Source organism: Musca vetustissima, unplaced genomic scaffold, assembly GCF_032173495.1.
Source record: "Musca vetustissima isolate MV318-11 ecotype Yass unplaced genomic scaffold, APGP_CSIRO_Mvet_v1 utg21403, whole genome shotgun sequence".
NCBI lineage: Eukaryota > Metazoa > Arthropoda > Insecta > Diptera > Muscidae > Musca > Musca vetustissima.
Window position 1 is genome coordinate 1 of NW_026888432.1, and position 72,089 is coordinate 72,089.

Consider the following 72,089-nt stretch of genomic DNA (forward strand, 5'->3'; position numbering starts at 1 on the left):
TATAAAAGTTGCCAGTAGGATTTGTAGAGAGAACTTTTATGAAGATAATTTAAAGAGAATTGGGAATAATCCCAAAAAATGTTGGAAATTTATTAATGAATCTATTGGTAAATCCGTTAATAATGATATTGTTTTGAAGGATGAGCATGGAAATTATATAACTAACCATAAAGAAAAAGCGAATCTATTTAATAATTATTTTCTTAACATTGCATCTGAACTAAGATCACAAATTGAGCAACTACCATGTGATTCAGTAAATGCTTTACAGACATTGCCTAGGGTAAATGTTCGATTTAGAATAGATAACATAAATCGGTCAGATATTTTATCCATTATATCTCAAATGGACAGCTCTAAAAGTCCTGGATATGACAATATTTCACCAAAATTGGTCAAAAATTGTTCACAAGAGTTATCACCGGTTTTGGTTCATATATTTAATGCGATGTATTCGACTTCAATTTATCCTGACGCATTAAAAATACATAAAATTGTACCAATCCCAAAAGAAAAAAGTGTCACATCAGTGGAAAAATTTAGACCGGTCGCAGTTTTATCGGTAATCGACAAAATCATAGAAAAAATTATATTTAATAAGCTGCAAACATTTTTAGAAAGCAACCACTTAATGTATAAATTTCAGTTTGGTTTTCGAACAGGTTGTGGAACATCAGATGCTGTTGTAAATTTGACACACACAATTTGTAGTGGACTTGATAGGGGTTTCAATGGTGTATCTGCAATATTTTTTGACCTTACGAAGGCATTTGATCTAGTTGATCACGATATACTGTTACATAAAATGAGATATTATGGTATTCAAGGAAAGGAAATTGAATTGTTTAAAAGCTATTTAAAAAACAGAAAACAATATGTTGAAATTCATGGTGAAAAAAGTTATTTGGGTTCAATAAATGTTGGGGTTCCACAGGGAAGTGGTCTAGGTCCCTTGCTGTTTTCCATTTATATGAATGATATACAAAACCTTTGTCTCTTTGGAAAACTTATTATGTATGCAGACGACATATGTTTATTATACCCATATAAAAGTGAGATAGAGTTGAAAGTTAGGATGGAACGAGATGCAGCTTTAATAGTTGAATTTGCGCGATTAAACCGTTTACTACTAAACCCTAAAAAAACTCAAATTATTAGATTTAGACCGCAAGCATTAAGACAAGATGCAGAGAAATTTTGCATATATGTGGATGGTAAAAGTATATGTGAAGTTAATTCCATAAAGTATTTAGGAATACATCTTCAGAGTAATTTATGTTGGGACGTGCATATTGAAGAACTTAAGAAGAAAATAGCACCTGCAGTCGGTATTTTGTACAAAATGCAAAGTAAATTAAATCAAGCAACAAAACTAATGATATTCAATTCCTTAATACAATCACATTTGAATTATATGGCAATAATATATGCTTATAACAAATCTAATATAGCATTGAAATCTTTGCAAAGAATGCAAAATAAAGCATTAAAAATGGTTTATAAACTGCCACATACATATTCTACCACTTCATTGTTTAAAAACTATTCATCAAATATATTACCAATACATGGTTTACACATCTACCAAACATTAATTTATGTTTTCAAAAATATCAATAATATTGGTCACCAAACGATTATATTAGAACAAAACCAAAATAATATCCAAACACGCAATTGTAGCAATTTGAGAATATCAAAATGTAGATTAGAGAAAACAAAACAAAGAATTGACTATACAGGGACAAAGAAATTTAATGAGTTGCCTGGATATATAAAATCTTTACAAACATTTTCACAATTTAAACCCGCATGTAAAAACTACTTGTGCAGTCTGATGGAAACACTTTTGTTGTAAATTGAAATATATATTATGTTTATCACTATTGAAATATCAATTATTTAATTGTAAATATACATTGAAATGTTTTAAAAAAGTTGCCAACTGCCTCAATAATGCCATTTTGGCGCTGAGGCTTTACATAAAATGATTGTATCACAATAATATATAAAATAAATACAATACAAAAAAAAAAAAAAAAAATTATGAAACAACACAAAAAAATATATATTTTTTTAAATTATCGTTTGCATTATTTGAAGGAAAAAATAAAGGAGTAGGTCACTTTAAATTAAAAGGCACACAATAATGTGCCTGTGTTTTTGCCATCATAAAAAAATGTTCTTTTATTTGTATTCTATTGTAGTTGTTGTACCAAATTGCATCAAAACAATGAACAGCTGTTTCACATGTCATATTGTAGGTTGCCATATTTTCAAACTTTAATTAATTTTATTTTAATTACAAAGCATTTATAAAGCAGATTCTTGATATTTCACATTTGTATTGTTATAAAGTTTAAACAACAATAACAATTTTTAATAAAATAATCAATAAATAAAATATTGAAAAATATTACACAATTAAAATACAATGGGGCAACATACATTACAACTTAAATTGCAATATGGCAACACACATTACAACTTAAATTATAATATGGCAACACGAATCTTTTTTTCAACCACCATTTTCGAAAACTCGAATCCGCATCTCGCATTTTTTTGCGTCTCCCTATTCATTCAGAATAAGGCGAGAATGTGAAAGCGAAAATTTTTGTGCATGCGAGATATCTCCCAGCGAATATCCAGAATAAGGCTGTAGATTAGAATCTGGCTTCTCAAATGTAATACTTAAGCAAACCCAAATTTCAATAAAGTCGCTCTGATTCCTTTAGCGAACACTGAAGGCTTAAGATCACTACCCACGCTTGCCCAAGTTGATGGAATAGATCATAAGCTGAAAGAAATTCCTAAATAAGGAAGGAGTAAAAAGTTAATCTTGTTGTTTCGGATGAAGCCATATCAGGGGGGTTACTCTGTATTGCGATGCGTGAGAAAAATTGTAACGCATCGCGTAATTGGTACTCTCTAATTCGTTTTCGTATCTCCTTTCGCATCTACTTTACGCAAATGTGGCATCACCGCACTCTGTAATACGAAAACGCATGTCAAACTCGTTCGTTAAGCGCAAATATCTTGCGTTAACAAAATAGCAAACGCAAAGGAAGCGAAACATATAAGTAAGCTCAATTAAAGGTTTTATTTATATATAAATTGTAAATTATTTTAAGTAAAAGGCAAAAAAGTCACAGTGGCAGACTCAGCAACGTCAGTTCCTAACTTCAGTATATTTTATGGGGCAACACAGTGATTTGGCAAAGGGACAGTTGCAGAGTTCAAATTCGAAACAACGCGCCAACAATTTGTGGACAAAACTGTCTGATGGCATCAGTTCAAATTGACCTCCTGTAAAAGATGTCGATGGTTGGAAAAAGTAATGTTGTTGTTGTTGTTGTAGCAGCCCTATTGCTTTTACACAATGGGCTGAGGTGACAGACGTGGGTCGTTTCGGATCGTAGACCCCTCTGTCGTGGAAACGAAAAAGTAATGTATTATATTTTTATATAATATGTGAAACTATGTGTGCATATTTACAGGTTGGTGTTGATAACCACCTTGTCCAAGCAATTTCAAAGCAGCGGCCTCTTTTATTGGAGTTGGAATTGTTGTGGATCTATTTGGAAAGACGAGCGTTTAATAAATACATAAACGAATCTTTATTGAGACGAACATTTTGTATAAATCTATAAAAATTAAATATTTGAAAACGTTGGTCACATAATTCGTACTTCTATTTTAATATCCGTGGTCACTTAGGGAGATTATATTTGATCGATCTCATAAAATTCTTTTTTTTGTTTTTAATTCGTTCATCATTTTTGTTTCAAAAAATACTCGTAACACACAAAAAATATGTGCTTATTTAAAATTTTTTGACGTTTCCTTTTGTCATTCTTCGTTGTTGTTTACTTTGTGGCGACAATGTTGCCCTATTTTCGATTTAGTTTGCGAATGCGTTTGCGCGAGCGTTACAGAGTACCAAATTGTACTTTTAACGCATTTAGCTTTCGCATCGCACTTGCTTTCGCAACGCAATACAGAGTAACCCCCCAGCTCCGCTCACGAGCTGTTACATTGGCACCAAAAGTGGAGCCTGTTTCAATTTTATTTTTTTTTTCTTCAATTCAGAGCACTTAGATATACTGCACTTAAGAGATTTAGTGTGAAAATAGAAAATTATAGCATGTGTAATTTTTTATTTTTAGTGCATTTTTTGAAATTATTTAAAAAACTCATTAATTTGTTAAATTAAATAAGCAATGCACCGATAAAATAATTTACGGATAAAAAAATTTGTAAAATCTATCAAAATTGGCAACAATTTGCACAGTACACCTAATATTCGGAAAATCACCCTTAATATAGAATATAGAAAATAAAAGTCCTAATGAACCACAAATTGCTAGAATTAGTAGAAAACAGTAAACACTTCTTAAAATAAATAAATGTTAGAAATAAAAACTTAAAAATAAAAACTTCCTCTAGGTTTCGATTTGGAAGGCCTTTATTGAAGAGGGCCGAAATATGTTTGCAGCAAGGTGTATTTAATAAGGTGTAAGTGACAATCATATGGTTTCAAACTTTTTTCTTGATTGTTTGTAAAGTAAATTGTCAAAAACATTTTCAATACTACATTTCGATTTAAAAAATGGTCTTTAAATGTAGGCTTTTTAATAATAAAAATTCAAGAAAACTACATTCATAGCGGCGGACGGAAAGGAAGTCTAGGCTTAAATCAGTTATAACCCAGTTCGCCGATTGGTCCACATATTTACAGCCTTATTCTGGATGTCAATTCCACGTGAATTTTCTCACTCTTCCCCTTCGTCTTATTCTGAACAACATTTTTGTGTGAATTTTTTCGCATTCTCGCTTTCGCCTTATTCTGAATGAAGTTCGAAAGCGAAAAAATCCGCTTTGGGGAAAAATTCTGAATTACAGGGAGTAGGAGAATGAGATGAAATTTTGTGCGAAATTTTTCGCTAATAAATTTAAAGGGAGTTGACTAGAAAAACATAAGTAATAACTATTTTTATGAAAAATATTTACACATTACTTATTCTATGATGATTTAGAATATTATAAATGATAGTAAGCTAATTTTTAACTGGAAAACAACCAATAAAATGCCATTGGAAATCCTATTGATAACGATGCATGCTGAACCAAGTATTGCCAAGGAATGTATGAAGGTAATAAGGAATATTTAAGTCGAGTTTGATGCATTTTGGAGGCGAAATACAGAGATTTTGGGTGAGGATCTATCTCTCAAGGAAAAAATTTAAAAAATTATGGAAAAACCAAATTTGCCTGATGAGCCGCTTAACAGTGAAAAACTTAAATAAAAATTATGAAAGAACAACAAAATATTTTTTTTCCAAATTATCGTGTGCATGATTTGATGGAAGAAATAAAGGAGTAGGAGCAACTCATAAATATCGAAATTTAATAAAAAGGCACACAATTATGTAGTGAAATAATAAACTGAATTAATTAATTCAATCGCAGATTTCTTTCCATTATTCGTTGTTGTTTTCTCTGTTGTAGTTGTTGCACCAAATTGCATCAAAACAATGAACAGCAGTTTCACATGCCATATTATAGGTTGCCATATTTTTAAACTTTAATTTATTTTCTTTTAATTACAAAGCATTTATACAGCGGATTATTGATATTTCACATTTGTATTGTTAAATAGTTTAAATAACAATAAAAAGTAAACATTTTTAATAAAAAAAATCAATAAATAAAATATTGACAAATATTAAACAATTAAATTACAATGGGGCAACACACATTGCGACTTATAGCCTAGACAGACGACAGCCTTAATTTGCATTAACAGCCTTAATTCAAATTAACTTGTACATTATCCTCATTTTTAGGTGTTGTTAATGCACAAAATCAAACTGAATTTATACTGAATTAGGCAATTTCAATATGGCAATGCTGTCGAAAATTAATTGTTTCTTGTCAAATTTATTTGTATTTCTGAAAATAAAAATAAGAAATGAAGGCAAATTTTAACCATTTTGTAAATTGGGAGCTGTTTTGTTAAAATCATAGTTGCTATTCCTCCTTTATGTCATGTATCAATTTCCTAAAGATGAAATCCCGAAAAATATCGGAGCAAATGTAAAAAAATGTCATCCTACACACAGACAAACAATTGTTTTGAAGCAAAAAACTGTTTCGTAAATGCAGAAACTCTCGTCTGTCAGGGGTAAATATTAATTCAAATTAAGAACTTTTTAATGCAAATTAAGGCAGTCGTCTGTCTATGGTATTAAATTACAATATGGCCACACACATTACAACTTAAATTACAATATGGCAACACAAATCTTTTTTTCAACCACCATTTTCGAAAACTCGAATCTGCATCTCGCTTTTTTTGCGTCTCCCTATTCATTCAGAATAAGGCGAGAATGTGAAAATTTTTTACATGCGAGATATCTCCCAGCGAATATCCAGAATAAGGCTGTTAATGTTATGTGTGGAAATCTGTTCATAAGCCCAGCTACTCATAAAATCGAGGAGATTATGTTAGCCTATATAGGAATGGGCCCTTGGTGCTTGTCACAATCCTCGGCGGAGGTTAAATACGCCTATGGAAAGATTTTATACGATCAACACAATTTCCATGATTTAGTCTTTGGCCGGGGATTTATGTCCTTCAATATTCTTTACGAAGGCAAGATTTGAAGCCACTCCATAGAAAAAATAGATTGTAATTCACAATATAAACATCACAAGGAACCATGGGCTGCATGTGGGAAACTTAAAATTAACCGCGACCAGGACTTAAACATTATTTTTCACTGACCTAAAACCGCCAATAACCCAAGAATATACAAGTTCATTAATTATTCCTCAATGAATATTTCTTAACAGAAATAAATTAATAATTGTTTTTGTTTATTTTTGTCAAAAACTTATTGTCAGCATGACAATTTAATTTCTATAACAACAATGTTGTTTTTGTAAAATATTCGTTGTTGTATCTGATGCATACACCTTATGGTGTTTTTACACGATATGTATTTTACATATGCGCTGTCACTTTTTTGCATATGGAAATCGAACTCGTCATGTGAAACATACGGAAATTACAATGTGTCAAAACGATATGAAATTACATATGTATTTTTTTCCGAATAGGACGCGCTCTATTTTCGTATGTGAAAGATAAGGAAATCAGCTGTTTGAATGAAACACTTACTTGCGACAATTCTTATCGTTCTCTTTTGAACTTGCTTCATGCGTCTATACAAGGCAATTCGGTTTCAAAAATATATATATATATATTTTTTTTTATACCCTTCCACACACTGTGGTACAGGGTATTATGTCTTTGTGCATATGTTTGTAACAGGCAAAAGGAAACAAGATAGACACATGGTTCCTTTTGAGAATATGCATAGAATCACTTTCTAAGTCGATTTATGCATGTCCGTCCGTCTGTCTGTCCATGTTAAATTGTAAACAAAGTACAGGTCGCATTTATAATCCGAATTGGATGAAATTTGGCATATGTCACTTATTCGACCCAAGGACGAACCCTATAGAAATTGGGAAAAATCGGTTCAGATTTAGATATAGCTCCCATATATATATTTAACCGATTTAATGTAAACGGTTCCTATATATCCTTCGATTTGCACGAAATTTGGTACAGCCTAATAATTTAGGTCTAGAATGATGTCTGCCAAGTTTCGTGAAAATCGGTCCAGATTTAGATATAGCTCCCATATATAGTTTCGTCCGATTTCATGTAAATGGTGCCCCAAAGTCCCTATATATCATTCGATTTGCACGAAATTTGGGATAACGTATTGAATTAAGCCTAGAGTGATGTCTGCAAAGTTTCGAAAAAATCGGTCCAGATTTAGATATAGCTCCCATATATAGTTTCGTCCGATTTCATGTAAATGGTGCACCAAAGTCCCTATATACCCTTCGATTTGCACGAAATTTGGCATAACGTACTGATTTGAGCCTAGAGTAATGTCTGCCAAGTTTCGAGAAAATCGGTCCTGATTTTGATATAGCTCCCATATATAGTTTCGTCCGATTTCATGTAAATGGTGCACCAAAGTCCCTATATATCCTTCGATTTGCACGAAATTTGGCAGAACTTACTGAATTGAGCCTAGAGTGATGTCTGCCTTTTTTCGTGAAAATCGGTATAGATTTAGATATAGCTCCCTTTTATTATAGATTGATTTTAAGTAATTGACGCACCAAGGAACCAATAGGCTGATAGGAACAAAACGTTCTGAAATTAGTATAACCTAACCTGTGACAAGTTTGTTTGAAATCGCTAATATTTGGATAGAGCTTCTATATATATTTTCGCCAGATTTCAAGTAAATTGGACATCAAACTCCTCATGTTAGTCAGATTGACATTAAATTTCCCACAACTTACAAAATTGAGCATAGAATTACGTAGTTGCGTTTTTTTAGAAGTACAGAAATAGCCCGGATGACCTATTTATATTTGTTTGAAGTCGCTTTACATACTTTATGGATAGATCTAGGTAGATTCACATTTAAATAAATATCACATATTTTATTTCATCCAATTTCATGTTAATAGTCCTGTTTAATATACCCATAGTGGTGAAGGGTATCATATAGTCGGCCCGTTCGACTTTACTACTTTCCTTACTGTTTTTTTTTTTTTTTTTTGACATTTTGTGACAATGTTCTGGACTAGTATTTCAAAATACTGACACTACAAACAAAATACACAAAACGAATTGCCCGTACGAGCAATTTTTCCCCTTGCCCCTCTCTCCTACAAAAAAAGACTTGCCGCAAGTAAACTGGCCTAATCTAAATTGGATCTAAGTTTTCCATTTCTATCCTTCACTCTAATCTAAATTGTACTAAACTTAAAAATATATATTTTGACGCATGTCAATGCATGTAATTTTTTCAGATATAAATTATAATCAAAAAAATGTGAAATTTTTACTTTGACCTCAAGCCATTTGTAAGCCGTGACCCTCAATATTATAAAACTTTACTGGAGTAAATCTCAAAGTCGATTTGAAATATATAAAGTTTTATTAGCTCTACCTGAAAGTTACTTTTTGCCTTGCTCTACACTTGTCCCTGTTTCTTCAGACTATTAATCTGGACATGTCAAATCATATGATCAATGTATGGGTATGTAGTAGTTAGGTTATGTTAGGAATGTACCGTTGTTAGTAACAACCGTCCACTCGGAGACTATGTCCATTGTCCTTTTTTACCTACAAAAAGACGAATAGAGGGAGTGGAAGAGCAAGGAGAAAATATAGCGAGAGAAGAAGAGCGACGAAATGGTTATTTTAGCCATGTCAAATTTTTGACAAAGCATAGGATCTGGTTTGGGTCCATTATAGATAGGAAGGCTAGATTATCAATTTCATATCTTCCAAACTGTTTATGTCTTTTGTCAATGGACATTTACAGAGGATATGTTCAATTGTTTCAAGTTCTTCGTCCTCACATAGACGACAGTAATCCTATCCGCTGGATTCCCACTTCGATGTGAGAGATCTAATCTTGCAGTGACCCCACAATGATTTTTATCTCTCTCTTATTGTGTGCCAGCAGCGAAGATGTTCTTTTGCGAGAGAATTCAGGCCAGATAGATTTTGAGATTCTGCAACCAGGTTCTCTCAACCATCTGTTGCCGACTACCTCGCAGTAGAATGAGCGGATTCTGCCAATGGTAGGTTTCACTGATCTTTCAATCGGAAGATTGGAAGACTGTGAGCCCCCTTGAACAACCTCGTCGGCTATCTCATTTTCTTCAATGTCACAATGTCCTGGAACCCAACATTCAGAGCGAACTTGCAATCATGAACTGCTGACTATCGACATATATAGTCACCGGTCCCGTAATGTCGGCAGTAAGTGATTTTACTATCTCGTACGTTTTCGTTGTTGCAAGGATTTCTGCTTGAAAAACGCTACAAAGATTGTTAAGTATATATGTTTCTAATTCCCAACAGTAAACGCATGCACCAGTGCCTTCCTCCTTCTTTGACCCGTCTGTAAAGAATGACCGACCTGGCAGAGGTAAGGAGCCATTAGTCCAGGATTCCCTATTAGGAAACTCTAATTTGATGTCATTAAAGTCTCTGTGAGAGGGAACATAGTCACTAATATGACTATTCCCCCTCAAGAGGTCACAACCTGGCGTTATGTTGAAGATACTAGATGACCATAGTTCAGCGATTTCCAGGCATCTGTTTCTCGTAGCCTCAGGGCACACCTGGCCTCCTGGAATTTAATCAGAATGTCCAGTGGTTGGAAATTCAGGGTTGCATTCAAGGCTGCCTGTGGTGTACTTCTTAACGCTCCGGTGAAGGCGGAAGGAGGTAGAGGACAAGACCCGACTGCCTCTCCAGACTTTCGTTCACGTCGTCGAGTTAAAATTCGGCTCCATAGAATGTGCTGTATGTGAGGGATTGAGGTCGACCATGGCATAGCCGCTTACCATGGTAAGGACTTGGCAGCTAAGCCTGAATAAGCTTGTTGAAACGCCCATGTATCAACAAGGCTCCGTTCTAATACAGTCGGGACCCTGACTGCAAACCGTAGAACGCTGATGGGCACGAGGTTTCATGACACCTCAGGTAAAGTAACCCAGACCTTTGGGATGGTTATTTAGTGGCGGCATTCTCGCCTCGTCGGCCCAGGGATCATAGGCACTCGGTCATTTCCTCCGAGACTCTCCCCCTGAGCCCGCTGATTGTCCGCGACTGTTTATCAGGGATGGAAAATGAAAATTGTGAAAAGGTACCAAAAGAGTACCTTTTTTAATAAAAGAGTATTTTTTTCAAGAAAATACAAAAAAAAAACATTTTATTCAGTTTCATAAAGATCGATTTTCAAGATATCACTTAGTGGATCTTTCTGATGGTAATAATATGAGAATTATTGCTTCTTTCGATTGTATTAGAATATGTATTGACTAATTTTAGTTTCACTACTTCTTTCTCGATAGCCAATATACCCCAAACTAACATGAATTTCAGTTCCAAAGTGCTCTTGAAATTATTGAAGTAATCACGACTACTAGGAATGTCATCAATTTGCCTACCTCATGACATAGAACAGAGTATGTCAAATTGAGTATGTTTGTAAGATACCATTTAAAAAAAATTGGAACTCATTAACTTAATTAATGTTTGTAATTTTAATCATAACTGAACAGTTATCATTCGTAAACCTGTTAATTTTTTCAAGAGGAATATTACAATCACATTAATATCTTTATCTGCATAATTTTGTCGGTCAAATCCATAAAAATTCTAATCCATATATATATATATATATACTACGGTACTTTTCTGGGTAAAAAGGTACTGAAAAAAGTACTATTGTACTGAATTTTCCATCCCTGCTGTTTATTATGCCATGTTCTGACGGGCATTCGAACAACGTAGTTCGCTCTCACAATTACGTACATGAATTAACCCGTTCATACAACACTGTTCTTAATTCATGTCATCAGGGTTTTTTTTTTATTTCAAACTTTTTGTTTCTTGTTTTACAACAAAATTGTAACATATTTGCATGAAACGTATATGGATCTAAATATAAAAAATAATTCTCTTTCTCCTGACTATAATATCAACCCCTATCTCTTTACTTTTAATTCATGTTTTCCATTTTTTCTGAAAATATTGTTGTTTTCAATACATTTTTATATTTTCTCAACTCAAATGTCACATTTAAAAAATTGGAGAATTTTTGTTTGGGTTTCCCCACTTTTGTTTTTCGTTTTGTACGCTAATTAGAACCAAGTGGATAGAAATGCATATTGCATTATGTAGACAACAAAATTTACATCCTTCTGCATATATAAAAACTAGAAAATTTGTTACTTTTCATTCATCATTTTCAATTTTACTGAAAAAGTTTGAAAACTTGAAAATTTTTTTCATGCTGTCAAAATTAATTTATTTTCCATAAATTCTCTCAATTGTTAGAGATGGGACAAAATTCTTGGTGATTCAGAGAGTGATTCGAATTGAACAACGTACAAAAGTCGGTGTTCGCTCAGACAATTTTGTATGGGGAACTAAGTAATTACTTCATAATTAAGGGTCGAACAATGAATGAGAGAGCGAACAACGCTCGTCTGTACATGGCATTAGTTATTCACAGCTACCCAATGAATAATATTGGACTTCCCACTATAGTGACCATGGTATAATAATAGAAGGTAACAGCAAGTGTTGTTGTACAAAAAATGATACAACAACCACCAATTTCGAAATGACAGAAAAATGTAAATAAACAAACAAATTATCATCAAATTATTTTTATTTTGAAAATTAAATTTTTTCGAATCCTCAAAATAAAAATTGAAAAACATGAATGAAAATCTATCAAATTTATATTTCTACCTATTCCACATCTTTCCTATAATTGAATATATATGTAACACTGAATTGGATCTGTGCCTCACTATGTGGAAAGCAAATATTCCCGATCATCTAATCAATTTAATGCGTCACATACTACAATGTGACGAAAATCTTTTTCAAAATATATATATATATGTTGTTATAAATCAAATATGTTGTTATAATCACAGCATCAACTGAAGGAAGTTTTTCTACCCTACGTCGTATCTGAGAAATCAAATGCAAAGCCCTTTCTGTTCTTCATTAGCTATTATTTTTATGCATAAACCTGAAGTGAATATTGATATATATATTGGAAGACTTAATTTGTAATGCGGATTACTATTTTAATATATAATGAGTTTAAAATATACGCAAAGTGCCCTTACAAACAAAAGAATATCGCCTTTAAAGACTTGTTTTTGCAAAATATTCGAATGTTCCTATAAATTTTAACGAACTTATAATTTTTTAAACCTACCTAAATAAAAATAAAGTTTTTAATTTCTATGAAAACAAGAATGAGAACAAGAATTGAGTTAATTTCATTCTTTATATATCAAAACAAAAAAATATATGTATATCGCTTATAACGACTAACATAGCCGGTCCCTTGACCGTCGTTATAAGCGATTTCGACTGCAAAATATGGTCTTTAATTTAAGTACATTTTCACCATTAGTATTGACTTTACATAGAAATATTAGTTTTATTATCTAATGCACATATACGAATTTAACAGATGCACAAATTTTGTTAAAAATTTACTTTTTTCATTTGGCTTCAGCGAACAATTATTCAAGGTAGGCTATAGCAACTTATAAATTAAAATGTTTTCAAAACAACACTTTATATGTGATGTTTTGAAAAATATAGACAAATATATTCTAAAATCCATTTGTATAAAGATGAGTTTTACAACATTGTTAAAAATAAATTTATTCAATGTCTAAATCATAATCCCATCTCGATTTTGAAAACAAAACATGACAAATTGTTGAATTGTTTTTATTCATTCTGACATTATAGTCCACAAAGAAGAGATGTACTTTCTCGTTGTTGACAAAAATTCTTAGTATAATTATAAAATTTTATACTTATAATAAAATTTCTGAATAATAAAGATTATCACCGTTATGCATTCCACATTATATAGTTGAATTCATATTATTATCGGATTTCTCTACTTGTCATTGTATGGAGTTAACCGCTATGTGCAACAATAAAAATTAGGGTTAAAATCTTAAAACAACTATTTATTAGTGGGGAATGTATGGGATTGTTTGCCGAGGGGTAAGGCAGGGAAGACTATAGTTTCGGATCACGCCACTGATCCTCATCAGTTCCCTTAGTTTTTTGTTGGGATATTCTCCCCAGACACTATTGCTTCTATAAAAAAACCTTTCATACCCAAATGTCTCTTGTAACAAAGCGAAGTACTTAGCTGACCAACGACATAAACTGCTTGAGATTTTCGCTGGTGCCTCACTTCGAGGTTAACAAGGCATTTACAAACAATTCCATACCTTTCCCATTTTGGTAAGTCGTTTGAAATGGTCTCATAGTCAGTGTAAATAATCTAAATTTATTATATTTTCAGGATTTCGTAAATCCATATCATGTAAAGTGAGTATGTAAATGCCCTAAAGGCCTAAACAGAATGTTCGCGTTGAGCCATCCGTTGCGTTATGTGTTATCGAAAATACAACAACCAAAAGGAAACGATAAAACCAACGTTCGAAGTTGATGTGCGCTGCGTTTCGGAGTTAAATATATGGTTTGTTCCCGTTCTCCTAGAATTTACTAGTTTTTGCTACGATAACTAATTTGTCTTCATGATATCGAAGAAAATAGTAAAAAATTAGTAGATTCTTGCTGTACGGGAACAGACCAATATTTTAACTTTTTGCTTTTTGATGCATTACGCATCACGGTATATACGTTACGTCAAACAATAATCAGAATATTTATATCGATTGATGTTTGAGTCTAAATCGATTGCAACAATACAGCTGATAATTACTAGAGTATTACGAATTGTTGAAAATATTTCTTGTTTGTAAAATAGAATCGCATCCATATTCTGAGGAACTGGGAAAATAAATCGTTAATTGAAGAACCCAAAAATGTCCGTGGAGGATGTTATCAAAATTAATCAGCCTGAAGAGCTTAGCTTCGAGAAATGTAAGTTTTGAAAATAGGTGATATATATACACACATCCGTATGTGTATATAGGGGACAAAGTAATAAATGATTCTTCTATGCAGATCCTGAGAGTCCGGAGGAATGCAAAAAAAGGGAGTACATTGAACAATTGTTGGCTGAGGGAAATGGTAAAATTGATTTACAGATTCTTAAAGTATTGGCCCGTACGGACCACGGTCTTGTCTCCGACGATTTGCGACGGAAATTGTGGCCACTTCTGGCAGGTGTCGATGTTACAGCACTGGAACCCGCTCCCAAACTAAGCGATTTACAGACCCATCCTGAGTATAATCAGGTGGTATTAGATGTTAATCGATCCCTGAAACGTTTTCCACCTGGAATACCCTACGAGCAACGTATTGCACTTCAGGATCAACTAACAGTACTTATTTTACGCGTTATAAACAAATATCCGTACTTGCGGTACTATCAGGGTTATCATGATGTTGCGGTTACGTTTCTTTTAGTTGTCGGTGAGGAAGTGGCATTTGCTGTGATGGAAGAACTCTCAACCACACATTTTTGTGAATGCATGCAAGAAACCATGGATGCGACCCAGAAGAGACTTATGTTTATTTGGCCAATTGTCAATTTTGAAAATGCTCCTCTCTTTAAATTTTTACAAAAGTCAGGTGTGGGTACACTCTTTGCTTTACCGTGGTATTTGACGTGGTTCGGCCACAGTTTAAATTCCTACAAAGCCGTGGTGCGACTATACGATTACTTTTTGGCTTCACCAATCTATTCTCCAATTTTTGTAACTGCAGCAATCATACTGCATAGATCCGAAGAAATTCTATTGGAAGAGTGTGACATGGCAATGGTGCATTGTCTTCTTTCAAAGGTAGGTAAGCTTGACTAACTTTTACACAGAATATTAATCATTGTAAAATTTAGTTGCCAGATGATTTGCCCTTCGAAGACCTACTGAAAAAATCCAGTAACCTGTATGAGAAATACTCCCTGACCGTCATTGAAAAGGAAGTGGAAAAACTTATTAAATTAGAGTAAGCATTTAGAAATGGTGACACTAAACATTTCTAATTTAACTGTTTTTTTATAGAAAGCAACAAAGACAACGTGAGGAAAAGGAGGCTTTGGAAAGGCGTAATCGATTGACCCGCAATTCTCAGAGAAAGGGAAATTACATTTTGAACCATTGGCTACCACAGATGTTAACGCCAAAATCGTTCATTGTCACCACTGCATTTTCAATACTTGTTGGGATTTGCGCGTACTACTACAAGAGCCAATATATGTCTACTGGAATTAGTTGAGTATATCTGAACTTGCTGCCAATGTCAACTTCTTTCCGTCATGCAGCAACACCATATTGTGGAATAATTGGATTTTCATTGTTCTAGTTTTTACGGTAGGGGTGAAGTTTTTTATACACTTATTTATACATTTCTGAAAGAATAACCCTTCATAAGCATTTAAATTAAGTAAATCAAACGATAACGTATTCACTGGTATAGCACCCGAGTTAATTTTTGTGTTAAATGTCATTTATTTCATTAAGTAAAACTAATTTAATATTGTGGTCCATACTTTGGCCTTAGTTTCTTTGAGGGCATTATCAGAAAACTTTTTGCTTGTAATAGCTCTTAACATGATTAAAATGGGTTTGTTTTTTTATATCGAATTCAAATTTGTAGATATTTGGGTCCGAAAATATCTCCTCTTTTGACTTGGTTATTTCTAACCGATTAAATTAATATACCAACCTATCGAATTTTCCAATACTTCCATAGAACGATAATAAAATTCCAAGGGCATTACGTTTTCGTTTCATTGGAGAAGAATTTTATAAAGCGTAGCAGAGTTGGGTATCTGTTAATAATGTTTTTAATCCCGATTAAAGTATCTCCTTCCCACTGTACACATTTGATTAAAAAGGTATTTCTATGCCCTACAAAATTTGTTTTTTTTTTAGATTTCAAAATTACTCAAAAAATGTGGACACTAACAGCCTGCTTATGTATTTCGAAGGAAAGGTTTCTTTCGCTTTCAATGCGAATGAAAATCAATTTTGGTTCATATAAAAACATTTTACAGGCAAAATAAGTCGAACGATAAACAACTCGAAAGAAAACATAAACGTATATTCAAGGTAGATATATAAGGTAGCCGCATCGGCGAATTGGGAACATGATATGTCAAAATAGTTAACAAGGCGAATAAGAATTGATTCGCCGTAACATATCAAATTTGAAGCGAAATTTATACCACCAATCAGAACAAGGCATTTTTTAAGTAATAAAAAATTGTTTATTTTTTTTAATTTTGTTAAAATCGTAATGTTAAGAATTAAAATTATACTTAAGAGTGCAAAAATCTATTAAAACAGAATTAAAGAGATTGGACGATATGTATTTTCGCAGATACCAAGGGTGGACCGATACTGAACGTGTTTTTTGTGTTTTTCATAGCCTTTCAGAATTTTTGTGTGAACCAAAGGTGTGAAATGAATAACTAAATTATATAAATATTATATATACTATTTTTTATTTTTAAAAGATTTCAGATCCATTTACACTTCGCTATGCAAAACCTCGAAATCGTCATCTAAGCCCACATAAAACTTGTTGAAATACTACAGAGCAGTTGGAGCCACAAACATTCCACAAATATAACTTCTAATCTGAAATTAAAGATGTAGCGTCACTAAATGTTGGTGCTAGGCCCAAGTTTTAGTTATACCTTATGTTGCTGAAACGATCTAGCTTTATGTGCACGTTCGTCTGTACATTTCTGATCAAAAGGTTATGAACCAATATGTTAATATTTTGTATGCTCGTTCGGTTCTGGTCAAAGCAAATATCAAAAATTTTACATTTGGAAGGGCCTAGGTGCTCAAATATGAGACAATTTTCGTAGAATATTGAACATGATGGGGATTAAGTTCCGCAAAACAATTAAGTCTAGTGGTTTAGTATCATATTGTTTGCCCGTTCGACTATACTATGTTTTCAACTATTTCATAACATTTATTTAATAAAATATTGTATTGATTTTCATTTGAAATTAAAATTTACTTTTTTTCCTACCTACGGCAAATTAAAATAACAAAATTTCTTTTTGACATATAATGTTACCATCAGCTGCCTGGATACGGTTACCTTATTTATCTACCTTGCGTACAAATTGGGTTTATGTATGACGAAAAAGCTGTCATCATGCGAACGAGAATGTCAAATTTACTTTGTAGCTTTCGAATCAATTGCAAAATCACGAACTATGTACCAAAATTTGAAGCACTTTCACACAACACAATCTCTATACAAAATAAAAATTTTTGAAACATGTTTTATAGGTATCGCTTGGATTTTTTCATTCATGTTTTTGGAAAATAAAATTGTACAAAATTCTTACAAATACTAAAAAAAATCCATTTGACATATTATTTTCCAAAAACATGAATGAAAAATACAAACGATACCTATAAAACATGTTCCAAAAATTTTTATTTTGTTTAGAGATTGTGTTGTGTGAAACAGGCTGTTAATTTAGTAGTTTTTCGAATGGGATACGTAACGGCAAACGAACGATAGCTTTCGAAATACATGAACGCTTTTTAAAGAAAAGTGAGTGAGTTACTTACTTTCGCTTTAATTTTCGTTCGAAATAGGAAAACAGGCTGTAAAACTAGTAAAAATAATCTTGTCTTTTTTACTTTTGCAGTTATATACTTATATAATTTATCAAGCAAACATATTTATAGCTATAAAGCGAATGAATTTGACATTCTCGTTCGAGTGAGGATAGCTTTTTCGTCTTACATAAACCCAATTTTTAGAGAAAAGGTATACGTTTACGTTTTCTTTCGAGTTGTTTATCGTTCGACTTCTTTCGCCTGTAAAAAATTGTTATACAAACCAAAATTGATTTTCTTTCGCATTGAAAGCGAAAGAAACCTTTGTTTCTCAATACATAAACAGGCTGTTATATATAATTTTTCTTTGTTGGGCGTTGACCTTTTCTTTGTTGGGCGTTGACGTTTGACATTCAGTCTAAAGCAAAGCTATTTAACCACGGTAACTGGTTACACTGATTAGACACATGTTATGTACCTTCTGCTATCTCATGCGGTTTCATAATACAGTCTTAATTTATAATAATACTCCACAAAGCTTTAATACTTAGGAAATGACCAATAAAAAAGAGTGAATATTATTTGAATTCTTTATATGGGGTATCCTCATGAATTAATATGACTAATTGTGGTAAAAATTTCATTTTTCTGAGAGGTGCCGTTTGGTTCCAAATCCATAATTTTTTCCTGAAAATCAAATTTCGGCGTAAGAAGACATTACCTCGTTTTAGAAAACGGGTTAACTCTCTCATAGTCTGGTTGAATGCAGTTTACCATTGACTTTTATCTAGGCATGAGTCATTACTGACACTGAAACTCGTACGTATTAATAATGGTAAAACCCCCTTACAAAGCAGGTATATTATTTACGTTAATACACTGCGTATCATAACTATAGACGCACCCTTAATTCAATTGGTATGTTAGTTGAGAAACAAAATGGACCCATTAAGTTATTGTTCACAATAAAACGACCAAAAACACATATTATTCAACAAAAATAATTAATTTATTCTTTATGGTTTCGCCGAATTCTGCACTTTCAAAATTGCTGGTGTTGCATAACTATAGACGCACTTTTACAAAATTAGAAAAATTTATTTTTTAAAACTTAAATAAAATAAAATTACTTTTATAAATAATGGGTAGGACCTCCCTTATTTTGAATAAGTTCAAAAATTTTATCCATCACACTGTTGATCAAAATTATTCGCAAGTCTTCATCGATTGACCGCCATTCATCGATAATCACTTCTTGGAAATAAAATAATGTTTGGTATTGGCGGTTTTCTGCATAGACACGACGAGGCAAGATTCCACACATGTTCTCGATCGGATTCTGGTCGGAAATTTTAATATTTTTCGATTTTAAGCATACTTGAGTATGGCCACTTTTATGAACTGGTGCGTTGTCCTGCTAAAAAACGAGTCCTTGATTGTTGCTGCTTTCCCAAAATGGCAATAATTTGTCTTCCAAGACTTGAACGTACTCCATTGAATTCATCCGACAACATGGAAATGTCAAATAAAGCATTCCGTGGCTATAAAATGCTCCCAAGGTGGCGGTTACCGAAATATCGTTATTTCTTAATACGATATTTCGGTGGCGGTTCCTTAATGGCCTTGGGAGCATTTTATAGCCTTTATTTGACATTTCCATGTTGTCGAATGAATTCAATGGAGTACGTTCAAGTCTTGGAAGACAAATTATTGCCATTTTGGGAAAGTAGCAACAATCAAGGACTCGTTTTTTAGCAGGACAACGCACCAGTTCATAAAAGTCGCCATACTCAAGTATGGTTAAAATCGAAAAATATTAAAATTTCCGACCAGAATCCGATCGAGAACATGTGTGGAATCTTGACTCATCGTGTCTATGCCGAAAACCTCCAATACCAAAATGTATTTTACCTCCAAGAAGTGATTTTCGATGAATGGCGGTCAATCGATGAAGACTTGCGAATAATTTTGATCAACAGTGTGATGGATAAAATTTTTGAACTTATTCAAAATAAGGGAGGTCCTACCCATTATTTATAAAAGTAATTTTATTTTATTTAAGTTTTAAAAAATAATTTTTTCTAATTTTGTAAAAGTGCGTCTATAGTTATGCAACACCAGCAATTTTGAAAGTGCAGAATTCGGCGAAACCATAAAGAATAAATTAATTATTTTTGTTGAATAATATGTGTTTTTGATCGTTTTATTGTGAACAATAACTTAATGGGTCCATTTTATTTCTCAACTAACATACCAATTGAATTAAGGGTGCGTCTATAGTTATGATACGCAGTGTATGTTACTATTTTATAATTAGAAACAAACTGTCGTAATGTCTGTCAAAAGTGATATCTTTACTTTAAGCTAATAAAATAGTTTATATATTTTTCTTTTCCACCATTAGAATTACAATTTATATTCTTTTCGCCATTTGTTCCTAATTTAAGTTATTTTTTTAATAATATCATAAAAGATTATTTCTAAAGGAAAATATAGAAAATGTAATATAGATAAATAATACATAATATGAACTAATTATTTTAAATATTTTCGATGTAAATTAAAAACAAACACAAACATAGACACCAAACAATTACATGTAAATTAAACTGTCCCAATATAAATTGCGCATTAATATATGAATAGAATAATTTCTTTTTATATTCTCTTAAAAATAATTCGGAATCCTGATCGATGTCTTTCCATTTGGTATGATCGAAATCGTCGAAATATAAGATAAAAACTGTCGAGTGCTTTCCTCTATCTATAATAGATGTTGAAAACAGGTAAAACCAACAAAAATTCCAGCAAGGAGAGGACCAAAGCCCGATTGGGTTGTTGTTGTATTCAATGTATTATTATCTGAACGTACTACCTACAAGTTCCTTAAGCCTAAAGTGTGATCTGTGGCAAAATTCATTGCAATTAAATAATAAATACAAAATTAATGAAGTTACATATCACAAAAATTTCAAAGACAATCAGCCCAATCATGAATACCAAATCCGTAAGGATTATTTGTCTTTTGCCCATCATGAACAAAAATCCGCAAGAAAAATTAATCCTCAAAGTAAAAAGGAGTTATCATGGTTTATGGTTCCCAGGAAATGAACTTCATCGAAGTCCATTGTAAATGCATGCATGTGATTGAGTCGCAAATGGAACTTTAACCAGTAAGGAAAGTAGTAGAGTCGGACGAGGCCGACTTTATGATACCCTTCACCACTATGGGTATATTAAACAGGACCATTAATAAATTTTGTACGATGTGCAAAATTTCATGTCAATCTGAAAAACATTAGGAGTTTAATGCACCATATACTTAAAATCGGACGAAATATAAATGGAAGCTATATCCAAATATTAACCGATTTCTTGCCACAGGTTAGGTTATACTAATTTCAGTACGTTTTGTTCCGATCAGCCATATATTGGTTCCGTGGTGCGTCAATTACATAAAATCAATCGATAATATATAAGGGAGTTATATCTAAATTTGGACCGATTTTCATGAAACTTTGCAAACATCACTCTAGGCTCAATTCAGTACGTCATGCCAAATTTCGTGCAAATCGAAAGGCATATAGGGACTTTGGTGTACCATTTACATAACTATATATGGGAGCTATAAATGTAGACCGATTTTCATGAAACTTGGCAGTCACTCTAGGCTTAATTCAGTACGCTACGCCAAATTTAGTGCAAATCGAAAGGCATATAGGGACTTTGGTGTACCATTTACATAAAAACGGACGAAACTATATCTAAATCTGAACCGATTTTTACGAAACATTTAGACGTCACTCTAGGCTCAATTCAGTACGTCATGCCAAATTTCGTGCAAATCGAAAGGCATATAGGGACTTTGGTGTACCATTTACATAAAATCGGACGAAACTATATCTAAATCTGGACCGATTTTCACGAAACATTTAGACTTCACTCTAGGCTCAATTCAGTACGTCATGCCAAATTTCGTGCAAATCGAAAGGCATATATGGACTTTGGTGTACCATTTACATTAAATCGGACAAAAATATATATGGGAGCTATATCTAAATCTGGACTGATTTTCACGAAACTAGGCAGACGTTACTCTAGGCTCAATTCAGTACGCTATGCCAAATTTCGTGCAGATCGAATGATATATAGGGACTTTTGTGTACCATTTACATAAAATCGGACGAAACTTTATATGGGAGCTATATCTAAATCTGGACCGATTTTTACGAAACATTTCAGACGTCACTCTAGGCTCAATTCAGTACGTCATGCCAAATTTCGTGCAAATCGAAAGGCACATAGGAACTTTGGTGTACCATTTACATAAAATCGGACGAAACTATATATGGGAGCTATATCTAAATCTGAACCGATTTTCATGAAACTTGGCAGACTTCACTCTAGGCTCAATTCAGTACGCTACGTCAAATTTCGTGCAAATCGAAAGGCATATAGGGACTTTGGTGTACCATTTACATAACTATATATGGGAGCTATATCTAAATCTGAACCGATTTTCATGAAACTTGGCAGACATCACTCTAGGCTCAATTCAGTACGCTACGGCAAATTTAGTGCAAATCGAAGGATATATAGGGACTTTGGTGCACCATTTATTTTTGATTATTTTTGGCTGTTACAAACATATGCACAGAGACATGATACCCTGGACCAGACTCAATTCAGTACGCTGTGTCAAATTTCTTGCAAATCGAAAGATATATAGCCAACTTGGTGCATCATTTACCTTAAATCGGACCAAAATATATATGGGAGCTATATCTAAATCTGAACCGATTTTTCCCAATTTCGATAGGGTTCGTCCTTGGGCCAAATATATGAGCTGCGAAATGAAATGCCAAATTTCATCCAATTCGAATCAAAACTGCGACCTTTACTTTGTTTACAATTTAACATGGACAGACGGACGGACAGGCATAAATCGACTCAGAAAGTGATTCTATGCATATTCTAAAAAAGGAACCATGGGTCTATCTCGATTATTTTTGCCTGTTACAAACATATGCACAGAGACATAATACCCAGTACCACAGTGTGGTGAAGGGTATAAAAATCAGTGGAGCTGCATCATAGATGCAATAGCCCATACATTAGAATAAATATTAGAATAGTTAATATGTGTTGTGTTCTACACAACATTGCAATGAATGCATTTATTTTGTTTGTTGAAAAATAATATGGTGCAATTCGGATCGCTCTCTTTATAGGCCCGCCGACTCGTACCTGCGGAGCCCCTCTGAGCTAAACAGTTTTTAATTTTTTTTAAAGGATATTGTTGAAAAATGAAGCTTCCTAATTTTTTATATGCAGTTACAGTTGTTTGTACACGAAAAGTATTAATTTTTAAAGCTTTAAGTATTAATTTTGGTATTCACAAATCAAAGGGAGGACTTTATGACCGATAACTTAAATTTTCTGTAAATGAGAGTAGAAAACCATATAGTTGGCATGGTTTATTTTTAACCTGTGTAAATGTTAAATACCTCCCATTTTAAGATCTAGAACACAAAAAACATGCATCTTTTTTCTTCTATGATATTTTATAATATAATTTGGTATTTATATTGTTTTGGTACTTTAGATAATAGCAACCGTCCATCATAGCTTAGAGAAGCAAATATCCATGGATCAACGTTACTCCATTCCACACAATATACTGAATCTTCGTGTTGTTCAAAAGTCTGTAATAATCCATCTGGTAATACTCTTTCTTGGTACTCGCTATCTAAGAGAGGCGCTTCGGAGCTTACTGAACTGGCGCACGTAAGTAAAACTTTACAGTCGCTGGAACTGCTAAGCAGCAATTGATCATGGAAGTTATTGAAGCGTACCGACCACACCCAATGGGCGTGATCATTTCTCATAAAAACTGGCTCTTTTGGCATTCGACAATCCCATATTTTTATGAAACCATCGTCACCTCCCGTAACAAAGTGACACTGTTTATTCGGATTACAGTCAATGTCCCGTACTAACTGGCCATGGGCGTCCTCTATACTCCAAGCTAAATGTTGGTCTCGAATGTCGTAAGCCCTTACACTGGCATCGTGTAGTGCGACGAATTGCTGGCACTGATGATGATGGGACCACTTTCCCCCGCTGAAGGGACTTATGTGTTTAGTTGATGTACCTGTGGTAATTTCCACTATTTTACTTTCACCTCCACTAACTCTATCAAATAAAATAACTTTGTTGTCCACCACACATGCCAACTTTTCTTTTTGAGTAGGATGAAATTCAATGGATTTCACCTTATCGCCATACTTCATCGTGTCAAGGGTTTCAACAGTATCCCATGATAAATACTCTGATTTTAAATCATGTTTGCCCTCTACCTCGTCACTATATTTCAATATGGCCGCCTTGGTCCTTATAGCATTCCCATTTTGTTCATTGTAGCACGTAGATACTTCATAAAGATTATGGGGATTTGCCGCAATCTTCCATACTTCTCCCATCGGATGTTCAAAAATTTTGGATTTTATGTTGGACCGCTCTTCATTATACTCTATTAAATGTACTTGATTTGTCGAGGGTTTGAGTGAATTAGTACCTATGAAAAATCGAATTTCCTGTGACTCTCCTATTTGAGGTGCCAATGCTCGGGCCTGAAAGGATATGATAAATAGGTTTGAATGTTAAATTATAATAAATATGGAATATACAAACTGTATTGGGGTCGATCTGAATTTTTTGCATTAAGTCACATATTGCGCCATTATTTTTTTAAGCAGGCAGGTCTTGGTTTGCTTATTACTTTTCAGATCGTTCCCAGTCCAGTTCCAATTTTCAGTTTTCCCATAAATATATATACTTGAAGTTCCAGGCCATAAATCTGTCCATTAGATTCGTCCATTTCTCACACAATTTACAAATCAAACCAAAATCAGATGTTTATATTTTAGGTATGACAAAATATCGATAACTGTAATATACTTGTGATTAGCAAGGCCTATTTAACAGGTCAACACATGGCACAATGAATAGGTAGTCCATTTAGCGCATCTCATGTCTCGATTAACTGTCAAAGTGGGTAATTTCTACTTGAATTAGAGGTGCAATGCTGCCAACTTTTTGAAATATTATAAGGAAAAATTTGACAGATAATCGATACAAAAACAAATGTTTTTGTTTTCATACATCACCTTATTATTGCATGATTGGTCAACCCATGATGGAATAATAGGTATGTTATGCCATGTACTGACGGGCATTCAAATAATGTTGTTCTCTATTACAATTACGTACATGAATTAACCCGTTAATACAACGGTATTCTTAATTCATGCCATCATTCAATTCAAGTGGTGGTATGTAAACAGCTGATTGTGGAATTTGTTCGTTTTGATAGGCAAGTGTTGGAAAGGTTATGTATATGAGTCTAAACGCAACCATAGAGTCTAGAGTCAGCGACAGTCGTTTGCCGTGTGTTTCTTATAGGCAACGAGAAATCGCGACGGCTGACGTTCGCGTCTAGCGGCATGACGCTAGAATAGATTTTATTCATTTTTGCTCAGCGTCATACTCAAAATTTCTCTCTTGCTCTCAATAGAGTTGCCATATTTTAGGTAAAAATCAACAGTGCTACCAAATTTCAATGAGAATTTATATCAAAACATATGGCAGTACTGTTAAAAAAAAAAACAAATATTTTCAAAGATTGTGGATGTTTTTTAATGAATTATTAATAAAATGGAAGAAAACTATTTTTTTTCAATAATTTTATCCAAATTCCTTGACATTATTGTTTATTAAATAATAAATTGATTTTGGTTTGCACAACGTAAAATTTTCTGTCAGAAAATGAAAACAAATAATTGACATTTTGTGCCGCTAACGCTAACTCTTTCGTTTGGTTTTCACGCCAGCGAAAAAGTATGACGCTGACTCGTGACTCTCTGGTTGCGTTTAGACTCTATGTTGGGTAGCGGCATGGCACAATGAATAGGTATTCCATTTAGAGCAGCTGATGTCTTGATTAACTGTCAAAGTGGTCAATTTTAATTGAATTCGATGTGCAATGCTGCCAACTTTTTGAAATATTATAAGGAAAATTTTGATACATCATCTTATTATTGCATCGTGGGTAGTGTATGGAAGAGCGTGCGTAAGAGAATTACGCACGTAAAATGAGCAAAAAATATGAAAATTTCAAGGCCATGCGACCATTGAACAGGGACCGTTGTTCAAGCATGAGCATATTGTTGGTAATATAAAACCATTCTAAGGGCATCCGAGAGGATGATGTTCTCAAAAAATATATATAACTTGAAAAAAGCAACCAATGATTGTGAGTTTCTAAGCTGTATATGGCGATACAAATTATTTGCTCAGAAATCATAGAAAAAACAGCAACCCATTTTAACTTGAAGATTAAAATATATATATATAAACTACAACACTCTGAGACCGGTTAGGTCCGTTGTGATCATCCACAAGAAGAGATACAGCGAAGAGAAGAGACCAAAGACAGATCTGTAGGGGAGAGAACATTAGTAAATTAAAGGAGTGAAAAGTGAATGAAGGTCGATGGCCCTATGAGTCAGACAGAAAAAGCGTTACGTGTCAAGGTTGTATGCTCCTAACCATTTTAAGTTTCTAATTATGCGTTCTTTTGGTAGACAGTCGGCCAAATTGATCTTGACACGTTGCACCTAGGTTCGTTGTGCCAAAGTTCGCAGGCTGTTTCGTCAAAGAATGCCTCAAAGTTCCTATAGAAAAGACATATGGGTGGTTTGATTGAGTCATCAGTTTCTAGATCGGTGGACTGAGATCCTCGTCTAGCTAGTTCGTCCGCTCTTTCATTACCCAAGATGTCACAATGTCCTGGTTGGGTACCAGCCGATAGCTATGGTTAAGTTCTTCCAAAGCTGCTCTACACTTGAGGACGGCTTCGGATTTGATGTGACAAGATTTGATGGCTTTAAGAGCCGCTTGACTATCCACAAAGATAGTCACCGGTTCAACGACCTCAGCATCCAGATTTTTTATCAATTCCGCTGCCTTCCAGATCGCGAAGATTTCAGCTTGGAAAACACTACAGTTACTATCCAGCTTGTAGGTCAACTCAAGGCCTAACCTTTCACAGTAGACGCCTGCCCCAGTACCTTCTTCCATCTTGGATCCGTCTGTATTTCCGTCCAGAGGAGGTTACTTCGTTTCCAGTCGTCTCTACTAGGAATAACGACATCTACATCGTCAAATCTAAGGATTGGTGATATATAGTCGCTTAGTTTAGCGCGTTGGTCCAATGCTATACCTGGTTCATTAAGAACACTACTATGCCCAAAGGTACAGTTCCGCCATAGTTTTTGTTTCTGCAGCCTTAGGGCGCTACGCGCAGCCTGACACTTAATGCTGAGGCCCAGAGGCTTGAAGTACAGCATTGCGTTCAGAGCTGCTTGTGGCGTACTCCTTCTGGCTCCTGTAACTAAAATCGCGGCGGCCCTTTGTACCTTGTCTAATTTACTAGATGTCGACTTGAGGCTCAGACAGTTCCACCAAGCAAGAGAGCCATAGGACAAGTTGGGCTTCACCACAGTATTATACAACCAGTGTATAGTCGATGGTTTTAGCCCCCAGCTTTTCCCAATGGAGTTCTTGCATGAATAGAGTGCCATCATTCCTCTCTTCGCCCGCTCCTCAACGTCCCTTTTCCATCGTAGTTGACAGTCCAAGATTGTGCCGAGGTACTTTGCTTCGGGAACCAATGTTGGTGGAACAAAGACGCCGAGCTTACGCTTCCTAGTGAACATTACCAGTTCCGTCTTCGTTGGATTTACACCGAGACCATTTGCCCTGGCCCAGCGTGACAGCGGCAGTAAGGCTCTTTGCATAAGCTCAGAGACTGTAGACGGAAATTTTCCGGAGATCAATATCACCACGTCGTCCGCGTAAGCTACAACTTTGATACCTTTCCCGTCCAATTCCCTCAATATGATATTTATTACCAGTAGCCATAGTAACGGCGAAAGCACCCCTCCTTGAGATGTGCATCTAGTTACCGTTTTCCTGATTTTTGTATTCCCCACACTTGAATTTATAATTCTGCTGTTAAGCATTTTATCTATCCAATATGTCAGGGTATTAGGAATGCCTACTTCCCTAAGTGAGTGATTTATGGATTCATGTTTAACGTTGTTAAAGGCTCCCTCTATATCTAAGAAGGCGGCCAGCGTAAAATTTGAATTTCCCATGTTCCTCTCAATATAGCCTACCACTTCGTGCAGTGCAGATTCCACAGACTTGCCCTTTATATATGCGTGTTGTGAGTTGCTGAGAGAGGTGGTGTCTATGCGACTCCTTATCTCCAGGTCGATCAGTCTTTCGAGAGTCTTGAGGAGAAAGGATGATAGGCTAATGGGTCTATAGTATTTTGGTGCAGAGTGACTTGGTTTCCCTGCTTTGGGAATATAAGTGACCTTTACCTCGTTCCATAGATCCGGAACACACGAGAGAGTCAAACACGCAGTATAAATCCTCTCAAGGATCGGATAAATACTTGGCGAGGCAAATTGAAGCATCGCCGGTAGAATACCATCCGGTCCTGGCGATTTATACGGCTTGAAAGTGTTGACCGCCCATCTTATCTTATTTCTGTCAACCACCCTGCTAATGAGATCCAGATCCGGAGTGACAAAAGGCCGAATGTCATCACGATCACTGTCGATGGTACCCATGTCTTTGCAACCCGGAAAATGAGTCTCGGCTAGGAGATTTAGAGTCTCAGAACCTGAGTCTGTCCACGCTCCACCCGGCTTCTTAATACTACCGATGGACTTCGGGTCCTTGGATAGTAGTTTTCGAAACCGTTGACTCCTTCTATCGATTCACAGAAATTTACCCATGACTTTTTCTTCGCGCGTTTTATCTCACTCTTGTATTTATTGGAACTGTAGGAGTGCCAATCAGTGTCGAGTTTAGACTTATACGCCCTGTTATACAGTCGTCTGGTCGATTTCCTGAGCTCACCAAGTTCCTTGTTCCACCACACTGGCCGAGATTTCTTCCCAGGATGTGTGAGCGGACAGGATTCCTTATGGCAACCTAAGAGAACCTCCGTTAGATTTTTCACGGCCCCGTTGAGTTCCACAACTGTTCCTAAGTTTGTGTTAAGAGTCAGCTGGGAGTTCGTTAGCTCCGTGAATTTCTCCCAGTTTGTTCTCCTTGGATTCCGATAAGGCTGTTGTCTATCTCCGTCAAAAGAGTACTCGGAGAGAATTTTCAAATGATCCGAGAAGGAACATTCATCAGATACCCTCTAATTCCTGATGACGGAGTCGTCTAGATTAGAGAGGGTTAAGTCAATGACCTCCTCTCTACCCCTAACTTTAAAAGTCGGATCACTACCCCTATTACATCAAAAACGGACTCACCTCGTTTGTTTGTGTCCTTGCTACCCCATTGAAAATTGTGAGCATTTGCTTCGCATCCCAAGATAACGTTGCAGGTGCTCGTCATTTCATCGACCATCTTCCGTACACATGTGCCTGGTGGATCCATCTCCTCAAAGGGCATATAGACTGAGGAGAGCAGGGTGGCCTTCCCCGTCTTGTGCTCCAGCCTAACGGTGCACATGTCACCATTGCTGTAATTAGATCGAAAGATTAAATTTAAGCTCTTCTTACCTACTATACATGTTCTCACCTTGTCCCCCATGGACGGGGCGAAGATATCAAAGTACGAGCCTTGGAGGTCGGCTTTCCAGAGGAGGTGGAAGTCTTCTCCGTACTTTGTCGTTTCTCGCAGTTTGTTGTCCAACGCAAGCCGCATAAGAGGTAGAAGGATCTACCAGACGAGAAGTCATCGTCTTCTTGGGTGAGAGTTGCGGACCTTCTGTAGAGCGGATACGCTTCACAGATTTACTCTGTAGGGCGACATCTGCTCTCCCAGGAGACGATGGTTCCTTTTCTGACTTCCCCTTCTTCCTGCTTCGACCACTTTTGGATCCACCCAGAGCTTGGGCCTCCCCCTTGTCGTTAGGCGCAGAATCGGGCTTTGAGATAGAGCCCTAAGCAGGTTGATCACCCTTATGTGTGACATTCTGATTTGGGATACTCTCAGTTACCTTTTCCTGTGCATTCTTACACGGGTTCGGCTTGGAACTGGGCTTCAGATCAGAAGTCGGCTTAGCACCATTGTCAGAGACAGTGGGCTTCGCCGATTCTACTACTTTTGTGCGAGCATGAGGTGAACCTCCCTCTCCGAAATCAAATTCGCGTCTCGCCGAATTTGCGAAGATACGAAACAGCACGTTTGTAATGTTTCGCATCGGTAACTTCTCGGGCCTTCCCATCCTTCGAGCCACTGTCCGTTTCCGGGGGATCAACAGATTCCCCATCGCCGGACATCACAGATTTAATAGCAGTTCCTCCGGAAGCGTTTCCCCACATTGCTCTTCCGGTACTAGTCTATCTAGCTGGTCGAAGAGTTCCTTGCTTTGTTCCTCTAGACTATCACGGATAGCGCGTAGAGTCCCACGTCAGCCAAAGACTGATTTTCATCGGTCTTGACATTTTCATTTGCCATAGGAATATCCGGTTCGTCAACATTTTGGTGTGGAATTGATGCACTTGTAGCAGGTACGGCTGTAGGTGCCAAGGCATCCACACCAAGAACAGCCGGATCACAATCGCTTGATCTCGACGACACGTGGCTTGTGACCTCACCAACGATTGCCGCCGGTACTTGGTTATTAACTCCCTGCACCGTAACTTTATTCTTTTTGCTCCTTTTTCCCATCGTAGTTAATTTATTTAAGGGCACTACCCCGATCCATTTTGGTCCACGGGGGATCCGAAGATCCCCACGGTATCCATGAAGTGCAGAGAAAAGTTGATCTAGGTGGCCTAGGTTTAGTTTTTCTCTGCACATCATGGATACCCCCTTCCCATCCGCCACCCGGGAAGACGCGTCTAGTAGGAGATTGGCAACTCCCCTACTACAACAAATTGAAGTAATATTTCATTTTTTCATTAAAACAAAATATAATACAAAATAGACATAGTGGTACCCCTGGAGAAAAATAATGAATTATTTAATATTACTTAATTTTTACAATTAAATTGACTTTGGTAGGATATCCCTTGAGTTTTAAAACTTCATTCAATCGTTCGGGCATTGAGTACACAAGTTTTTTGGTGTAGTCGGACTATATTTTACCCCATTCTGTCAGAAGTATTTCTTTGAGTTGGGCCTTACTGGAAATTGTATGATTTCGGATTCGTTTATTTAGATTATCTCATAGGTGCTCAATCGGGCTTTCACTTGTTGCATTAAGCAAATGCTTTTAGGAATGTGGAAAGTACCGTTATTGTTTTAAAAGAGAATTTGACAAAACTTAAAATAGTTGCCACCTATTTTACTAAACGATTTTATCCCATAAATGGTGTGTAATATCATCTCTGACCAGGGGTACCATGACTTGTGCTGTGCAAAAATTTGGAGTTGACACGATCTGGATTCTTTTTATGGTTTGTTGGAACAAATGAATGAAATATTACTTGCCACTGTTGTAGTATAGGAGTAAATACATAAATGGTCTGTAGCCGTACCGCAAGAATCTACTCGATTGTACTATTTTTTTCGATATCATAAAGGAAAAAGTGTTATCGGAGTAAAAAATAGTAGATTCTTGCAGACCAAAAATAAAAATAATTGTTTTAAATTTTGTAAATTATTTTTTGAGTAATTATTGAATATTTTTTTATTTGTTTGGGGTACCATGACGGTTAACGCATAAAGATTTGTAATCATTGAAACCCGTTTTAAATTGTGATACAATTTTAAAGTCAACTGTTGGCTAAATTAAAAGTTGGAATAATAAGTTTTAACTTGTGCATTATATATCTGGAATGTAAGTGTGCTTGATTGAGTCAGTCTGTGTTTTTTTAATGTGGTGTATTTTCTAAATAGAGCGAATTGTTTTGGCCAAATCTAACTAAACTACGAAATTCGAATTATGGGAGCAAAGCGTTTTCATACGTTGTACGCTGGATTTTTGATTTGGAGGTACAAAAGGAGCTAGAATGCTGAAAATTCAAAGTAACATTACCGTCGGAGTATAGGATTGTGATATGTACGTAGTTTTGGAAATTTGTTACTTATGTGTACGAAAAGTACTAAATCGTACTATAATTGGTACAATTTGGATTAGGGTGAACCGATAGAGCTGAAACAATGGAATTTGGAGTTAGGATCATTTTAGGGGTGTAGGATTGGGGTCAGGACTCAGTTTAAGACATTATTACTTATGGGTACTAAATGGTACTAAATTTGGTGCAATTTGAATTTTTGGTGAACCAATTGAGCTAGAATCATAAAATTTGGAGTCAGGATCACTGTCGAGGTGTAAGATTGAGATATGCAGGAAGTTTTAAAATTTTGTACTTATGTGTACTAAATTTGGTACAATTTGAATTGTGGTTGAACCGATACAGTTGGAATCCTGAAATTTAGATTTTGGAGCACTGTGGGGGTGTTGGTTTGGGTTCAGTTGGAAGTTTTTGAAATTCGTACTAAATGGTACTAAATTTGGTACAATTTGAATTTTGGGTGAACCAATAGAGCTAGAATCATGAAATTTGGAGTCAGGATCATTGTTGAGGTGTAAGATTGAGATATGTAGGTGTTTTAAAAATTTGTACTAATGTGTACTAAATTTGGTATAATTTAAATTGTGGGTGAACCGATGGAATTGGAATCCTGAAACTTGGATTTAGGATCACTGTGGGGGTGTTGGTTTGAGTTAAGTAGGAAGTTTTGGAAATTCGTACCACTGTGTACTAAATTTGGTACAATTTAAATTGTGGGTGAACCGATAGAGTTGGAATCCTGAAATTTAGATTTTGAAGCACTGTGGGGGTGTTGGTTTGGATTATGTTGGAATTTTTTGATATTCGTACTAAATGGTACTAAATTTGGTACAATTTGAATTTTAGGTGAACCAATTGAGCTAGAATCATGAAATTTGGAGTCTGGATCATTGTTGAGGTGTAAGATTGAGATATGTAGGGAGTTTTAAATTAGGTACAATTTAAATTGTGGGTGAACCGATGGAGTTGGAATCCTGAAGCTTGGATTTAGGATCAGTGTTGGGGGTAGGATTGGGGTATGCAAGAAGTTTGGGAATTAGTACTACTTTGTACTGAATTTGGTACAATTTGAATTGTGAGTGAACTGATAGAGTTTGAATCCTAAAACAGGGATTTAGCATCACTTTGGGGGTGTAGGATCGGGGTATGTAGGAAGTGTTGACATTTTGTACTACTGTGTACTAAATTTTGTACAGTTTGAATTGTGGGCGAACCGATAGAATTGGTATCTTGAAACTTGGATTTAGGATCATTGTGGGGGTGTAGGATTGGGGTATGTAGGAAGTTTTAAAAATTCGTACAAATGTGCACTAAATTTTGTACAATTTAAATTTTTGGTGAACCAATACAGCTGGAATCCTCAAATTTGGAGTTAGGGTTACGGTTAGGGTTACAGTTTCAAAATAGTACCAAATGTGGATTTGAGTAAACCGATAGAGCTAGAATCTTGAAATTAGAAGTTAGGATCACTGTCGGGGAGTAGGATTGGGCTATGTAGGAAGTTTTGGACATTCGTAATAATGTTTACTAAATGGTACCAAATGGTGGTTTGTGGGGTTCGAATGGGGTGTGTAGGAAGTTTTGGAAATGTCTACTAATGTTTACTAAATGACACTAGATTTGGCACAGTTTGGATTAAAAGCTAACCGATAGAGCTGAAATCTTGACATTGAGTAATAATATTTTCTTTGGATTGCATGATGTAGGTAGTAATGGAAATTTGTACCTATGTGTTATTAAATGTCACTAAATTTGAAACAAATTGGATTTAGGTGAACCGATAGAATCCTGAAATTTTAAATTAAGATTGGGGTATGTGGGAAGTGTTGGAAATTCGTATGTTAATGTAGGAAGTTATGGCAATTTATATATTTATGTTTACTAACTGGTACTTAATTTGGATTTGGGTGAAGCTATATTTGAAATTTAGCAAGAGTACAAATTTTGTATAGAGCTTGATTTTTTTGCGGTCAGAATTTGTGTGTAGGGTTGAGTACTCTACGAGAACATTGGTACTAAACGGTTCTAAAAGTGTTAATATTGGTTGGTATTGGGTTTTAAATACTTTCCACATTCGCTGACGAAGTAGCGGGTATATGCTAGTATTATATAAATAAGAATATTTAAGGATTTTGATATGTAATAAATGTAAGCTTAGTATTGAAAATGATGTGTTAGTTTGTCTTTAAGGAAGGGGAAAAGGGATAAGGATGGATATGTAGCGACAAATGAATATATGCCGTTTATGCTGAAATAAATGGGGTTCTAAGGAACATTAGGTTGGGTGGGTGATGAAGCGGGCTGGTATTCTAGACCGCCGAAAATGTTGGATATTGGTTTAAATTGTTTTAGTGTGTTTAGTGCATTTTGTTGCAGTTTTTTACTTGTTATGCCCTCAAGTGGCATAAGGTTGATAAACAACGACCCATTTACAAATTAGCCGGAACAGACATGTTTTGAAGGGAAAACATAACAATATATATCTAAATAGAAACAATAATTCGCTTTCTCCTGACTATAGTATGAACCCATACCTACAGTATTTTTCGGATAATTGAACCAACGGTTAATTGGTTTACCCGCTTAATTGAACCACATGATGGGTCAACAAAATATTGCATACGAAAACACATGTAAATTTCCTCGGATAATTAATCCCTGTTAATTGATTTTCGGATTTAATTGGTTCATGCCATGTTCTGACGGGCATTCAAATAACGTTGTTCTCTATCACAATTACGTACATGAATTAACCCGTTAATACAACACTATTCTTATTCAAGTCATCATTCAATTTCAATTTATTTCATTAACGAATTCCCGACTTCGTTAATCTTAGTATTCGTTATACCGGGCGTCGACTGTATTTATTTTGTTGATGTTAATACCACCAGTACCAGTACCTTTTTGAAATATTATAAGGAAAATTTTGACAGATAATCGAGATAAAAAAATGTTTTTATTTTGATTCATTACCTTATTATTGCATCATGGGTAGTGTATGGAAGAGCGTGCGTAAGAGAATTACGCACGTAGAATGAGCAAAAAAATATGAACATTTCAAGGCCATGCGACCATTGAACAGGGACCGTTGTTCAAACATCAGCATATTGTTGGTAATATAAAACAATTCTAAGGGCACCCTAGAGGATGATGTTCTCAAAAACAATATATAACTTGAGAAAAGCAACAAATGATTGTGAGTTTCTAAGCTGTAATATATGGCGATACAAATTATTTGCTCAGAAATCGTAGAAAAAGCAGCAACCTATTTTAACTTGAAGATTTATATATATATATATATATATACACGATGGGCCCGTGGCGCTTCGCAACCCCTACTAAAGTGATTAACAAAGGATCGTTCACGTAGAAAACTATTTGTATTTAATTTAAATGCTACTATTTATTGATAGGATATAAACATAGAATACCTATGTCATTTCAGATTTGTGATTACTTTTGATGCTATAACTTCGCCTATGATTTTTCTATCGGGTAGCATGAAGTGCTGTAAAATTCTCAGTAAAATCTGTTGAGCGGTTTTTGACTGATCAAACTAAAAATTTTATGTTCGCTGTATGCAAATTATTTAAGTGCAACGGGACTGCATTTTTCCCCAATCGTACCACGCTGATTTTTGAATGGATGATGTAAATAGACACCTACGTTATTCAGACAAATTTTGAAGATGGTGCACAGTGGGAAAAATACCGATCTAGCGCGCATAAAATAAAAAAATTAAGTAGAAGGAAACTTTAAAACGTTAATGCAGTTTTAAAGTAGAGTGTTGAGAGTACTTAAGTTCGTATAAAATAATCCGAATTAATAAGCTAGAACGGAATAACGGTACATTTAAAAAAGAATTTTTTTCCAATGTTAAAAATTGTATTTTTTAGCTATAAAATTGCGATGGTCGCGTGCATTCTGTGAATAAATTATTATAAAATTTTGTCCATTTTTGATATATAGTATTGGTATTTAATTAAATGGTATAGTTATATAACCCATAAGTTATTTAAATTTAGGTGTTTCGGGCTAAATATATTTAAGGTCCGTTTTTTTAATTCCTTCAATTAAAATAGGGGTTTAGTGTGGAGTGCAGTCGAGTTCAGCGTTGATTTTTGTTTTATTTTTCTTGTGTGTCTGTCTAGAACATCATACTAAATCTGCGACTCTCGGATTTATGGCAATTTTTTGAAAAAAATGTCAATTTGGTGTAGGAAGCTTCTTTTAAGGTTTTGTTTAAATAAAATTAAAATTTTGTGAATTTTGTTGATATAATTGATCGAATATAACCATTTTAGGAGTACTATTAGTTATAACGAAAAATGTTGCTTATTTAAAAATGTTTCAAATGCTTCAAAATAGTAATTTTCACCTAAAAACGTAAGTTTTTTCTAAAAAAAAATCGGCGCTTAATGGGTTAATAAAAATAAAAATTGCCAAATTTTTTCATAAAATAATTAAAATTGTCCATCTAAATCTCTTCTTATCAAAAATATCGATAAACATGCAGTAAACATCTACTTTTATTTTCTGCGCGCTAGATCTGCATTTTTTCCCACTGTGCGGTGTCTATTACCGTTATAAAGATATACGCATATTACATGTACAGAAATTTTGAGGTGTGTTCACTATTGATGACATAACTCTGTATCCACGGGGAATTTTAGAAGTTTATATATCCTATTTTACTTTCAGGACACGTCATGACATACTGTGTACATCTCATTAACATATGTTCAGCGGTTTTTGCGTATATTGGTAACATGCAAACAAATAATTTTTTTCTATTTTATATATTTAGATAGTTTTTTCAAGGCAATGATAATCCAATAAATTGTAGAAAATTAACATATTTTGAGAATTTTCCATAATTGGCAATTACTTAAAGATATACGCTGCCCATTACCGCCCAAAATATGTCCAAAAAGAACTACGGAGAGATGAAAGGTTCGATATAAAATGTGTGAAAATGCTAATATATTTCAAAATATATTTTGCAACATTTTCGCGTATTTTCTCAAAATGTTCTTTCATAAAAACCTTTCCACGTCGATTACAGACTACTAACAGAAATTTTAAGTCAAATAGGTCCAAACGTTTCTTTAAAATAATTTTTGCAAGATTTCCGCGGATTTTTTTCAATTTTTTTTTCATAAAAACCTTCCCACCGTAATTAGCTACAACTGAAATTAATTTTGAGTCAAATCGGTCCAGCCGTTCTCAAATGATGCGTTAGTATGCTCCATTTATATATATATATATAGATATATATACAGTGAGCAGCAAAAATCATGGTACCCCATACAAATCAAAAAATATTCAGTTATTCCTCAAAAAGTAGTTCACAAAATTTCAAATACATATTTTTATTTCATGCATTCAATCCTATACTACAACAAATTAAAGTAATATTTAATTTTTTTTATTAAAACAAAATAGACATAGTGGTACCCCTGGAGAAAAATAAGGAATTATTTAATATTACTTAATTTTTACAATTATTGACTTAATTAATATTTGGTAGGATATCCCTTGAGTTTTAAAACTTCATTCAATCGTTCGGGCATTGAGTACACAAGTTTTTTGGTGTAGTCGGACTATATTTTACCCCATTCTGTCAGAAGTATTTCTTTGAGTTGGGCCTTACTGGAAATGGTATGATTTCGGATTCGTTTACATAGATGACCCCATAGGTGCTCAATCGGATTTAAATCGGGGCTTTGTGGAGGTGTTATCAGCATGTGTGGTGTATTGTATACGATCCAATTCTTAACGTTAATAGCAGTGTGTTTTGGATCATTGTCCTGTTGGAAGTAATAATTATCATGGAAGTAATAATTATTATTATTATGTTGGAAGTAATAATTATCATGAATGTTGAGTTTTTCAGCACTTTGATTCAAATTTTGTTTCAAAATATTCATGTAAACTGTTTTATTCATTATTTCCTCAATGAATACCAAATTGCCAACACCAGTTGCTGACATGCACCCCCATACCATTACTCCAACCCCTCCGTGCTTTACTGTTTTCCGAGTATTCTTTGGATTGAGCTCTTCGCCTTTTTTCCGCCACACCAAAAAAAGCGTCCATCCGACCCACATATGTTAAATTTCGATTCGTCCGAGAAAATAAGTTTTTCCCAGAACTCATTTGTCTTGTTTTTATAATCATTTGCAAAATCGACACGCTTCTTTCTGTTTGTTTTGTTAACAAATGTTTTTTGCGGGCAGTGCGAGCATTGAATCCCCACTTCTTGATGCACCTACGTACCGTGTCTGCTGAAACTGCTTTCACAAATGATTCTTTTAAGTCTGGATCGATTCTGGGAGAGCTGGTAAATGGATCCTTTTTTAAAAATACGTTCAATTTTTCGTTCTTCTCTGATTTTGAGCTTCCTGGGACGGCCTGATCGCGGTTTATTTTCAATTATATTTTCTTTTTTGTAGCGATTAACTACTTTTTGGACTGCTGATTTGGTTCTGTTTATCATTTTACCTGTTTCGGAATAGGATTTTTCCATTTCATGGTTATTAATTATTATTTTTCGCTCTTCAATAGTTAGTTCTTTTCTAGGCATTTTAAAAAATACTTGCTTTCACTTGTTGCATTAAGCAAATGCTTTTGGGAATGTGCAAAGTACCGTTATTGTTTTAAAAGAGAAGTTGACAAAACTCTGAATACAGTATTTTTGGTTAATTGCACATCAAAATTTGCACAATTTTTTGTTCAATTAAACGAGGAACCAATTATCCGATACCCGCTTAATTGAACTGTTTGTTCAATTACAGAGATCGCGCATTATTGGGTGAAATTAATATCTAATATTATTGTCAAAGGTTTTCGCGAAACAGAGAGCTAGACTAAATTTAGAAAATATATATGGAGGCTATATCTAAATCTGAACAGATGTTCACGAAACTTAGCACACATCATTCTAGACTCAATTCAGTACGCTATTCCAAATTACCTGCAAATCGAAAGATATATATGGGGGCTTTGGTGCACCATTTACCTAAAATGTGACGAAAATATATACGGGAGCTATATCTAAATTTGCACCGATTTTTCTCAATTTGAATAGGGTTCGTCCTTAGGCTGAAAAAATTGGTGTACCACATTTCATTTAAATCGGATTTTAAATGCGACCTGTACTTTTGTTTACAGTTTAACATCAACAGACGGACGGACGGGCATTCATAAATCTACTCAGAAAGTGATTCTATTCATATTCTCAAAAGGAACCATGGGCCTATAAAAATGTCAGATTTTTTTCAATAATAATGCAATTAACCGGTGAAAAATAACAGGAAATTTATTTTCGATGACATGAATTTTGAACCAATTAAACGGGAAAATCAATTAGCAGGGATTAATTATTCGAAGAAATTTACATGTGTTTTCATATGCAATATTTTGTTGTCCCATCATGTGGTTCAATTAAGCGGGCAAACCAATTAACCGTAGGTTCAATTAACGGAAAAATACTGTAGTTGCCATCTATTTTACTAAAGGAATGGTGTGTAATATCAGCTCTGACCAGGGGGACCATGACTTATGCTGTGCAAAAATTTTGAGTTGACACGATCTCAATTCTTTTTATGGTTTGTTGGAACAAATAAATAAAATATTACTTTCCGCTGTTGTAGTATAGGAGTGAATACATAAATGGTCTGTACCCGTACTGCAAGAATCTACTCGATATCGATTTTCGATATCATAAAGGAAAAAGTGTTATCGGAGTAAAAAAAGGGGGCGAATATTAATAATTTTTTGTAGGGAGATTTGTTACCATATACGACTACAAAATACCAAATTGCAGCAAATTTGGTTGAAAAACGCGCTCAAAAACCCCAAAATACCGAAAATTGGTCGTTCCATTATATGGAGCTATCCGAAAAAGTGGACATATATTCATAATTTTTTGTGAAGACATTTAGTACCCCATAAGAACCTAATGTAGAAAATTTCAGCAAATTCGGTTGAAAAACGGGCTCAAGAACCCCAAAATACCGAAAAATGGAGGGTGCCATTATATGGGAGCTATGCCTAAACGTGGACCGATAAAGCCCATCATCGAACTTGAACTGCCTGCAGACAAAAGACGACTCTGTGCAAAATTTTGGCGATCTCTCTCAATTCGTTTAGACGCTAGAGTGATTACAACAGACATACGGGAATGGCTATATCGTCATAGAATTGTACGCTGATCAAGAATATATATACTTTATAGGGTCGGAAATGATTATTTCGATGAGTTACAAACGGAAAAACAAAATTAATATAGCCTCCATACTATGGTGAAGGGTATAAAAAACAAGCAGCTAATTGATAGCATATTTTAAGGAGTTGCTCGATATTGGCGAGTTTATGTTTTATTGTGCGTTTGTGTGTGTGTCCTAGTTAGCTTTTTGTTACTTTTAAGTTTTGTATATATATATATATAATTTTTAACTTATTTTATTTTAATATATATATATATATATATATATGGTTTTTATTAATTTGAACAAAATAGTTTTATTTATTTTAATTCAGGTTTTAAGTTTATTTAAAAATAAAGTAATTTAGATAAAATAAAAGTATGATGAATAACTGATTATGTTTTGTCGAAGCACGTCTTTACTGTTTCGCGTCGTCGTTCGAACTAACTTCAAGTATGAGTGTGATACAAGAGCATACCCAATTTTCTCATCCTACATATATACAGTAGATATCGGATATAAGAAACTCAAAGAATGCCAAAGATTTCTTTCTTATATCCGTTTTTGCTTATATGGAATTATCGGATATAAGAAAGTTTTTTCTTATAAGCGTACATACTACTAGATATTTTTGCAAATAGAAAGCGGGACTTCTATGAGAGAGGCATTATGAAGTTAATCTAAAATTGTCAACAAATCGGTGTATTTTGGTCCTATAGTTCATATAAAAATAATGGATTTCTTTTTCCTCAACCTAATAATATTTAAATAGAATTAAAAAGTATTTTATTTTTCTTTGTTTTCTTTCATTTTCAATGTTAATAATTTGGATAATAATTTAACATATATTCTTATATGAAATGTTTTCAAAAACCTTTGTCATCTTTGGTGTTTGACAAATATTTCTTATATCAGTGTTTTACTTATATGAAGCAATATTTATACTGAGGAGATGTAAAAAGGCTCGGTGTTTTTGATAATCGTATATTCACATGTATCTTTGAATCTGAAAAGAAAAAAACTAACCTCATAAAAAAATTAATATTATATAAATAAGAATATTTAAGGATTTTTATATGTAATAAATGTAAGCTTAGTATTGAAAATGATGTGTTAGTTTGCCTTTAAGGAAGGGGGAAAGGGATAAGGATGGATATGTAGCGACAAATGAATATATGCCGTTTATGCTGAAATAAATGGGGTTCTAAGTAACATTAGGTTGGGTGGGTGATGAAGCGGGCTGGTATTCTAGACCCCCGAAAATGTTGGGTATTGGTTCAAATTGTTAAAGTGTTGCAGTTTTTTTTACTTGTTATGCCCTCAAGTGTCATAGGGTTGATAAACCACGACCCATTTACAAATTAGCCGGAACAGACATGTTTTGAAGGGGGAAACATAACAATATATATCTAAATAGAAAGAATAATTCGTTTTCTCCTGACTATAGTATGAACCCATACCTATAGTATTTTTCGGATAATTGACCCTACGGTTAATTGGTTTACCCGCTTAATTGAACCACATGATGGGTCAACAAAATATTGCATACGAAAACACATATAAATTTCCTCGGATAATTAATCTCTGTTAATTGATTTTCCCATTTAATTGGTTCAAAATAAATTTCATTTTTTTCACCGGTTACTTGCATTATTATTGAAAAATGATCTAACATTTTTATAGACATTTCCTTTCCTAATCCGGCCCAAGGACGAACCCCATTGAAATTGAGAAAAAGTCGATTCAAATATGTATATATATATATATATAGATAAATATATATATGGTGGTGAGGGGTATCATATAGTCGGCCTAGTCCGACTTTATTACGTTCCTTACTGGTTTTACATACATATTTGGCATCATTTATGAAAAATAATTGAAAGCATATGGTTATTGCTAAGGAAACCGCGAGAAAGCGTTATCTTCTTTCTGTAATTGAACAAACAGTTCAATTATGCGGGAAATTTGGTTCCTCGGTTAATTGGACAAAAAATTGTGCAATTAACCGAAAAATACTGTATATTTACTTTTAATTCGTGTTTTCCATTTTTTCTGAAAATATTGTTTTTTAATACATTTTTATGTTTTCACAATTCAAATGTCACATACAAAAAATTGGAGAATTTTTGTTTGGGTTCCTCCACATTTGTTTATTGTTTTGTACGCTAATTAGAACCAAAGGGAAAGAAATACACATTGCACTATGTAGATAAAAAAATTTACATCCATCTGCATATAAAAAAAAACTAAACAATTTATAACTTTTCATTCATCATTTTCAATTTTACTGAAAATTTTGAGAATTAATTTATTTTCGATAAATACCCTCAATTATTAGAGATGGGACCAATTTCTTGGTTATTCAGAGAGTTATTCGAATTGAACAATGTACAAAAGTCGGTGTTCGCTTAGAAAATTTTGTATGGGGAACTAAGTAATTACTTCATAATTAAGGGTCGAACAACGAATGTGAAAGTAAACAACGCTCGTCTGTACATGGTATTAGCCTGCTTTTCCAGTATCTACTGAGAGTAAAACCGAAAAATCAGCGAAAATTGTAAAATGTAAACAAACAAATTTCGTACTTTTGGTATTCTGACAGACGATAACGCTCATGGTGTTTTTACACGATATGTATTTTACATATGTGCTGTCAATTATTTCATATGTAATTCATATGTAATTCCTTATGTGTGTCAAAATTAGCAGCGTACACAAAACTTTTATTTTTTGTGTTCAAATCGGCATATGTATTTTACATATAACATAACCAATAAACAATAAAACACTTTTATTTTTTTTCTTAAATCAACATCATTTTTTTATTAAACACCTACAAGCGAAATAATAATTTGTAATTGTTGCCTTTTCATCCTTTTCTTTGACTTGCAATTGAAATATTTTCTTCCATCATTGTGTTTCGTTTAAACAGCTGATTTCCTTATGTTTCACATACGCTATTTTGCACGATAGCAAATGAGTTATCGCAAACAATTTGACGCCAAAAAAGTATACATAAAAAGGGGATTTCCCACTCAATATATTGCAGACAGAAAATAGGAAATGTAAGTGAACTTTTGAAGTATTCACTAATTGCATTTTGACTTACACCCATGGTACAATAATACAAGGTAGGGCAGCTTGAGTTGAATAAAAAAAGCAACTATGCACTTGTGGCTTCTTCTGCCATTAATAAAATAAATATACGCAACAAGTGTTTGGGTTTATTTGACATTTTTTCAACACAAAACTAAAAACGCGAAAAATGAATGAAATATTAGGATTTCTTCCCAACATCCAGTAGGGAACATGGTATAATACAAGGTAGGACAGCTTAAGGCGAATAACAAAAAAAGCAACTATGCACGTGTGGCTTCTTCTGCCAAAAATAAAATAAATATAACAAGTGTTTGTGTTTATTTGACATTTTTTCAACACAAAACTAAAAACGCGAACAATAAATGAAAGGTTATAATTTCTTCGCAAAAACCAGTAGTGAATATCTACAAATGTTTGTTTCATTCATAACAAAGTAATTACTTCCAGACGAACATGTTAAAAATATAATTTTCATTTCAATTAAATTTGAATATATTTCAATGTACAGTATTTTTCGGTTAATTGACCGTACGGTTAATTGGTTTCCACGCTTAATTGAACCACATGATGGGGCAAAAAATATTTCACAGGAAAATACATGTAAATTTTCTCGGATAATTAAACCCTGTTAATTGATTTTCCCGCTTAATTGGTTCAAAATTCATGTCATAACAAATAAATTTCCTTTTAATTTTCACCGGTTAAATGCATATTAATAATTGAAAAATAATCTGTAATTTTTTTACATACATATTTGACATACTAATTCAAACATACGTTTATTACAAAGAAAAAACAGCGAGAAAGCGTAATTTTTATTTGACATTGGATTTTTTTAAATCATTAGTAGTTCCAATTATACGTGATTACTGTAATTGAACAAACTATTCAATTAAGCGGGTTCGGATAATTGGTTCCTCGGTTTTGATGTGCAATTAACCGAAAAATACTGTATTTTGAATTTATTTGAGATAGTATTCAAACATTCAAACACATACACAAAATATGTATTTTGATTTTTCAATGAAAACAATATTGATGGGACGTGTGCCAAAACCCCTCACAGGGATAATAGCAAATTGTGCATGGACATAAATTTAGAGGGGATTCATGGAAAAGCGTTTAAAGGACTTTCCTTATTTTTATGGTGTTCTAACAGATAAATCCTCATTTGAAAAAATATATATGAATTAAATCTAAAATCATGTACACATATTCATACATATTTATCATTTAAACAGATGCCTGCCGATTTCTTGGCTCTGAGGATGTAGATGCTGATCTACGCAGCGCCTTAAAAATAATCAAAAAGCAAATGTTCAAAATATTTAGAAAAATCTTTGTGATAAATGATGTGATCCTTGTTATGTTTTTTATATTAATAAATTTTTGTTTTATAACAATGTAATTTTTTTAAACCTCGTTTTATTTCAGCAAGATACAAATAGTGCCTTTTAACCTAACGTGCAAAAAACGAACTTTTCCCTGACTACAATTTGACTTAATAATAGATAGTTTAAAAAAATTAACTGAAAGCGTATTTAAACAAGTAAATATATAGCTAACTGCAAAAAGTTAACTATAAGTTAATTGCTGGATAACTGACTATAAAGTTAACTGAAAGTAGTGCAAATTCGGGCAATTGACTACTTCGTAGGACATCACAATGTTAAAATAGTCAGTTGATTCCATGTAAAAAAGTCGATTTATCAACCACTACTAATTGAAAAAAGTAGGCTTACATTTAGTTTAAAGTTAGTTGAATGTACGACAGGGTGTAATCAGTTGGTAGCTGTGCCCTACCTTTTAATTATTATACCATGGTAGGGAATACCATCAAATGTTTGTTTCATCCATAACAAAGTAATTACTTCCAGACGAACATGTTAAAACATAATTTTCATTTCAATTACATTTGAATATATTTCAATTTATTTTGAATTTATTTGACATAGTATTCAAAACAATACACACACATACACAAAATATGTATTTTGATTTGATGGAACAAGCCACCTTTGTTGTGTTAACCTACCATAACCGACGGCGCGAGTGACGGCGTAAAAAAACGTCGTCATTGTGCGCAGACGTTGGTAGCCCTGACATCAGCTGTCAACTTTAGGCAATCTATGGCAACCTTTCAATTTGATGGCGCACTGCAGACAACTTTAAAACTTGCATTATTGCAGAAAAGTTTTTAAAAAGCAGCACAACCAAAAGCCACCAGAACAAAAAGAAAAGACGCGCAGTTTAATTTCAATTTAACACTAGTCAGAACCGGTATTCTCCTCCACAATTATAATTGGGATTTATCCATCATAGTGGATAAAGTAGTGTTTGTGTGCCGAATAAAATTAGTTTTCATTGATCATAAAGGTGAAATTTTAGGGAAGTTTTTTAGTGTGGGCAGGAAATTAACTTTTTTTTGGCAGAATCCTTATTTTTGCTTGGACATTACTCCAAGAAAGACCGCCAACCACGCCGCCTAAGACCAAAGGTTAGGTTATTGGTCATTTTTGCGTGTCAATTTGTGCTCCATCCTTAAAGGGCAATGCTACCCAATATGTGGACAAAACAAATCGATGCTGATAAGGAAAACAAAATCTACCCATACCAATATAATCCAGATTGTGGTAAGCCGAAAATCCTACATGCCTAAAGGAGAATAACGGAGTAAGTACGCAATCACACGGTCAATCATCATCCTAGGGTTACCCACCTCCTTCAGTCACAGACGGGAGGGGTGGACCCTGTGTTTTTTTGCAACCTGTTCTTCGACGGTCAGCCGACCTGTTTTAGAAACTTTCCGGATACATCCAGTGTTCCTAGTTTTTTGTCTTAATGACTTTAAAAAAAAACTTTCCATTATGTGTATATAAGTCTGTACATATGTACGTATATACATACTGACTTATATTAATTTTATTGTTAAATTTTGGCTAATACAAAAAAAGTAACGGTTCTTCGCCACGTGTCTAGTGCCCTTGTGAAATTGTTTTTGGTAACCGAACCATGTGTTCCAATTGAAAAATTATTCCATTACCTTACATTCTTATTGGAATTAAATTAGCAGGCCTAGAACTTTCTGCTTTGTTAAAATTTCTTTTTTTTGCCATTTCTTTTAAAAATTCAACTGAAATTCAAATATGAATTTATTCATAACAATTTGGGAACTTTCATGGTACAATTATAAAAGGTAACAGCAAATCCCAGCTGATTTGATTCCAACGTAATACTAGTGTCAATATGAATTTGACAAATTATGTTTTTAAAAATCACCCAACAGGAAAATTGGGAACGCATACAATTTCAAATTGTTCTCTATTAAATGTGCTCCTGTATTCAATTTACTCAATCTGCCTGCTGGGAAAGTTTGAGAAAGCAAATCTTTCTTCAAGGAATAACTCGCTATTCCCAGCATTTTCATATGTGTTACACATATATATGGCAATGGCTCAATTATAGGAAAGATGTGGAAGCGATAGAAATATAAATTTGATAGATTTTCATTCATGTTTTTCAATTTTTATTTTGAGGATTCGAAAATATTTAATTTTCAAAATAAAAATAATTTGATGATAATTTGTTTGTTTGTTTACATTTTTCTGTCAAATGAGTTGACACTAGTAGAACTTACAACAACAAATTTCCATGTGGTTGTTGTATCGTTTTTTGTACAACAACACTTGCTGTTACCTTCTATTATTATACCATGGGGAACTTTATAAGCCGATGTAATTAGTGCTGACGGCATATACATTAAAATCATAGTTTAAGTTTTTTTATTTCTTTTTCTTTTACCTTTAAGGGTAATTTGTAAAGTTAATTTAAATTGTTAGACCTTATATAGAATATTGTATACATATTTATTTGATTCACTAGTTTTTTAATATATATATATATATATATACCTATATATATTCATACAGATCTATTTTGTTTTCATAATTTTTTATTCAATTTGTCAATTGTTGATCCCACTTCGTTGATTTAAAATTAATTAAATTAATCAAAAATAATTAAGCCTTAACCATTGAGCTCAATAGGTGTTAGGTATCTTTCGGCGTAAAATTGTTGCATTTTGGAACAAGACATGGGATTAACAAACAAAAATTCTCTTAATAATTTTTGTATGTATCCTAATACTAAACTGTGCTTTATTTTTGTTATTTCTTTGTTGGTATATTTGATTCCACTTATGGATGTAAACAGATTTAAGTAAATCTAAAAGTCTAAAGTGTTCTTAAGAAAAAATATGAATTGTTTGACTGAATTTAAAGAAAATTAATAATGATCTAGTAAATTTATTTAGGAAGGATATGTAAACAGGAAAGAGGTACAGCCAACAAAAGTTTTGGGGTCTCGAATATTTTGAAGCCCCATATGGGCTTCAAAATATTCGAAGACCCCCTAATCTTTCTCACAGAGCCCATGGGAGGGATAAGAGGTACCCATTGTCATCCAGGGGTACCATCCACAACAACAACAAAAATTGTAATCATGCTTACACCAATAAAGAAATCATTTACAATATTGCGTTGGAAGCCCCCAGATGCCAGAAGAGACAAAGCTGCTGCCAGTTGTATTTTCGGTGGTATACTTGTTGAAATCGCTACGTTGAATTTAATTTTTCAATAACATACCTGATGGAAAAAACTAAAGATTTTATCAAGACATATTTTTGCAACGTACTCTGAGTCTGCCAATTTCAAGGGATCACTTTTCATACGTATTTGTTTTCTTACATCCTTAATCTACAGTCCGTTAAACTACACTGAAAAACAAAATATAATTGAATCCATCAAATTTTAAATGTTATTTGCTTTCAAAAATTGTTAATTCTTTGTAATATACACCAAACATATGGTTTTATACAGTGTTTATGACAACATATCGATAACTGTCATTTACTTGTGACCATGATGCAATAATAAGGTGATGTATCAAAACCAGGGTTCGAAGAATGATTAAAATACACTCTTTCTCACGAATGCTCACGGGCGAGAATTCGAATGTCTTCAATTTATCGCGAATGATAAAGTTACAATGAATGCACAAGCATTTGCGTTCTCTCGCGAATTTTCGCATTGTACGAAAAATTCACGAACGATAAAATTTAGCTGCAAGGTCGTCGATTCATTATTTCGCGAGCATTCATTGCTGAATGATATTCTTTTGAAAAACTCAAAAAAACAAATGTTCGCGAATTCTCGCGAGCACTGTTAAAAACAACAACAACAAAAAATATCATAAAAACACACACAACAATGAAAGAATGTGTGTGGAGCAGCGGTCGGCAACAATTCATATGCATTTGTTTGATCACACAGACACAAAGTGTGTGAGAGTAACTCTTGCTCTCTCGAAAAACTTCGTCTGCAATCAGGGTTACCGTTGTGCGACTAAAGTTGCAATTTGCAACCTTTTTCATGTCCTGTAACTCTGTTTCCGACCTTTCCTTCCTTTTGTTGTTAAGTTGTATTATCCTTTTTATGTGAAATTTACTTTTCCGTGCGACTTTTTTTCAAGTGAACGACATTTTGTGCAACTTTATAAAAATTCCCAGCGGTAACACTGTCTGCAATAATACATTGCTTCGATCAAAATCATGAAAACAAGCGATAACACAACCGCCTTCATCAACAGCTGAAACGAGACTGATCGGTGGTTGTTTTCTTTCACGAACGTTTGTTGTTATTGTTGTTGCCGTTTTGAGCATTCTCGAGAATTCGGGAATGTTTGTTTTCATTCGTGAGAGAATGTCAGAAAGAATTTCAACCACCAAACGAAACGAACGTTGTTGTGCGCTCTCACTCGTTTGTTATGTGTGTGCGAACATTCTTTGGCGAATGCTCGTTTGGTAAAGAATTTACCGCCATAATTTCATTCTCAAAATGAGCACAAAACGAAAAGAATGTATTTTGAATCATTCGCGAGCCAATTTTTGCCCACCCTGATGAAAACAAAAACCTTTGTTTTTGTCTCGACCATCTGTCAATTTTTCCATATAATATTTCACATGGTTGGCAACATTGAAAAGCGAATTCAAGTAGAAATTACGCATTTTGACAGTTAATCGAGTCATCAGCTGCACTAAATGGACTAAATATTTATTTTGCCATGCTTGTGGCAATGGCCACGTGTTTTATCTACCGAACTAAACGAAAAATAGTTTATCATGGAAGCAAGCAAAACGGTGCATTTAAGCATAGAGCCACAATAACGCTATCCTGCATAATAGCACTAGAGTTGGTCATACTAGTTCCTTGAGCGGTTCGATTTTTTTGGTCCACTTTGCAAAAGGAACTATGTCGTTTCTTTAGTTCCTTTTAGTTCACTGGTACACGACAGTTCGGTCAATACTGTCGTTCATGCTTGTTCGTCTTTTTGCTTCAATGATGTACAACCTAATAACGTGCAAAGTTTTAACTGAAAGTATTGTTACGAATATAACTTTAGATTTAAGTAAATTTAGATGAATTCCGTTAATTTAAGAATTTGAATTGTAACGTAAATTTCTACTACGCAGTTTATTCGAATAACTTCATAACAACAACTACTGTATATATTTTTCTACATCCTTCCATTTCCTCTTTCATTTTCTATTTTGTTATTGACGTACAATTCTTGTCATCATTGATGATCGCTTAATTCCTCTTTCTTTGTTACTCCCTCGCCTGTATCTGTGTTGTTGTTATTGTTCACTCAATGTAAGTTTGTGTGTGTTTGTTGCACTGGTAGATTGTTCGTAATCTAGGTGTTACCAGATCGTCTAGAAACTTCTGTAGCGACAGGCAAGGCTCATATAAATAGAGGAAATGGCAAGGAAGTGAGTCAGTTGTGAATCAGATCGCGAATTGAAACCGTCAAGTAAAGTAAAGTGCAAAGTAAAGCTGTGTCAAAAAATCATTGTAATATTCGTAATCAGAAAGAACCCGCGTTTTACTTAGTACGAACTGTATTGGGAAATAAAACAACGTCTACATGGGATTAAGTAAAATCAAAGAACGTAACAATTGGTGCCAGAAGTGGGATTACGATAATACTACGATGAAGTTTAAGGATCTACGAGTGGAAGACTTGAAGAAGGAGCTCAATAAATTGGAATTGTCCTCTACTGGCAACAAGCCTGAACTACAAAAACGTCTGTTGGATGAGTTCGAGCGCCGTGGTATGAACATCGATACATATGAGTTTGACAGTAAGGATGAAGTGGATTTATCGGAAATGGGCGAATCCAACGGTGGGGAAGTCTCGTCAGTAGCTGCCAGGGGTGACGATTTCAGAGAAATGCTGGCTAAAATGTTTGAGGAAAATTCCAGAAGGAGCGAAGAGAATTCCAGAAAGTTAGAAGAAAACACGAGACGAATGTTCGAAGAGAATTCCAGAAAGTTAGATGAAAACACGAGACGAATGTTCGAAGAGTATTCCAGAAAGTTAGATGAACTCAAGGCAGAGAATTGTAGAATGAACGAGAAACTCGAGAACATTACAGAAGTTATTGGAAGGAGAGTGGAAACCGTGGAGGTCCAAATTAAAGGGTTGGATAAGAAAGTGCAGTCGGTTGACGAGAAGATTCTGTCTGTGGATGAGAAATTTCTGGCCCACGACCACAGGTTTATGAATCTGGAGAAGAAAATGTCGGAACTGGAAATTAAAGGTGGTCCGGTGCGAGTTCCTGATAACACACTAAAAATCAAACCTCCTATGTTCGACGGCTCTACGTCATTCAATGTTTTCAAGTTGCAGTTCGAGACAGTGGCTTCTAGAAATTTGTGGAACGACAGCGACAAAGCGGTTGCACTACTTCTGGCATTGAAGGGCAGTGCTGCTGATGTTATGCAGAGTATTCCTGTCGCTTCTAGAAACAACTATGAAGATGTTATTGCTGCACTGGAACGTAAGTACGGTGGCGAACATAAAAAAAAACATCTACCTTATGGAACTAAGGGGAAGAGTACAGAGGGCAAACGAGACGTTACAAGACTTTGCAGCGGAGGTGGAACGTTTAGTGCTAATGACGTATCCAGGAGAGAATCACCCATTGGTGGACCGTATGAAAATCGTGCAACATATGAGATTAAATGTGCAACATATGCGTCACCAAAAGCGTCATTTGCCGAAACCGTGTCGTTTGCCCTTGCCCATGATACGGCAAGAATAATTGTTAAGCCCCAGACCCACAAGATTAGCCAACTGGAGACCGAATGTTGCGAACCCAAATCGCCTCCAACGAAAGATGGTAGAAGAATGGCTCAACAGTCCACCAATGAGTCACCGTTAAACTAAATCGAGCCAGTCCAGCGGGGCATGAACTGGCTCCCATCGACGATGGCCCCACAATCTCCATAGCAATAGTACAACAGAAAAGTCACAACCTAACAACAACTGGGTACATCAATGGTGATAAGCGAGTTCTGACGTTAGATACTGGCGCATCAAAGTCCATCATAACATCAGATCTGGTAAAGGGAAAAATAACGCAACTTAATGGAGTCAGACTGCGCACAGCAACGAGGGGATCCCATTCTGGGCAAAATAATTTCGGCCATAGAAACGGGCAAGCGACCTAGTCGCAAAGAAATTACCTCCGAAAGCCCTCTTTTAAAATCCTATTGGGCCCAGTGGGACAGTCTACTTATAATAGATGGTTGCCTATATCGCAAATGGGAAAGTGAGGACGGTAAATCTCACCGGAACTTGATCGTCGTCCCAGACTCCAAAATAAGAGATGTCTTGTCGGAGATTCACGATGGGCCAAGTGGAGGACATCTTGGCATAGCAAAAACCGCTGAAAAGGTAAAGCAGAGATTCTACTGGGTCGGCTGTCAAAAATCCATTGCCGACTGGATTGCCAATTGTGAAAGGTGCGTAAGAGCTAAAGGTCCAACACGGAAGAGTCGAGGCTACATGCAGCAGTATAATTCAGGACCCCTTTTGAAAGAATCGCAATGGATGTAGCTGGACCGTTCCCAATAAGTGACTCTGGGAACTGGTATGTTTAGTGGTCATGGATTACTTCAGCAAATGGCCAGAGGTTTATGCTATCCCAAATCAAGAAGACAGGACAATTGTGGATGTCTTCAGCAAAAATTGGATTTGTCGCTATGGTGTTCCATCGGAGGTTCATTCCGATCAAGGTAGGAATTTTGAATCAGCGATCTTCAAGGAAATGTGTGACTCCTACGGAATCAAGATAACCAGAACGACGCCCCTACATCCACAATCAGATGGCATGGTGGAAAGATTCAATCGCACCCTGGAAGAACATCTACGGGAAGTGGTGGACAGTGGCCAACGAGACTGGGATGAGCATATTCCAAAGTTTTTACTGGCTTATAGACAGTCCCAGGTCAAAGATGAAAGTTGTACATTTGGAGCGGCTGGCCCCCTACGGAACGGGAACTATGCCTATTCGGGACGAACAGGCTTAAGCGGGGGGCAATGTTACGAATATAACTTTAGATTTAAGTTAATTTAGATGAATTCCGTTAATTTAAGAATTTGAATTGTAACGTAAATTTCTACTACGCAGTTTATTCGAATAACTTCACAATAACAACTACTGTATAGATTTTTCTAAATCCTTCCATTTCCTCTTTCATTTTCTATTGACGTACAATTCGTGTTAAACGTCATCATTGATGATCGCTTAATTCCTCTTTCTTTGTTACTCCCTCGCCTGTATATGTGTTGTTGTTATTGTTCACTCAATGTAAGTTTGTATGTGTTTGTTGCATTAGTAGATTGATCGTAATCTAGGTGTTACCAGATCGTCTAGAAACTTCTGTAGCGACAGGCAAGGCTCATATAAATAGGGGAAATGGCAAGGCAGTTAGTCAGTTGTGAATCAGATCGCGAATTGAAACAGTCAAGTAACGTAAAGCTGTAAAGTAACGTGCAAAGTAAAGTTGTGTCAATAAAATCATTGTAATGATCATAATCAGAAAGAATCCGCGTTTTGTTTAGTACGAACTGTATTGGGAAATAAAACAACGTCTACACGGGATTAAGTAAAATCCCAGAACGTAACAGTATTATAAAAACAAATACACCAAATACTTATCTGTTACTTCTGGTATACATAAGAGAATGAGTATAACAGTTCTGTTATGCTCTGCATTGACGAACTCTCTCTACTCTTTAAAAGGCAAACAGTTATTTTTCATTATGTTATGATTTACTTCTTTGTGCTGTCAAATACTTGTTGTACAACAAATGTATTCGCAATATTGGTGGTGCAATAGATAATCTAATGAGACAAGCGGCGAATCAAATGTATTACGTTTGAAACGTGCGCTTTTAATATTATTATATTTAAGTGTAACAATGTTAAAATACAATATAAATGGTAATAGTACGTTTACATTTAATCGGATTTCGTTAACCCAGTGGGTTTCAAATGCCAATCCCTTTGCATATATGTCAAATAAATCCTCATAAAGTAGGTTAACCCGGTAAAAAGTTCTAATGTATACGCCGTTTAAAACTGGACAAATTAAAATATGAGAATGTTTTGTAATTACCTGAATATTATAATATACAGACATTAAAGCCAGTACAAATGTTAATTTTTTTTATTAAAAGGATTGAATTTTACATTAAAGTTTTTGTTCAAAGAACTGTTCAAGGTAGATGTATTAGGAAGTCGCATCGGCCCAGTCGATTGTAACATTGAATGTCAAAACAAATTTTGTAATTTTTAATTCGCCTAAAATACATTCATAAATAAAATTAATTTCTGAAAATAAAATTTAAATTGACTTTTTCCAATTTTACTGCATACCAATCACTACCAAAACCAATAGAAGTCGTCTTAGGCAAGAACTGAATCTACATGCAAAATCTCCAGAATTCAAGAATGGAAATTATTGAAAGATGTGAACACAGAAAAATTGTTTTCAGAAGATTATTGTTTTCAATCGACATTTGACTTGGTCAGATTACAAATTATAATGGACGGACGGACACACATGACTAGAACGATTCTGCTAGTTGAGAGATGATAACCGATATACAGAATCAATATATTGTGCAGCTACAAACTCATAACATAGAGGTGTAGGGCATAAAAACATTTTGTTCTGATTGGTTGAATCAAATTTGCCTCAATTTTGAAACGTGAAGGCGACTAGAATTTCATTTGCCTTGTTTACAAATTTTGACATATAATGTTACCAAAAAAGTTGCTTTGTTGTAGTAATTCGACGATGCGACTACCTAATATATGTGCCTTGGAACTGATTTTTTACCTGACAAATTACTTTACTTTTAATAATAAATAACATACAACTGTTGTATATGCAGTTTTTCATTTGCGTATTATTATGTACATACAAAACAATATACATCGATGTTTGCCTCTGTTTACATCAGGGATGGTCCGTGTGACGAAAACGTCATATACCTGTATAAAATGTAATACATGTAGTAAACGTCATTTATTTGAATATTATTACTATATACATTTATTTTCAAGAATATATATTATTTTTCCATATATCTGACTCTTCCTTACTAGAACTGATAAAAGATTCTAAACATTTTGGAGAAGAAAATTTTTAAATTTTATATGGATTTGAGCAAGTATTCGTAATTTTCAAATTGATTAATGGAAAAAGCTATTTTGTAAAATACCTAATGGTTTTGGGTGGGTTTCCGACGTTCCTGACCTATGTATTTATTATACGTCAGAATGTTACGACTCCCTGTTAGGCGGCGCTAGAGGCGACCTTCCGGCTAGTTAGCGGTCTCTGGGCTATGGTGGGTGGGTGAACACGAAAATGAGACTTTACTATTCAAACAAACACATTACATTCAAAACACAAAGCCTGCCTTGATAAGAGAGTATAGATGTTTTACTCTCACATTTTGCCCTCCAAACCATTGTTTCCAAACGTTTCAATGCATCAATATTATTGGAAACCCCACAAACACACACGCACTCACCTCATAACCTTCTTATAATCCTCTCTAGAAGAACAATTAAAACATAAGGTGATTATGTGATTATTTCAAAATAATTGATTTTGTATTTTTTTCTTGTTACAGGTTATCCTAACTCTATTGTGTGTGATCTACAGTCAAGGGGCAATAGTAAGTATAGACTTTTAATGCATACAAACGGCTAAAATTATTTTTTTTCCAGTCAGCCTTGGTGTACCAGTGGACCTTTTTGTTTTGGATTATTGCACGGCCTATAAAATTGGTCATGGAATGTTGTATGAGTATAACTACTCCCATTTAAATGCCTAATAGCGGTGCGGTGGAAAAAAATTGTGAGCATATTTTGGTGGAATTGGTCTGTATTGTCGCCATACGTATTGATTAGTAGTACTAATTTTTTTCTTCTTTGTTTCACCAGCAAATCAGAATCTACAACGTATGTGATACCGGCAATCGATAGATTTGGTGATTTCTACACAACACCCAGACTACAAAAATCCATTTGAATATCTAGGGAAATTGGCAGTGCACCTATGGCTTTTTCCAAGTAAGTCCCATTTATCGGTACGCCTTTTTTTGTTAGCTAGGTTCATTTTAGGAATATTTGATATTCGGTGAAAGCATTTTAAAACGTTGTTTTGTTAGTTGTTATAGTGTAACCCAAAAGAGGTGTCCTTTTTTTATAAAAAAAAACAGTGAAGTGATTACGTTGGGTCTGAAAAATGTTAATCCTATCAGCCACTAGGGATTATCTGTGGGTACATATGACAAAAATTAGGCAATGAATGATGACTGGTAATATATGATGACTGAAAGTAGCTGCTTGAGATTAAGTATGTGGGCCAGTATGGTCGTGTAGGTGTATTAGAGGACTATGGAGTTTCGATTATTGGAATGTGAAGTGAATGAATTATTAAAAAAAATTGTTATATTACTGTGTAAGATGGAGACAGATATTTGTGATATTTACAACGTCTTGGTACGAACAACTGCAACATGATGTTTAAATTCAAAACCTATTTTATTATCTTGTGACCCTGTTATACATAAGAGGGGTAAACATATACCATAACATAATTTTCGAAAAAAGTGAACTCACACATATCAATAGAAGGCAGTTTATATCTATTGGTTTGTAGCAAAACTTGGTTTGTGGTGGGTATTAATTTCTAAATTCTTCGAAGTCAAACTATAAAGGATATGGAACAATTATCTTATCTTCCAGCTAACCCAGTACAACTAATTGATATTCTAAAAAAATTCCAAATTTTCCTGACCCTATAAAGGTTTCTAGTGAACGAGTATTTTTTTCTTGGCAGCAGTTAGAAACATTATGTGGTTAGAGCCTAACATGAAAATGTACATCAATGGTCTAACTTGCCCAAGTATGCGACGGCATAGTTCCGACCTGCTACTGTTATGGGTGAGCCATTCATGGAGTCTAGATTAAGCTACATGGTCATTGGCCGTAGTTCTTGTTAGTCCCTCATAATCACATATCTGTTCGACACTTTGCCATAAAAATATATCGTTCTCACTATGGTCTTTACATTTTTAGGTCCTTCACGTGGCAATTTCCTAAGGGTCTCCCTTGCATGTCATCGATTTCATAAATGTTATTTCCAACTGACTTTACTATTCAGCACTTGATAAACTTCCTGCAAAATTTGGAATTAATATTTTTGCTAAAATCACTAAGGACGTGGTTTCGTTTATATGCCTCTTGTCCTGGAATAAACTTTACTGTTCGAGCACGTTGGTTGTAACGCTTCGAGCTCCTTTCGTATGCTTTATGCAAGTTTTTCGAAATGTTATTTCTGATTATATCTAATTTGTCCTTTCGATTTAATTCAATTATTTTGTGGTCGCAGAGAAATTGCAGTTGTCTAGCCAATTTATAGTCGCTTCCGTTCGTATACATTTCATAGCCAAAAAGGGTGTTACACCTGTGGCTGTATGTACCGATGATCTCAGAGCGCACTCAATTTCGGACAAATAAACGTCCCAATCTCTGTAATCATCTTCCAAGTACGCGCGTATCGCCGCTAGAAGAGATTGGTTCACCCTTTCTGATGCATTTGATTGCGGTGAATAGGGTGTTGTTTGTAGGTGATTGATTTTATATAACTCTATCATGTCTTTAAACCCTTTTGATGTAAACTGTGCGCCATTATCGGTATGCACCGTTTCCGGAACACAGAATTTTCTAAAAATGTCCTCTACCAGAAATTGTATAATATTGTTTGTAGTAGCCTCTTTCATTGCCTTGAGGAAAACAAATTTCGAAAAATGATCTACTACGATGATGATATACGTGTTGACTTTTTTGGATCTGGGATATTTCCCCAAAAAGTCCAAATATAGTTTTGGAATGGTCGTTCGGTACTTACCTCGTTCCCGATTTCTGGCTGCATATTCTGGTTAACAGGCTTTTTTCCTTACAGATTCTACAATTAGTGACGTATTGTTTTATCTGTACCGCCATTTTTGGCCAGTAATAAAACCTTTTCAACCGATGTAGAGTTTTTGCAATGCCTCTGTTGGGCGTTAGGATGATTAAAACCACAACAATTAAATTTTATTATAAAAGTTTAATGTTTAATTTCCAAAAGACAAAATAGAACTATCTAGAAAATGTAAAAATTTTTTTTGTTGTCACCAAATACAAAAACTGAAAGTCAAGGCTAACTTGACGAAAAAAGAAAAATACAAAATCAAAGATGACTTGATCACATAAAAATAATATTTTTTAAAGTAAATTATTATTGAGTATTTTCCGACCGCCACAGTACTCCCCCTCCAGCGTTGTCATTCAGCGAAACGAACTTTCTTTGTTACTGATTTTGGTTTTTGTCCTTGATTGTTGAATTCATCAATCTGTCAATAGAAACAACTTTCTCTTTTCCTTCAACCAGAATCTTGAAAATTTTGTCGTTCCTTGAAACAACTTTATGTGGGCCTGTGTATGACTGTTGCAACGGTTTCTTCACTGCATCATATCTGAGAAAAACATATTGATATGTTTTCAGTTGATTGTTGAAGTAAATTTTGTTACTACTGTGACATCCTGTAACTACTGGCTTTGTACTATTCATCTTGTTCCCGAATTATGTTATCCAATTAGATTCATCTGGAAGCAACTTCTCCAGGCAAAGTTAAACTACTTCCATAAACCATTTCAGCAGGAGATACATCAGTATCGGTGATAATTCGGGTTCGTAAACCGAGTAGGATGAGCGGTAGTGCACCTACCCAGTCATTACTATTGGTACATCTTATAGCTGATTTTAAAGTTCTGTGCCATCGTTCCACTAATCCATTTGTTTGAGGATGATAAGGTGTAGCGTGTTTCACTCTTGATCCGCATAATTTTGCAAGTTGACTGAATAATCTGCTCTCAAACTGTTTACCTTGATCCGAAATAATTTCCAATGGCACACCAAATCGTGAAATCCATAGACTGACAAAGGCTGAGGCTACTGTTTCAGCCTTAATGTCTGCAAGAGGAATGGCTTCTGCCCATTTCGTGTATATATCAATGCAAGTTAAGAGATATCGATAACCTTGACATGGCGTCAATGGTCCAACAATATCTATGTGGATGTGCTTGAAACGTTGAGTTGGTGGTTTGAATTCACCATAATCACTTTTCGTATGACGGTGAACTTTGGATCGCTGGCACTCGATACAACTTCTAGCCCATTCGCTCACATCCTTCTTTTATGACTTCCAGATGTAACGTGACCGAATTAAATTGACTGTACCTTTAACTCCAGGGTGTGACAATCCGTGAATAGTATCAAAAACTAACTTTCGAAATGATGGTGTTGCGTAAGGTCTGATTGTAGGGCCTGATACGTCACAGTAAATCTCAAATCCATCATTCTTCATAAGTTTTAGCTGCAGGCCGGACATTTCTTGTTTCAGGTATTCGATCTGACTCAAAGTGGTTAATTGAGTATCCGATCGTAGCCTGTAGTATGTTTTCGTGCGGTGTGTAGTGTCCGTTTTCGATCCACTCGTTCATGCCTTTAAGTCTTAAAGCTGCGATGGCCGCTTCGCAACTGGGTGTATATACAGTATAGTTTCCAGTGCCCTGGTTGGTGTTGTCCGCATTGCCCCGCATATGCCTGGACAACAAGTTCTTTGAACTTTCTGTAATGTTATTACATTACATTTTTTGTCTATTGCTGTCCACCAGACTACAGACGCGTAAGTTAGAATTGGCCTAATAACGCTCTTGTAAATCCAGTGTACCATCTTTGGGTTGAATCCCCATTTAGAGCCCACGGTTCTTCTACAGAAAGACCAGCATCTATGGGCCATTTCGACCCGTTGATGTATGTGGTCTTTCCATCTAAGTTTTCTATCTAGGATGACACCTAGATATTTGACTTTATTTGATATTTCTATCACTTTGTTTTGAAAGATTGGTTCTTCATATTGTCCTATTTTTGTCTTTCTAGTGAAGAGACATATTTCCGTTTTGTCCGGATTTACGTTTAGACCCCTCGGCTTCGCCCAATTAAAGGCGATGTTTAACGCCGTTTCAGCCTTCCTGCATAGTAAGTTAGGGTTCCTTCCCCTTAGAAGTATAACGTCGTCTGCATAACAGACTGGTTCAAAACCATCCTCGGTTAAGTTCCTTAAGAGACTACTGATAGTGGTGATCCACAGGAGTGGTGACAGTATCCCTCCTTGCGGTGTCCCTTGTCCTACTTTGTCCCTGATAGTTATGTCTTGTAGGCTATAGTTTATCCATCTATTCTTTAGCATATGGTTGACCCAGTCTATAATTGCCTGGTCAACAATAAAGGCTTCTAAGGATTGGATAAGTGTTTCGGTGCTGACATTATTAAAGGCTCCTTCGATGTCAATGCAGACTGCTAAAGTGTACATTTTCTTATCGAAAGTTCCTTCAATGTGGTGTACTACCTCATGTAAAGCGGTTTCCACTGATCTCCCCTTTACGTACGCATGTTGTTTGTATTTCAGCGTGTCATTGGGGATGCTGCTCTTTATCATGGTGTCGATTGTTCGTTTCATGGTTTTGAGTAGAAATGAAGTAAGGCTAATTGGCCTATACGCTTTTGGTGTTGCGTAGTTTGCCTTGCCGGGCTTGAGTATGAAGACTACCCTGGCTTCCTGCCAAGCTTTTGGTGTGTACGCAAACCTTATACATGCATTAAAGAGTGCCGCTAAATATGGTGATATATAGTCGACCTCTTTTTGTAAAAGAGCAGGGAAGACGTTGTCTGGCCCTGCCGCTTTATATGGTGAGAAGCTTTTTATAGCATCTCGTACCATTGATTCATCAATCTTAGGTTCCACAGATCTTGTTTCCCTTGCTACCGTAGCGTCATCACTTATGGATGGGTTCGGTGGGAAGTGAGCGTTCATCAGAAGCCTTATTGTTTCTTCAGTTTTTTCTATCCTGTTGCCCTCATTGTCTACCATCGTTTCGGCTTGAGTGTGGGTTTTTGACAGAAACTTTTTTTATTTTTGAGACGTCGTTTACGCTATCGACCTGTTCACAGAAGGTTTTCCAGGAGTTGCGTTTGGCGGATCTTGTCATTTTGTTGTATTCTTTCTGCTTATCGTGGAAGTTGTCCCAGTATACTGTAGATTTCTTGCGGCGTGCTCTATTGTAAAGTTTTCGGACCTCTTTACCTTTATTTCGAATCTCCCCGGTCATCCAGGGTTTTTCGAAGGCAGATTTCCTTTCTCGAAAAGGACAACTTTCTTCGAAGGACTTTACTATTGCTTCCGCTAAGTTATTGACATTTTTGTCTATATCGTCAGTGCTTAGGCTGTCATAGTTATGTTGCCCTAGCCTTTCTTTGAGTAATTTTCCGAATTTTATCCAATTTGTTTTGGACTTGTTTCGAAAGTATATGGGTTTCGGCGGTGGCCGTAGGATTTTAAACCTAATATATCTATGGTCCGAGAAGGAGTATTCATGTGAGACTCTCCATTCTTGTACCTCGTCTATTAGTTTCGCTGAACATATTGTTATGTCTAATACTTCTTCTCTAATTCTATTAACAAAGGTAGGTTCGTTGCCTATGTTAAGAGTATTTAGGTCGTTAGTATTAAGATAGTCTACGAGGGTTTCACCCCTTTTGTTAGTATTAGTACTACCCCACGCAATGTGGTGTGAGTTAGCATCGCTACCTATCAGTACTTCGTTACCTGTTTCTTTTGCTCTTCTCACCAGTCGTTACAGCTCCGCCGTTGGTGGTGATATCGGCGAGTCAAATGGGAGGTAAACTGATGCCAGGTAAATGTTCCCATTATATAGGTTTGTGGTACGTAAAAATGCAGAACTGACGACCTTCCAAGAAATACTGGAAATGCTTCAAGGTGGAATATATTGCCAGCAATTCACGGTCATATGCACTGTATTTAGCTTGAGCAGGCGACAATTTCTTAGAAAAAATCCCAGTGGCTTCCACTCACCACTGACATACTGCTGTAGGACACCACCCATGGCAAAATCGGAAGCGTCGACACAAATTGATGTTGGTGCATTTTCGCATGGATAGGATATTAAAGTTGCGTCTGCCAACTCTTTCTTGCAATTTTCGAAAGCCTGTGTCCGTTCTTCAGTACACGTTATATCGCTGTTGTCGTTCTTCACATTGCCGTTGTAAATGCTATGTAAAATTGCTTGTGACTTTGCAGCACCTGGTAGAAATCGTCTGTAGAAGTTTATCATACCTAGAAAACGACGAAGATCTTTGACAGTGCTGGGTCTCTTATATGCTTGTATTACCTGAACTCTGCTAGGAAGAGGTTTTAACCCCTCTTTTGTTACGAGATACCCAAGAAATTCCAATTCCGCAACTCCAAAAACTCTTTTATCGATGTTAATAGTTAAACCATATTGGCGCAGTTTTTCGGATAATCTTCTAAGATGATTTTGATGTTCTTCCGCACTTAATGATGCAACGAGAATGTCGTTTATATAAACGTAAACGAATTCCAAGTTTATATAAACGTAAACGAATCCAAATGCCATCCTAGTAAATTCAAAATTTCCAATCGGTGTTGCTACTGCTGTCTTTTTAATATCTTCTCCTTCCACTGGTATATGGTGGTAAGCTTTAAAAATCAATTTTGCTGGAATGTTTGTGCAGCGTTGCACAATCCATGGACGCCACTCTCCATTGGATTTCTTCACCATATGTAGCGGACTAGCCCAACTGCTATTTGATGGACGACATATACTGAAAATTTGTAGTTTTTCAGGAGGAAGACGTCTGGGTGTGCTGAAAACGGGTGGACCTTTCGTAGTTTCGATATGATCTTTGTTAAGTCGTTAAATTCTCGAAGCAATGACGTATATTCAGATGATCTTGAAATACATTTAATAGAAGAATCCTGTACACTTGCAATAGAACCACTGCATTTCCGATTGGTGTGGGGGTCTATAAGAGTATTATTCTTAATATCGATAAGTAGTCCATATTTCCCCAAAAAATCTGATCCAATAATAGGTTTTTGTACATCAGCAATTACGAAGTTCCATTTAAACAATCGATTCATTCCCAAATCTATGGAAAGGGTTTTTGTGCCATATGTCTTGATCGGCGTTTGGTTTGCGGCATACAAAATAAGCTGACTGGGAGGTTGATTGCGCATGGATTGTGACACAGGATATACCGTTAAATCTGCTCCTGTATCTACTAAATACCTGGTTTACGATTTAATGTCTCAAACAAACAGGCGACATATCTCTGGGGTACACTCATCCGTCACCAAAGACGGTGCACCATTCAGTTTTCCGAAGTTGGAGGCTTATAATTGCATGGAGCAACACATTTTCTAGCTTTTTCCCCAAATTTGAAATGATACCAACAACAAGGTTTTTATTCGCTTCCGGAATTTGACCGTCTATTCCTTGATGATGATGACTTGCTACGGCTTCTTGACTTCCTGAAGGAATCTATCTGCGTGCAGAGCGTTTGCAATTTCTTCTCAATTTCCTCTAAACGAGTGCTCGATGAAGAAAAGCTGCACACATCCGATTCACTGCTATCCGCAAGCGGTGGTTGCCATTAGTACATCTGATTTCCGTTCAATATAAAAGTTTAATGTTTAATTTCCAAAAGACAAAATAGAACTATCTAGAAAATGTAAAAATTATTTTGTTGTCACCAAATACAAAAACTGAAAGTCAAGGCTAACTTGACGAAAAAAGAAAAATACAAAATCAAAGATGACTTGATTACATAAAAATAATATTTTTTAAAGTAAATTATTATTGAGTATTTTCCGACCGCCACACCTCCATGGGCTGCAGTTGTTTCGCTATGAGCTTTCTCGATTGAAATATGAGTAAGGGACTCAGGTATCCATAATTTATACGGCATTTCTTGCTCTAGCTCAGCATCTATATCGCTTTTGGTGCGTTTAAAAATAAGACCGTTTTTATTGTTTATGTCTGGCAGTTTTGATAGATTCTTCTCAATTGTTTCCATTAAATCTTTATACTCCTGACTTTCAAACTCCGCAGTTTCAAAATCAAATAGATCATCTATCGCCTCAAACTCCTCCCCTACTTCCAATCGGGACAGCATGTCCGCCACTACATTGTCTTTGCCTTTCGGTAATCTATTTCAAAATTATATCCCTGCAACGTAAGTGACCACCGAGCTAGTCGACCACTTAAATCTTTTACTCCCATCAAACACTTCAAACTTGCATGGTCCGTTATGACTGTAAACTTCATAAACTCCACATAGGGTCTAAACCGTTTAACAGCCATAACGGCTGCCAAACATTGCTTCTCTGTTACGCTATAGTTGCGTTGGCCACTATTTAGCTTCTGGGAATAAAAAGCTATATTAATAAAGGTATTCCTCGTCGTTTTCACCTTTTTGAAACAAAACAGCCCCAATACCATGCTCGGAGGCATCACACTAAATAAAAAATTCCTTTGAAAAATCAGAAAAATCAAAAATGTTTCAAAACAGGTGCTGTCGTTAAGGCTATTTTTAACTTTTCAAAGCTTTCTTTTGCACTTTCGCTAATTATGAATTTTGAACCTTTCTTGAGAGTATCTGTAAGAGGTGCGGAAATGGTAGAAACATTTTTAATAAATCGCCCATACCAGCCGGCAGTACCCAAAAAGCTGCGAACATCTCTAGGGCTTCTTGGTACTTTTAAGTTTTTGATTGCCGATACCTTTTCAGGATCTATTTTTAAAACTCCACAACCTATGATAAATCCTAAATATTTAAGTTCTTTGAAATATATTAAGTTCTTCTTAAATATTTGTACGCTTCAGACATTTTGCGACTTCTTTAAGTAGTTTCAGTTGTGTCTCAAAATCTTCTGAAATAACTAATAAATCGTCCAAATAGATAAAAACATTGGATTATAGGCGTGCTGGAATCACCTTATCCATAAGACGACAGAGGCGTTGTGCAGCGTTGCATAGACCAAACGGCATCATTCTGAACTGATAGAGTGGACGACCAGGCACATATAATTTTATTTTAAATTACAAATCACTTAGAAATTATATGAAGCGCGTGCGCTGCATGTGAAACCCGGACTGAAGAGACTGAGGAAACGAACAGAGTAGCCACATCGAGAAAAAAAATAATGCTGTGTTCAGTTCACTTATGACTACATTTTTATCAACCCTGAAAAAGGGTAGCCATTTAGTACAACATTCGCCATTAAATGTATTTTCCTAAAAATTATTGGAAAATTGATGAAAATGGAGGAAAATGTAGGCTTAAGTCTGGTATTAACCGCCACAAGCCTGAATATTGTGCATCCCCAACGTTAGAAAAAACCCATAAAACTAACAAAAAACACATCGACAATCAATTATATTGCAAAGTTTTTATTAGTGATTTTGCTAACGGGTGGAATCAACAAATTACCGTGAGTGTCTTTATTTGTTTTGTGTTATGTGATGGTAAACAGGAGATGTATTTTTTGGTAAATGTTTTACTCTCACATTTTGCCCTCCCAACCATGGTTTCCAAATATTATTGGAAACCCCACAAACACACTCACCTCATCACCTTCTTAGAAACCTCTCTAGAAGAACAATTAAAACATATTAAATATGGTAACAAATTTAACACATATTACATTTATTCTTATAATATCAACCTTAAAACAAAACCTTGCCTTGGATTCTTCAACCCCAGATCACGCAATAAAACAATGAAATAAATATTCAATATAAAAATTCCCTCTTCGAAACGCTAGAGATTCTTTTCAATAAACACTTTTAAAAACTACTCATCAAGTCCCTATTATAAATGAGCTCGTTTAAAATGGTAAAATATGCAAAACCGGCGTTACAACTACATACTATGAATCCCTAGTTTTCCTGCAGAGAATGATATCATTTTAAACACTTAAAAACAATCTGGAGTCAAATTACAAATCCTTACAAATTTAATTGAAAAAAATTGACATACACAAGGACAATACAAAATACACTTAAATACTTTGTCTCTTATAGTGATTAATTATGATTATAATGATTAATTAGATGGAAACTTTTCCTTTTTCAAAATTGGTGGAATCTTTTTAGGCCAAAAAGGCATGGGTTTATTCCCAGCTCAATCTAGGTATTAAAATTTATCGTTTTCTTTAAGTTTCTTTAGATGTATTTCAGATAACCGCCAGCCTTAGATGTATAGCACTGTTACCTCTTTCCGGCCATAAATAAAGGAGGATTTAAATTACCATCGGCCCCACAAAAATTGGTTTATATTGCTGCTGGCAAAAACAGCTGAAAAGCCACACATAAACACACACAACACAAATGGCTCTTTGCAGATCCAAAAAAAAAAAAAAAAACATCACTGGCCCCCACTTGGGAATACCGGAGGCCAGTAGCAGAATTATGTTGAGATTTTCAGATTTATCAGACTAAAGCTATAATCTTGCTCCTACCCTTATTTATAGAGCCTACATTTTCCTCCATTTTCATCAATTTTCCAATAATTTTTAGGAAAATACATTTAATGGCGAATGTTGCACTAAATGGTTACCCTCTTTCAGGGTTGATAAAAATGTAGTCATAAGTGAACTGAACACAGCATTATTTTTTTCTCGATGTGGCTACTCTGTTCGTTTCCTCAGTCTCTTCAGTCCGGGTTTCACATGCAGTGCGCGAGTTACGTTGGCCACCAACCCCACAGGCTGACGCAACATGCTGATACAACATATATTGTTCACACGCGTTTCACTCAGACATGCTGACACAACACACTCATACACAAAAATTACCGTTCACACGCGTTTCATTCAAACATGCTGACACTACACTTCATACTCATACACAACAATTACCGATCATACGCTGACACAACATAATTGACACACGCCACACCAAAACTATATCATATTACACAAATCAATTACGTAATTAAAATAACTGTTTGTCGTTTGCATAAAAACCTACTTTGTAAATTAATTATAAGTATTCTAACAATAAACCGAAAAGAGGACAGAAGTCCCAACAAATATTTTTTTTATTTGAATCAAAGGAAACAAACTCTTAACTGTCGCAGTCGGTAGTCCTGCCTAACGCGTATAGGACTCGATAAAAAAGGACCCTTAAGTGGAACAACCACCCTATACGTCGTAGCGTTTCAACGCCTCATAGGCAGACAACATCGTAATCATCATGGTGCACATTTATTTCTGGGCATGGCTGTAAGTACAAGAACACCTTTCGTAACTAAATTAAATAAAAAATAAAAATTAAATAATTAAATTAAATGAAGAATAAAAATTAAATAAATAAAAGAATCCTTTAAAACTATGAATGAACATCATAGTTAGGATTTAGAAAAAGGAAGATAAAACATCTATGAAGAGAATATCATAGATAATCTTCACACTTGAAACAATAATAAAATAAATAATAAAAGATATAAAAATATAAGAGAAATATTAAAAAAGAAGATATATTGGAAAAAGAAAATATTTATGGAAAATATAAAGGAAATATAAAATGAAAAGAAAATAATAGAGAAAATTATATAAGAAATATACAAAATATAAAAAGATATATATTGAAAAGAAGATACTTATGGAAAATATAAAGGAAATATAAAATGAAAAGAAAATAATATAGAAAATTAAATAAGAAATATGCAAAATATAAAAAAAAGAAAAGAACATATATATTGAAAAGATATTTATGGAAAATATAAAAAAGGAAAAAAGGATTGAAAATTAAATGCCGAAAACGAAAAAAATTCAATAAAATATTTGCCCTATAAAATACCGGCTTCTGATAATACATCCATAATGAATACTCCAAGTGCAAATAGTGTGGACGTTTTTAACTCTTTGCGTATATCCGACGCTATTAAAGACCTTCCACGATTCGATGTAAACCATCGGCTTCTACATGAATTCATTCATAATGTCGAAGAAATTTTATTACACCTTAGGGATATTGATGGCACACCTTGTGCTAAAATTTTGTTAAGAGCTATAAGAAATAAAATAGAAGGAAAAGCAAACGAAGTACTTAATATGCACGGAACACCGTTAGTCTGGGATGAAATAAAAGAAAATTTGATCTTACATTATTCGGACAAGAGAACCGAAACTTCCCTTATCAAGGATTTGCATAATCTAAAACAATTCGCGAATGTTGAAAAATTTTACAGTCAAATTGTAGAAATACAATCAACACTCCACAACAATGTATTAATTCATGAAAAAGATCAAAGCGTTATAAAAGCAAAAAAAGACCTCTATGGAGAAATGTGTTTGAACACATTCCTCACCGGATTAAAAGAACCATTAGAAGCAACAATTAGAGCAATGAGACCCGACTCTTTGCCCTCAGCTTTGTCACTTTGACTAAAAGAACAAAATATTTTCTATCAAAAAAGAAACACTTTTGGACCTAGCTTCAGGAAAACAGATAATCGTCAACAACCCTATAATAATGGATATTTTAAACAACAAAGGTACTCTTACCAAAATCAAAATTCCAATAATTCATGAGCTAACTTCCGAAATTACAGACCAAATAATAATTATAATAATTTCAATAAATATCAAAAGTCAGATTCAAACTCTAGAATGAGTAGATTTTCACATTCAAGTAGACCTGAACCAATGGATGTCGATTCGGGACACACTAACTTCAGATCTACAACAACTAGTAACACCAATACAACATTCCGCGCACAAAATCCAAAATTCTCTCAGCCGAAAAACAAGGAAATGTACAACATAAACTCTCAAAACGATCATGAAGAAATACAGGGTAACAATGACGATATGATAGACGACTCACAACATTTTTTTTACATTAGCCTCCCAAAATCCACCGGATACGTAGAAATAAACAAACATGGAAACACATTACCATATATTAATATATCTTCTCCGTATGGGAAATCACTAAAATTTTTAATTGATACTGGTGCGTCAGCATCTTTCATAAATCCGGAATATACGGAACAAAAATCATTAATCGATTTCCAACCAATCACTATTACGACAGTTCTAAACAAATATAAAATAACCAAAAAGGATATTATTCCCATATTCAAGTAATTTAAGAAATCTGGGAACTTAACGTTTCTAGTATTTAGATTCCATAATTATTTTGACGGACTACTCGGGATAGACGCTTTAATACAACTAAAAGCTAACCTAGATTTACACAACTTAACTATAACAACACCGGAGACTACCTTGGTTCTAAAAAAAACCTAATTTTACTTCAGACAAACACATAATTCCTCCCAGTTCAAAAGTCATTATTAAACTCCCCGTAGATATCCAAGACGGTGACATATACATAAACTCTACAATGTTAACACCACTTGTTGTTTCCGAAGGCCTTTATACTTCCAAAAACTGGTTTAGCGAAGTGGAAATCCAAAATAATTCAAACACAGAACAGATATTTTTCCTAGACCAACCCATTAAAGTAGCACAATATAAATCGGACGACTTTGTTGAAATAAATAATTGGAATTTGGAGAGTCCTTCAGCATCTTCTTTTAGCACCATTGCAGAATCAATTCGAGTAAACCACTTAAAGTCAGAAGAAAAGAAAGAAATTATGAAATTATGCAAACAATATATCGATACCTATTTTAAAGAAGGCTAAACACTATCTTTCACAAATGAAATAAAACATAGTATCACAACTACTAACAACATTCCTATATATACGAAATCCTATAGATATCCATACGTCCATAAAGAAGAAGTACAAAATCAAATACAAAACATGCTAAAACAAGGAATTATTAGGCAAAGTTACTCGCCGTTTAGTTCCCCAGTTTAGGTAGTTCCGAAAAATAAAGACTCAAGTGGAAAACAAAAATGGCGTTTTTTTATAGATTACAGAAAGTTAAACCGCTACCCTATACCAAACATTACTGAAATTCTTGATAAGCATGTGCTTTTCAACATTAGATGTTGCCAGCAGGTTTCATCAAATCGAGATGGACCCAAAAGATATACAGAAGACGGTCTTCACAGTTAAAGGAGGTCATTACGAATATCTTAGGATGCATTTTGGCCTTAAAAATGCTCCATCAACATTCCAAAGGGTAATGGACAATGTACTTAAAGATCTAGTAGGGAAAAATTGCTTAGTCTATATCGACGATATAATCATTTATTCAACATCTCTCCAAGAACACCTTAATAACTTAAAAGAAATATTCCAAAGATTACGAAAAGCTAACTTAAAAGTACAACTTGACAAATCTGAATTTTTAAAAAAAGAATTAGCCTTTTTAGGTCACATTGTTTCCACAGAAGGCATTAAACCAAATCCAGACAAAATTGAGGCCATCAAACGATTTCCTATTCCAAAAACTCAAAAGGACATAAAAGCATTTTTAGGATTATTAGGCTACTATAGGAAATTTATAAAAGATTTTGCGAAATTAGTTAAACCACTCACTGTTTTCTTGAATAAAGGACGATCTGTAGCATTAACTCCACAATATATAAAGACCTTTGAATTATGTAAGGACATCCTGACAAATGACCCAATTCTCCAATATCCTGATTTTACCAAACCATTTATTTTAACAACTGATGCCAGTAATTTCGCCCTAGGCGCAGTACTGTCCCAAGGAACTATAGGTAGTGACAAACCTATATGTTTCGCTTCCCGTACTTTATCAGATACAGAATGTAATTATTCCACAGTTGAAAAAGAGTTATTAGCTATTATTTGGGCCACCAAATATTTTAGACCATACTTGTTTGGGCGAAAGTTTCAAATAGTCACAGATCATAGGCCATTAACATGGCTAATGGGTCTTAAGGAACCTAATTCCAAACTCATAAGGTGGCGCCTGAAATTAGAGGAGTTCGACTATACCATCGTATACAAAAAAGGAAAAGCTAACACAAATGCCGACGCAATTAGTAGAGTAAAAATACCAAAGCATGACGATATACAAACCGATCTTAACATAAATGAAATTGCATCGGATCAAGGAACACAAGGTACAACCGTTCATTCGGCAGAAGAAAATCTAGATGATGGAATATATATTTCCGAAAAACCTTTGAATGAATTTAACTTGCAGGTCATACTACAAATATCAGATTCAGGTCCACCAATGACTTTAGAAACAATATTCCGAAACAAACAAAGGAAAACCATTCGACGTCAATATTTCAATGAAGAAATAATGACAAATATTTTCAAAGAATATGTAGTGCCAAACAAACTAAATGCTATATATACAGATGACGATACATGTAAAATTGTACAACAAACATATTCCAAACATTTCTCAAGTAATAAATTATTCAAGGTGATACGTTGCACAGTAAAATTGACCGACGTAAGACATGACGACGAACAGGAAAACTTCATTAGAGAATACCACATAAACAATAACCATCGAGGAATAAATGAAACATATTCTCATTTAAAAAGACAATATTACTTCCCATTTTTAAAAAATAAAATCGCAAAAACAATTAATCATTGTGAAAAATGCCAGACACTTAAATACAATAGAAGTCCTCCAAAGATTAAATATGAAATACCAGAAACACCCAAAAAACCACTTGACATAATACATATTGATCTTTATTCTATAAACAATTGCCATGTTCTTACAATATTAGATACGTTTTCCAAATTTGCCGCCGCATTCTCTATTCGCAATATAACAAGTTTAACCGTAACAAAATCATTACAAACATTTCCTCAATACGGAATTCCTAAAAAAAGCAACATCTTTAAGGATTTTTGTATACAATACAATATAGTATTGCACTCGACTTCTTTTCAACAAACAAGTAGCAATGGTCCAGTTGAAAGACTGCATTCTACTATAACAGAAATATATCGTATAATTATGTCTAAACGAAGAGAACTTAGACTAGAACAAGATCACCAAGAAACATTATCGGAAGCGTTGATTACATACAACAACGCTATTCACTCTGCAACTAATCTTACACCTTACGAACTTTTTCATGGACGAACTTATAAATTTGACAGGGATGTTCAATTCAATAACGAACATGACTACCT

The 72,089-nt window shown here is 34.7% G+C and overlaps 2 protein-coding genes across 2 annotated transcripts; one reads left to right on the plus strand and one right to left on the minus strand.

Annotated features, from left to right (window-relative positions):
- The first annotated feature begins 14,505 nt into the window (after positions 1–14,505).
- Positions 14,506–15,875, plus strand: LOC133336258 (TBC1 domain family member 20). The gene is made up of 4 exons (XM_061544540.1): positions 14,506–14,563; positions 14,648–15,429; positions 15,483–15,592; positions 15,649–15,875. Exons 1-4 carry the CDS (start codon positions 14,506–14,508, stop codon positions 15,860–15,862), a joined length of 1,164 nt encoding a protein of 387 aa, XP_061400524.1. The 3' UTR covers positions 15,863–15,875.
- A 7,869-nt stretch (positions 15,876–23,744) lies between these two features.
- LOC133336260 (EARP-interacting protein homolog) lies at positions 23,745–25,060 on the minus strand. Its single transcript, XM_061544542.1, has 2 exons — positions 25,019–25,060; positions 23,745–24,812 (listed from the first exon to the last, which is right to left on the minus strand). The coding sequence occupies exons 1-2, from the start codon at positions 25,058–25,060 to the stop codon at positions 23,745–23,747; spliced, it is 1,110 nt and encodes a 369-aa protein (XP_061400526.1).
- Positions 25,061–72,089: the final 47,029 nt, after the last annotated feature.

Coding starts and splice junctions, on each gene's coding strand:
- LOC133336258 (XM_061544540.1), top strand. CDS start 14,506: ATGTCCGTGGAGGATGTTATCAAAATTAATCAGCCTGAAGAGCTTAGC. Junction 14,564..14,647: donor AGAGCTTAGCTTCGAGAAAT/GTAAGTTTTGAA, acceptor TCTTCTATGCAG/ATCCTGAGAGTCCGGAGGAA. Junction 15,593..15,648: donor GAAAAACTTATTAAATTAGA/GTAAGCATTTAG, acceptor GTTTTTTTATAG/AAAGCAACAAAGACAACGTG.
- LOC133336260 (XM_061544542.1), bottom strand. CDS start 25,060: ATGGACGAATCTAATGGACAGATTTATGGCCTGGAACTTCAA. Junction 24,813..25,018: donor TTTATGGCCTGGAACTTCAA/GTATATATATTT, acceptor ATATCCTTTCAG/GCCCGAGCATTGGCACCTCA.